Source organism: Macaca nemestrina, chromosome 6 (assembly GCF_043159975.1).
Source record: "Macaca nemestrina isolate mMacNem1 chromosome 6, mMacNem.hap1, whole genome shotgun sequence".
NCBI classification, from domain to species: Eukaryota; Metazoa; Chordata; class Mammalia; order Primates; family Cercopithecidae; genus Macaca; species Macaca nemestrina.
This window is the reverse complement of record NC_092130.1, coordinates 34,800,214-34,872,302: the sequence shown is the minus strand read 5'-3', so window position 1 is coordinate 34,872,302 and position 72,089 is coordinate 34,800,214.

Sequence of the window (72,089 nt, the reverse complement as noted above, 5' to 3'; positions counted from 1 at the left end):
GTGGAAGAATTTAACAAACCTAGATCTAGCACCATTTTTAAACAGGCTCAGGGAAGGAAACGGCCTTGGTCTTGGTCATGCAACCAGCATTTGCAACTGAATCAAGAATGGAATCCATCTGTCCAACGTACTTTATTGCAGTCCAGCAGGCTCTTCTGAATTTGGGGTTCAGAGGCTACTGTGGTTCTCACACTCAAATGAGATACCTTCTCCAGATGATTATTTGCATGGGAAGAACATAAGCTTCAATATCATGGTAAATAACTTTTTTAACATACATTTGGTGGTTTCCCTTTTCCTTAAACTTGTTCAAGGCTATTCACATACATAGAAGTGAAAAGTGACGTAGAAGTAAAAAGTGGCATAGCAGGGATCCAAATCTATAGATAATCTGAGGTCTAAATGGCAGGATAGGAAATGGAAATAAGGCCCATTAGAACAGTGTTTCCCAAAATATGGTCCACAGATATCCTGGATCAGAATTATCTGCAAAGCTTGCTAAATATGCAGGTTTCCAGGCCTCATATACTGTAAAACATAAAAACTTAGAAAGTGTATGACATTATTATCATTATATTTATCATTTTTGAAGGCATTCCATAATTGTTATTTTAGCATAAGATCAAGGGAATAACAGAGGAGCCAGGGGGGAAAAAAATGATTTCTCTGAGAAAATAACAGGGAAACAGAAAATGATCTGAAAACAATCATTTTAATACTCAATATCTCTAATACATGCAAAAATAAAATGCAGTCATCAGAGAAAACTCAACATTAAACTATAAGTAATTAAATATCTTCAAGATTTGAACAAGATTTGGAGGAAGGACACTGCATTTATCGACGTGGAGATGAAAGGATACATATGCCCCCTTCCAAGATGTACACTTGTGAAAAGGGAAACAAGGCTATGTGGAAGTTCATGAACCTGAAGTAAAATCACAGTGGGGAGTAAATGAAAAGACAGGCAAGTAGAACATTCATTGTATGAATATACCACAGATTGGCCACAGAGACAAAATCAATTATCTCTTCCAGATAGGATCCCTAAATTGGTTCCACCTCAGGTAGAGCAGAGACGGAGTGCTTTACCTCTTTCTCTCCCACCATGATCCCTTAACTACAGGATCTTTAACTGGTTATGTTCAGGTGTTCAGGAAGTGAATGTCTTTATCTCAGCTATTTTTCCCTGAAATTTGAAAAAAAAAAAAAAAAGCCTATTCTACTTTAGACAAGACGGACCCATTCTCATACTGGAGGGGAAAGTAACATAGAGGAAAGGAAAGAGGAAAAACAGCTTAGCCTCATGGTTAACAGGACAAGTTTTGTGATCTGGAGCAAGTTCATCTTTCGGTACTTAAATGTCCCTTCTGTTAAAGAGGGAGTAATACCTACCTCAGGGGCTTTACATGAGGATCAAATAAAATACACGTGAAATGCTGAGCACAATGTCTGATATGTAGTAAATGCTCAATACTTGGTATTATTTGTATACCTCAAGAAGGAGACTTCTTCAAACAGGAATATACTTTTCTTTGCTCTAGGTTCTCAAAATTTGGCAGCAAAGTCTGCTTTTGACAGCTAATTAGAAAACATTGCTTGATTGGAGTCAAATTGGAGTAACTATTCATTATAACCAATTTTTTTTTCCTTAATCTTCATGAAAAAGTCCACCCGGGGACAGTGGCACAGCTATTCTGTTTTTATAGATCACAAAATGTAAGATCTGAATGTAAAATAACCAGGCCGGTCAACGGTGTCCATTTTATCTTCTGTAGCTCTGTACTCAAAGATTATCCACATGGACCAGGCCTTTCCTCAGACTCAGACAAATTTAGGTGAAAAACACTGGCTTGCATTTCCTGATATTTCTAAAATAAACTTACACCAACTGTGCAATAAAAGGTTGATTTAAAAGTTAATATAAGAAAAGAAATAAAATTGACTTCAAATAAAAAAGTATTTATTTCTTTTTTAGCCTGTGTTCTCTTGGAAGCATAGTTGAACTAACCAAAAAAAAAAAAAAAATGAGTACAAGTGATATCTGATAAGATTTTTGTACTTATTTGCAAGGTTGCAACAGAAGAAAATGAAACCATATAACAAGGTGGATATAATTATATGCTCAAGTCAATATTTACTTACTGCTGCAAATCCTGCTCAGTCTTTTCCCTTTGGTGTCTCAATGTTGGTTTGGCTTTATCATTGCTTATAAAAATTTATCTGAATAAATTAAAGGAACCAGCCAGCTTTTTCATCAGAGTATAGTCATACAGAGATCATCTGCCAAATGCAATGTTCTTTTCTTTTTCAAGACCCTGGAAACATTTTCACCATTTGACATGCAAGAATCTTCACTCTTATAATGATCAGTGCAGAGAGGAGGCATCGTAATCAAGGAAAATGCCTACCAAATTGACTCCCCTCCTAAAAGCCATCTGTGTATAACGACTCCCCTGCAGCAACTGTAAAGTCATAACCAATTGAGAGAGTTGCTCAAGCTAAGAGAAAGCGCAAATCACAGAATTGAGAATTATAGGACAATAAAGTCAGCCTGGCCACAGAAGATCTAAAATCACCCAAGTTATAAAATGTGGAATGATAAATCTTGTGTTATTTCATACTTATGAAAGCTAACATATTTGCTAGCTTCTGCCAGCACCCCACCTCCCCTTCTTTTGTTTCAATTTAAATATTGAGGAATCCAAACATTTCCTGTTCCCTGGGCTTAATTAGTAACTAAAGTCTAGATTGGTTAGCTGCCTGAATCGCAAGAGGAAAGGGGAAATATTTAAGAGAATTCCCCAACAGCTTTACAATTGCTCTGTCTTTGGCCACATGAAAACAAAATAAGAAAATCATAGAATTTTATTGCTGTAAGTTTAAACCTCTAATTTTACAAATGTTTGGGAATGATTTTCTCATCTCCCCTTTCTCATTGCCCCCATTTTCAACCCACCTGAACCTACTCATGTCCTCTACTATATTAAAGAGTATTTGCCTGTGCCAGAGATCTGGGCATCATTTCTGTTGAGCCCACCTCTAAATCTCTTTGGTTGATAGCCACTTCTGTCCATCCTTGTGGTGTCTACCCAGGCCATGCCTTCACTATCTCTCCCCTAGATGGCTGTGATTGGATCTGAGTTCTTGCTGCGCCTTCAGTCTTGCTATCTTGCCCTAATCCATACTCTTCTCAGTGGGGAACTCAGAGAAATGCTTACAAAGAGCTAACTGCATCACGTTCATATTCTTTACTGATTTTGCATCACACTCTGAATAATGCCCAAGGCTCCTAACAGACTCACAAGACCCCTGATAACCCCAATCAAATTTCTTCCACATCTGCCACTCATTTGTACCCACCACCTCAAATTCCATTTAATTCCTCAAACACAACATGCTCTCTCTCCCATTCCCACATTCTGCTCCTTCTGCCCCCAATACTCTTCTCCTGTCACCTCACTAACTCTTATTTACATGAGGTTGCAGCCTAATGCTCATCTTCTCCAGAAAGTCCTGAGTGCCCCTGCAGATGTGATTCTGCACCCCTCTAGTGTGCTCTCAGAGCTCTCTCTAGAGCTGTCACAAAGCACTTGACAGCTGTTGCTCATTAGCTGTCTGCTTCTCAGCTAGCCCACAAGCATTATGACAGGAGGGACCAAGTCTATTTTGTTAATTTTAATATCCCTACTTCTTAGGATAATTTCTGGAACAAAGAGGGTATTTAAATTGTGTTTCTTGAATAAATGAATGAATGAATTTAAGTAATTGTTCAAATTCTTAGTGATCTAGGTAGTACATTTAGAATTAGATACCAAACTACTATTTCTGCCCTACTAAAGTTCGGGGGTATTTGTTTACTAATTTCATGCTATTAATTTATTCAACGAATGCTATATTAAGTGTAAGAGTACAAATAACCATTGACTATAACTTTAGAGCTTATAAAACACTTCACTCCTTAATCCAAAATCCTATCCCAAACATTAGTAACTTTGTAACCTCATTTTAAAAGATGAAATTGTTTCCTTCCTTCTTTCTTTCCTTCCTTGCTTCCAATTCAGTTGGAAAGTCCTGCCACAAGGGAGGCACTGGGGAGGGTGGGAAGGCATGGACTGGGACCTGACAAGGAGGGATTTCAAATGGGCCAGCAGACCAATGGGGTTAGGTGTTTGCCTATGAACAGAGTTTAGGCAAATAAGTAAACATATTAAAGATAATGGGAACCAAATTACCGCTGAAGAAGGGAGGAAAGAAGGAGTGGATGAGAATGAACCCTGTGGTATGAATGAGACCTAGAGATATCACTGTAAACTCATGGTTTTCAATATAAAACCCTGGGACAGGAACAACTTCACAGGTTTGAGAAACAACAGGAGAGCCTTTGTGACCAGAATGTAATGAGCAAGGCAGAGAGTAGAAAGAAAATGAAATCTGGAGTTTACTAGGACCTATTAAACCAGACTCTCAGTAAAGGAAACCAAGAATTAATTTCACAAGTTATTTTTAAGCACTTAAAAATGTAAGATTAGCCAGGCATGGTGGCATGTGCCTAGAACCCAGTTGCTAAGGAGGCTGAGGCAGGAGGATCACTTGAGACCAGGAGATCGAGGCTGCAGGAAGCCATGATTGTGCCACTGCCCTCTAACCTGGGCAACAGAGTGAGACCTCATCTCTAATATAGTAATAATACTTTTAAAATGTACAGTTTCCTACACTACAGAAGGACCTTAAAATATTAACACAACTAATATTTCTAACTTTAATGACATCAGAAATATATGCAAATAAGAAACTAGGAAACCAAGGGGAAGAAATTGAATTCAGTCAGCACTAAAGGGAATGGCACAAGCTAGCGATTCTTGATCATTGTTTTCCGCTGTAGAGCCATTTTCAAGGATTTAAATCCCAGCACAAAAGAAATAAAATGTTTACCATTTTTTCTTCAAAGAATATTAACATAACTCTAGATAATCTGCTCTTGGGGGTTGCTATTTATACTAAGTTGTATAGATAGAAAAGTTTATATCAGTAATTTGAATGGTAAATACAATTGTCATGACTACATAACTCTACAAACATTCTTCCTTTAGCAGTTAAAAACTGTACTATCGAGAATAAATGTTCCTGCTAAAATATTATAAAAACTAAAATTTCTAAACTAACATTTGCATTTATTTATTATTTGTAGTTAGAGGAGCCAAGAGAAATATTAACCAATTTGCACAGGAACATGCAAACTAAAAGAACCTGCTTATTGGGAGGCCGAGGGGGATGGATCACAAGGTCAGGAGTTCAAGACCAGCCTGGCCAACATGGTGAAACCTTGTCTCTACTAAAAATACAAAAATTAGCTGGGCGTAGTGGCGCGTCTGTAATTCCAGCTACTCGGGAGGCTGAGGCAGGAGAATTGTTTGAACCCAGGAGGCAGAAGTTGCAGTGAGCCGAGATCATGCCACTGCACTCTAGTCTGGGTGACAAAGCAAGACTCCATCTCAAAACAAACAAACAAACAAATAAATAAAAGAACCTGCTTAACAACTCTCTAACAACTCTTTTGTCCTCAGGTTGAAAATCCTTTGACTTGGCAACCCAATGATAAGTGATGACCAAAATTGATTGGAGAAATGTTGCCTTATTCCAATTAAAAAAATTTACCTTTGACTGATTATCATGATCATTCTATTTTGGAAAAGTGTCACTGCAGCGATTGAAAACGTGTTAGGAGAAAAATGATTACCCACTGTATCAGTAAGGCTCTTGGCAGAAAACAGATAGCATACTCCAACTGGGTGATTTGGGATGAGTTTAATAAAGAGACTCTTTACAAAAGTGTGAGCAGAGTTTAGCAAAATCAGCAATATAGAACCCCAGCAAGAGCAACATCTTCAAGATCTGAGAAGGCAAAAGGAGGAAGTGGTTTAGAATCTGGAGACAGTAGGTGTGGACAGAAGGCTATCTGGCAGGAACAGGGACACAGCCAACCCACAGCCCAGCAGGGAGGTACCCAGGGGAATACATACCACACCTCATTCTCCTCCTGTCTTCTGTCTCCCCATGGGCTGAACCTCTCCTGAAACTGGAGAGCTCACTGATACACACCATGCAGCTCAGCCTTCCATGACAAAGAGCAGAAAATATCCAATTCAGCTCCCTTCCCAAAGATCAGAATGATAAGAACTTTTCTTACATTACATAGTGTTCCCTACCCTTCCACAGAAACGGGACCGGCTTGTCTTTCTTGGGAGGCATGACAACAGCCTCCGGATCACACGTTTTCCCTGTCTTTTTCATCCATTTTCATAGTGATCATTCATGAGTCATTTTACTGATTTTGGTCATTCATCATCTGTGTGCTCTTTGCTTGGTATCAGCCACCAAGCCTTTGTGAAAATGTCCACCTTCTCCCCCTGCAGCCTATTTGTTTGGGAACAGCTGCTGCCACACGAGACTTTGGGTAGAGTGTGGCATAGGACTTTGATTATTGTAATCACATCCTTCAACTACAGTTGACTTTTAGGGATACATCTGGTCTAACTGATTCAAACAGACTGAATCCTGTTGACTGCTGGATAAAGAGACACACACTCTCTCCCCTGCCTCACCTTCCACCCCAAACCCCTGCCTCAGTTTGAATGAACAAGCCTCGGGGATACAAGAGGAGATGCTTGCTGAAAATAGAAGCAACACCAAAAAACTAGAACCACAAAAGAAAAAACAAAAATATCTTATCCTTACCAGATCAAGTTATTCCTGCCACCGTTCTTTTTTTAAAAAAATGAGGCAAAAAGTGCTCTTTATTGTTTGAGTCTGCTTTTCTGTTGTTCATCACTGAGAAATGTCTTATCAACACAACTGACTGTGTCATACCTCTGTCAAGGCCTCTTGGTGCTTCCCAAAGAAGTAACTACTTTCTAGGTAGTCACAATTGAAGTTCTTGAAAACACCTGCTCATAGCATATCATTAATAAACGCTGAGCAGCTTATTGAGAATCCTCAATGCTTATATGTTAATAATTGAAATTAGTTTACTTAGAAGAAATGTTTGGATTAGCCAATAATAATCTAATGAGATTATGAAAATATCACTCCTTCTACATTTTGCAGATATTTCCCAAGGTGTTACTATGTACTAGACAATGGGGACTTAAAAATGATTAAGACATACAGTCATCAGGGAGTTCACTTGAATTAAGCAGAGACACATCATGAAGCTCATTTTACAAAAAGTGATATACTATTATAATTGAAATATATGCGAGATGCTAGAGGACCCCCCCTCAAAAAAAAAAAAAAAAACCAGGAGCTATTAATTGCAAGAAGTCTGGTAAGGCTTTATAGACATGGTGTCTTGTAAGCAGAACCTTGAAGTACACACAGGATCTTTGATAAGGAAGTGTGACAATGCAGGCCACAGAGGTGGCATGAACAAAGGCACAGTGACCTGAGGTGGTTCAGTGTGGCTTCTGTAAAGGCAGAGTAGCAAAGTGACTAAGGAGTGCTTAATTCCACCCTGGCACTCCATCCTTTGCTAGCTACATGATCTCAGGCAAGTCACTTAACTTTTTCTTTATATCACTTTCCTCATGTGCAAAACAGGACTAATAATAATTTCTTGTTCATACTTGTCCCACAGTTCATTTAAGTAAGTTCTATTACAATTAAAGTATCCATCACTCAAAAAATGCTATTATTCAGAGGGAGATCATTGATTAGGCTGGAAAGGAAGACTGGTGCCAGACTGTGACAATTCTTATGAACTCTGCTAAATAATAGATTTTATATAATGTTTTATATAATATAATGGGTTTTATATCATATAATGTATGCACCAGACATCAAAGGTTTTAAGTAGACATGAACAGGTTTGTATTTTAGAAGAAGAATTGTGACAGGGTGACTATTGAAATTGGATGAGGAGAAATTGAAAGCAGGGAAATGGGAATATTAAAACAGCCCTTAGATGAGAAAGGATGCAGCCTGATTCAGGACAGTGATAGGAGGGGTGAAGAAGTGACAGAAATGCAAAAGTGAAGGATCAAGCATGGTGGCAAACTTTCTGGGGGATGATAATACCTTTAATAAATAAAGGTAGAGAAGAGAAGGAAGAGGGCTGGAGGAGGAAACAATAAGTACAAGTTTTAGACCTGCTAGATGTTAGTTGTCCATATGCCAAACAAATGAAAAATTACAGATGCTGTTGGAAAAATGAGTTCAAGAGGGAGTTCGAGGCTGGAGATTGATAGATGAGAATCAACTGCTAAAGAAAGGTAGATGATGTGAGTGCCCAACAACGAGGCTAGAACCCCGAAAATCACTAACACAAATTGAAGGAAGAGTCAGCAAAGAAAACTTAAAAGTAACCACCAGTGTGGAAGAATATGAAGTGGAAGAGAGTCGAGATCTCAAAAGCAAAGGAGGAAAAAGCTTCAAGGAGCAACCTTTAGAAATGAAGGGTTTACAGAGATGGCACTTAAGATGCATAATGACTCAAAGGACACCACTGCTAACAGGAATCATTTTTAAACCCAGAGAGAAGTTTCAGAGATGCGATAGAAGCGGCACTCAGACTGCAGTGGCTAATGGCAAAGAGAAAAGTGAGGACCTGGACCAGGTTGAAGGATCCACTCTTTCAAAGAGCTGGTTGGCAACTCTGCCAGGCTTCCCTCGCTTTGAAATTCCACTGACCTTAGTGTCAGACCATGTTATAACCACACAATGTGTGTAATAGGGCTGTGTTGTTGGCTGGCACTCCTCAAAATGGATCTTTTATCATCAGAAAGGCTTGTTTTTGAAAAGCCAGACAGTTACAGACAGCATTGTGTTTGACTTTTCAAGAACTTTCCTCTATTCTCCTTTTAAGAACTTTACTCAGGACAAGTAGCAGTGATTTAAGATTTACATTTCCAGTTCCTGAAAGCAGACAATAAAACACTGATGAGGTCTTATTCATTCATGGGTCATCATCAAGAAATAGTGAATGCTAAGAAGAATTTTATGCAATTCAAGCAGTATAGAAGCTGTCCATATACATATTAACACTATCTTTCATATTTATTATGGCTCTGGAAAAGAGAGGTCAAAGCTTATTTACAAAGTTACCTTGTTAACCTTCAGACCCACCTTTGGATATAAGAAAAAGATAAATATTTGTCCCAATATATAAATAGATAAGTAGAATTTCGGAAGATCCAGAAGGAACCCAGTCTCCAGAGTTTACAATAGAGATTTCTGGGCATGATTATTGAAGCATCAGAGCAGTGTCCATCAAAGTGTGGTCCATGAACCACTTGTATCAAATTTAGGTGAGGTCCCTTTTTTTAGAAATGCATATTCCTGGGGTCCCTTTTAGATCACTGACCTCCTTCTCTGAAGGCAGACCTTGAAGTCTGAATTTTTAAAAAATGTCACAGGAGATTCTGATGTATCTCAACATTTCAAAAGTATTTAAAGATCTCCAATGACTCAACAAGGATAGAGTACTTATTGAGCATCTACTAAATGCCAGTTATTTGCTAGTCACTTCAAACAATGCCAGTACATATAACATTTCTCCTATCCTAAAGTAGTTTTACCACAGTTGAGTATTATTGTCTTCTCTGTTCATAACCCCTAGATTTGGGGTAGCATTATCACACAGCCCAGCTGATTGGACCAGGAATACAACTGGACAGCTGACCAGCAATTCTCTCTATGTATCAATAATTTGACATAGGACACAGAAACTATAGGTGGTTGGTGATGAACGCTAAAGCTGATCAATTAGGAATAGATTTTTGATTAGTGACCGTGGTGAGCCATATGCAAAGGAAGCCAGCAGAAGTATCAAATCAAGAAAAGGAGAAGGGTGGAGGAAACTCACAGAGAGAAGCAGTCCTTGAGAGCCAGGGAAAAAGGTCTTAGTTCCTAATAACTTTCTAGTTTCCCCAAGGCCCTACTGCCACTGCTTCCATGAGATTCCCTGTATCCTTACATTAAAACTTTTACTTAGACCAGGCACGGTGGCTCATGCCTGTAATCATAGAACTTTGGGAAGCCGATTGCCTGAGCTCAGGAGTTCGAGACCAGCCTGGGCAACACAGTGAAACCCCATCTCTACTAAAATACAAAAATTTAGCCAGGCGTGGTGGCATGTGCCTGTAGTCCCAGCTACTCTGGAGGCTGAGGCAGGAGAATTGCTTGAACCTGGGAGGCAGAGGTTGCCATGAGACGAGATCACGCCACTGCACTCCAGCGTGAGCAACAGAGTGAGACTCCATCTCAAAAAAAAAAAAAAAAAAAAAAAAAAAATTTACTCAAACTAGTTTGCTTGGTTTTCTGCTGTCAGAGACTATAAGAGCCTTATGTGGAGCATCTAATGTGTAATTGAATAAATTAATCTCATGCAATTCCATTCTTCCCCATCGCAGTAAAAGGGAATCACTTTCTGGCCAGTTGTGTGAGCTAGAAATCTTGATGTCATTTCACTCCCTCATCTCTCACATCCAATATCACCAAAAATTACTGATTTCAGCTCTGGTATCTATTAGTACTATTTCTTTCTTTCCATAACTGTTATCTGTTATCCTAGATTAAGCTACCTAAGTCCCTGCCTCAGGCACATTCTGGTCTACCCATAACTCACTCTTTGTCCTGACCAGGTAGACATCTCCAATACACATCTGAAAATCTGATCACATCCCCAGTACCCTACTGCCACACCAACCATCATCCAATGGTCCCCCATCGCACTTGGCATAAAGATCAAAATCCTCAACAGAGCCAACAAGGCCCAATGTGGTCTCACCTGACCCTACTCTTATCTTGACCCTTGTATTCTCTGTTCAACTCTCACTGGCCTTCTCCCAGGAAATAACACTTCCCATGCTTCTTTTCACCACAGCACTTCTGCGAATGTGCTTCCTCAGTCTCTAACACTCCTCTCTCCCTATATGCCTAGGTAACTCCTCCTACTCATCCTCTGGACTTCATCTCAGGCATTTTTTTTTTTTCAGGGAAGCCTTTTCTCGTCTCTCTCACAAGGCCCAATACCTCTAGTGTAAATTGTCATGACATAGTGTGACTTAACTTTTTAGCACTTATCACAATTGCAACTTTGAAGTTGTGTGATAATCTAATCATCTAATAAGTACCCAGTAGGCTACCCAGTGTCTGTTTTGTTCACCTGTGTGTCCCCAACACCCAGCACTCTACCTGATATATAGTGAGTTATCTGAAATACTTGTTAAATCAGTTTGGAATGTCTAGAATTGGTAAGAAAAAAAATCAGAGACAGTGCTTGACAACCAAATTTTTATTAACCAAAGCACAAGTTTGCCCAAGCTGGAGACCAGATGAGGAAAGTAGAAGATGGAAAAGTCAGGCACGCTTATGAAAGGTACTGATATGAATGAGGTAGAGACAACAGAGAGCATGAGCTAGTTGGGACTTGGTTAGGTTACGGACCAAAATCATTTAGAAACTTGAGATAAAATAGCAATCTAATGACAAACAGATGACAATCCATATGAGAGGCAATCTGGGTCAGGAGCCAGAGCAGGACTATAACAAGACTTCTGACTAAGAGAAAACTTCTGGGTGAGGATACAGATAATTGAGTGAGAATGAAGGGAATGACCTGGGTGGTCAAGGAGCCAGACAGAACACGGAGAGGAGATGGTGCTGGTGGAGCAAGATGAGAAGCAGTAGAAAGGAATAGCTGCAGGGGAGTCAGATCTTAATCTATACTTCATATGTGCCAGATAACTGTGTAAATGCTTGAAGGCACTATTTCAATTCTCACACTAATCCAATGAGGCAAGCAAGCTTATTGTACCAATTTTACAAATGAGAAAACTGAGGCCTGGGGTCCCTTTTAGATCACTGACCTCCTTCTCTGAAGGCAGACCTTGAACTCTGAATTTTTAAAAATGCCAACACTTAGTAAATGGCAGCACCAAAGTATGAACTCAGAGAGGCTGACTCTATACTTTTATCTACTATCGTATGCTCTTTCTTTATAAAATTTGGGACCAAAATGGCTTATTGATGAAGTTGGTTCTTGCCTTGGCTACAAAACGAGATCAGAAAAAAAAAAGACTGTGAGAACAAAAGTAAGATGGGAGAAGCTTCTTATAAAATGTAATCAGATGTCCCTAAAGAGATCAAGAAATGAAATTATTTAATGTCATGTCATTTAATGAGCACTAAGTCATAGTTTTTAACAGTATAGAATCAGATAAATCTGGTTTCAAACACTGACCTAGTTGTGTGGCTGTTACTTAAACTCTCTGACATTTGGTTGCTGTTCTTAATGGGACTATTACAATCTGGCTCATAAATTTGTTTAAAAGAAATGAGATAACGTATTCGAAAGTCATTAGTACAGAACTAAAGGATGCACTTGATAATTAATCAGAAAAGCTATTTTACAGAACTGAGATATTTGTAGAGGTTGTTGAAGGGGGAATATGAAACTTCGTTGTTGTTATACCCATGAACCAAATGGTTCATTACCGGTGATTTGACAGATACATATATGTGCATGGATAACCTTCTTATTAGCTAAATGTCTCCTGTGGGAAGACTAAAAATTCCATAATGAAGGCTATTGAATGAAGCTAACTCTGTAGATACATTTTGCCCTAAGAAATGCTGACAGCTAAAGTGAACTTACCTTATGTGACACTCAGAATTCTCCAAGCAGCTTTAGAATTGGCTTTAGAAGTATTTCTGAGAGTCAAAAGCTTTAAGGCTTCCATTTTCAAGCCATACCTTGGAGCGTACCCATAAGAGCTACTCTTCCATAAAGCAGTGAATCTGGCTTTGCAAGACTGTCATGCCTATCTTTAAAAAACTGAAGAGCCTGAGGATTTTGAGGCAGACTCACCAGTGACATTGCAGCACTTGACTTTGAAGATGGAGCTAATGAGAATATGAAAAGCGTTCAGCCTCAAACCTTTTAATAGACTTGACACATTTTTGGAGGGCGATTTGGCAAAATCTATGAAAAAAAATGTGATGCACATTTTCTATAATCCAGTAAACCAACTTCTAAAAATCTATTCTATAAAAATGTTTGCACAACCATGAAAACAAATACATGTAAAAAAGTGTTTTGGGAAATACTGTAATAAATGTCCATCAAAAGAGAAATGATTTTATAAATTAGGGTAGCTACATTAAGTAAAATGTTGTGGAGCTAATAAAAAAAGATAGATATATGTCTACTGACTGAAAATACTCTATTATACAAAGATTAAAAGACTGCAGAACATCAAAAATACATAATGTAGTCTTTTTGTTTAAAATATGTGTCATATATGTGCAATACACATGTATAAACAAAACACATGTATAAAAAAATCTGCAGCAATGCATATTAAAATCTTCTTTCCACTTTCATCCACTGCTTTCTTATCCCATGACTCCTCTATTGCCCCCTCCTCTTTATTTCTAGGAAAAGTCCGGCTCTAGCATGAGTGCCCAGCATGAGAGCCTTTTGTCTTTCTTAGCCTATCTTCTTGCTTCTCCTGTTTTGTCTACCTCTTCTCTTTTTCCCAATTCTGCATCACCAACCCCAAAAACCAAGAAGTCAATGTGGAACATTTCTTACGGGGAATGGAAAGAGAAGATACTGAATATATTTTCCTTGGTAAAAAGAGGTTAAAAAAAGAAAGAAAAAGAAAACCCTCTTTACTGTACAGGAGAAGGAGGACACTAACATACAGATGCTCCTGACTTATGGTGGGGTCATGTTCCAATAAACCCATTATAAGATGCATTTAGTACATCTAACCTACCAAACATAGCTTAGCCTAACCTACCTTAAACATGCTCAGAACACTTACATTAGTCTACAGTTAGGCAAATCATCTAACACAAAGCCTATTTTATAGCAAAGTGTTAAATATCTCATGTAATTTATTGAATACTGTACTGAAATCGAAAAACAGAATGATTATATGGGTACCTGAAGTACAGCTTCTACTGAACCTGTCACTTTTGCACCATTGTAAAGTCAGAGATCACAAGTGGAACCACTGTAAGTTGAGGACTGTCTATACTAATAAGTGTTGTTCCATCATACTTATTCTCCCCTCTCTCTCAACACTAAGCTCAAGTGCCACAAAAACAGAAACTGTAGCTTCATTATTATATTCTCAGAGCCTATCACTTACCCAACACATAGTAGGTGCTCAATAATGTTTGTTGAACATATGTTTGAACAAGTAATGCCCTTAAGCAGCTTATATCCCATTAGGAAGGCTTATAATTGGTAATATTAAGTAATTTATCCTTAATATCACATGTGCTGCTGACCCACTATTACCTGAGAGGCTTTTAACAGCTTTAAACAACCAACTGCCAATAACTAAGGACTTGCTTCTGCAAAGTCTGGCATGCTAATACAGCCTGTCAGCCAGGGAACCCAGTGGAGCTGTGCTTAGCAACCAGTCCCTTTGCTATCTATTTTGGTTAGCTATGTCAAAAGTTATTCTAATTTCATTCAATCAATGGTTTCATGTTGTGAAAGAAAGACACTGCAAAGAGATGAGAAAACAGAATCAAAGACATGTATGTTCAACACCTCTAAAGGCTGTTCCAAAATGTCTCTCTTCTTTCCCAGTGCAGTTAGGGCTGTAATGCACACTTGTTTACAATCCATTTGGGAGGGACCTATAAGCAGAAGGAAGGTGTCTTTGACCTTCATCTCCCTGGAAGGAGAAATACAGAACAGCTGTCTGTTTACCATCCCGACCTCATTTCCATGACATTGAACCACTCATTTGGGAATCATGAAAAATAGGACTGTTTCACTTTTTTTTTTCTTCCTAAAATGTTCTTGAAGACACTAGGCCCTGGGTAAGCTACAAAATGATTGAAACTGCATGCCACAAAGATGTGTTAGGTGGAAAGGGAAAGATGTTTAGCCCTCAAGTTATGAATAAAGTACAACGCACAGTCTGTATATTTTTGTCTTTCTGTACCATGACTTCTACTTAGTATTTTGACTCCTGATTTCCAGAGAAAATTCTTTAAATGCAAATACATGATAACTTCCAATAAAATAACTAAGGCAAAAGTTGGGCCCTTGACCAAGAGCAGCACTTTTTTTTCTTTTTTCTTTTTTTTTTTTTTTTTTTTTTGGTTTTTGTTTGTTTGTTTTTTGTTTTTGGGGGTTTTTTTGTTTTTGTTTTTCTGTATTGGTGCATGCCATCTTTGTTCAAGTGAGTGCAGACAAGACTGAGCAAGATCACATTACATCCCCTAAGCATGGCTCCCAGACAGGGGCTTTATTATTTCATGTATTCTCGATATACCAGTGAAAATAGAAAGAAATCCTGCTGTTTTCATTCAATAAATTCTTATGCCTTAAGTGAGTTTTGACTTCAAAATTAACAGTGCTAGGTGCCAGTTTGAACAGGAAGGCACGATATAAGTCCTTGAGTCCATGCATCTCCTTGACAGAGGACAATTAGGACAATCTTTTAGACAAAAAGAAAGGGAGAGCATTACCTAAAGGCACAGCTGGTGTCAGGCAAAAAGAAAAACTAAAACTAACTCCCTGCTCAGTATTCTTTCCACTATCACATAGCCTCTCACCTTGAACTGAGAACAATATCAACACAAGATTTAAATTCAATACATTTGCATGAATGCCTCTTATGGCCCCAGAATTAGGCTAGACTTCTGTGAGAGACATAGAAAAATATAGTTCTCAGCCACTGCCCTCAAGGAGCTAACTTCAGAGACGAAAGTCATGCATTTCGGAGGGGCAAATACGGGGTGACCGCTAATGAGTATAGGTTTTCTTTTTAGAATGATGAAAATGTTCTAGAATTAGATAGTGGTGATGGTTGTTTAACCTTGCACATACACTCCCACAGAATTGTATGTACAATGGCAAATTTTGTAGTTTGTGGATTAGATCTCATTTTTTTAAAGTCATGCATTTCAGGTAATTAGTAATGAACCAGAATCTAGTGGCAAAAGATGGCTTGTGGCACTAAGTGAAAATCAGAAAGGCTGACTAACAAGTGCCAAATACTTCATGTAAAAGCAAGAACTTAAGGAAAGGTACATTGGGCTTTCACAATCCCATAAATCCTGTAATGATGTGTCAGTCTTTTACAACCTCTTCCTTGTTGAAATTAGTCATTGACTCCAGAAAAAAACTCCAGTTTCGCCTAAAATACCAGGATTATATATTATTTTGCATAAATTTATGACATAAACATCAATCTTCAATTTTTGCTCTGTGTATCTAAACTCAGTTAATGTACATTTACATGATTTATGATGGTTCATTTTCATGATTCATAAAATGTGTGTGTACATTTGAAGTAGTTTGCTTTGGTGCACCCATTGGCTTCCTGGCTGTGCAAGTATCTGGAGTCAAAATTTGGTGGGAATAACACGAATAAGGGCAGGAATGTAAGCAAGGAAATAAAGATAGATTCTGTACAAAGATTGTCCTCATGTTCTTTGTGGGAAAAGGTACCAGAGTAAGTGAGTAAGCATTTGCACCAAAGCAAAATGCTTCAAATGTACACATAAGTTTTATAAATAATGAAAAAGAACCAGAGGAGAAAATCTAGATGTGTGTTAACAGAGTTTAGAGACACAGAAAAAATGGAAGGAGAAGATGGGTGATTATACCATACATTTAAACAAAATAAATACATAATTCTGGTATTTTAGGCCAAACTGGAGTTTTTTTCTGGAGCCAATGACTAATTTCAACAAGGAAGAGGTTTCAAAGAACTGACTCTTTATCTCAGGATTTATGGGACTACTAAAGCCCGAAAGAGTATTCACGGACATTTCCCGTTTGCCTATTCAGAACCCACTTCCTGTTCTTCCCTTTTCACGTGGGAAATCACGGCATCACCATTCTTTGTTAATGTGGTTCATGCTGACTCCAGGGGTGGGCACATGATTCAGACTTGGCCAATGATCTTATCCTCACACCCTGGCCACAACCATGGCCATGTGCTCCAAGTCAGCATGCAACTCTGGAACTTTTGATATCACTGTTTAGGAGAGAAATATCCTTTTGCAAAAGGATTTCTAATTCTATGAATGATGCTAGCCAGGAACTGTGGGAAACCACCCACAGAAGGGGCCTCCTGGAGAGTGAAGTCAGTAAAGAGCCAAGAAATGGAGAATTAGATTCCTGGTGACTAAATGTGAGCTCCTGGATCCACACATAACTGGAGCCACTGCCCTTGGATTGTTCAGATAGATAAGTGAATATATTTCTTTCTGTTTAAGCCAATTTGAACCATGTTTCTGTCAATTTCAATAAGAAGTCATGATAAATGCAACATCCTGCTCTACCTTAAAGTTTCCAGATGAGGAACTGAGGTCCAGAGAGGAGTAAGAAGTTGCTTATGGTTGCACAGCAGTCAACAGCAGAACCTAGGCAAAAATGCAGACAACTTGGATTTTAGTCCACTGCCTTTTCTCTACACTGTCACTAAAGATTCATTTTGGTAAGTGAAGTAAGCCAGACACAAAAAGAAAAATACTACATGATCTCATTTACATTTAAAATCTACAAAATTTAAATAGACACAAGCTGAGAGAATGGTGGTTACTAGGGGCAGGAAGGTAGAACAAATGAGGAGATGTTGGCCAAAGAGTATAAAGTTATAGTTATGTACAATGAGTAAGTCTAGACATTTAATGTACAGCATGAGTGCCACAGTTAACAATATTGTGATCATGCTAGAAATTCCCCATGAAAGTCGATTTCAAGTGCTCTCACCAAAAAAAAAGTAACTATAAGAAGAGATAGATATATTAATTTACTGACTGTCATAATCATTTCACTATGTATATGTACATCAAAACATCATGCTGTACATGTTAAATATTATTAACCATGCCACTCATGCCGTACATTAAATGTCTAGACTTACTCATTGTACATAACTATAACTTTATACTCTTTGACCAACATCTCCTCATTTGTTCTACCTCCCTACCCCTGGTTCTACCTCTCTCAGCTTGTATCTATTTAACTTTTGTAGATTTTAAGTGTAAATGAGATCATGTAGTATTTTTCTTTTTGTGTCTGGCTTACTTCAGTTACCAAAATGAATCTTTAGTGACAGTGCAGAGAAAAGGCAGTGGACTAAAGCTCAAAAAACCATTGGTTTTACTTTTTGAAAAACACTCATTTTGGAAACAATTAGACATCCAAAGTTAAAATGTCACCCATAAGCCAAAGCTTTTAAAGAGAAGTTTTTGTGTACCTGCCTCTGAAAATTACATGTTTTTTCTCAACGCACCAAAAAGCATCAAGGATCAACACACATCCAATGGCTTCCCACTGTTATTCGAATCAAATTTAAACTCCTTTCTGCAGTCCTCACACACTTGACTGATCAGTCCCCTGACTTTCTTACAACCTCATCTCATGCAGTGCTTTCCTTCTGTCACTATGCTCTAGTCACTCTAGTTTTCTTTCACACCCTTAAATGTCCCTCACTCTTGTCCCACTCACCTTTGCATATGCTCGTCTCTCTGGCTAGGATGCTTGTCCTGAACTCCTGGTACAGCTGGCCCCTTCTCATCTCCAGGTTTCAGTTTCAGTGTCACCCCCATCCTGGAGGCCTTTCATCAAAGCAGATCCCTCTCCTTGTAACTCTTGAACTCAGAACACTGTTTGAAATTTTATCTCTATTATACTGTCATTTTATTCATTATTTACATGTTTGATGTCTTCCTCTCTCCTGGACTTCATGTGAGCAGATGCACAGCTCTACAGACCACTGTGAAACCCCAGTGCGCAGCATTTAGAATGCATTGAATAAATATTCAAATTGATGGAAGAAATAAATAAAAGATAACTCCCCCTTTCCTAACTTGAGCTCACAACCTTTCCAACTTTTTCCAATCAAGGCTTCATCTCCTTTATTCCCAACATGAGAAAGCTTCAGGAGACTTCCACTACAGCTTCCTTTGGCTAGGGAGGTAGTTCCCTAACCCTTTGTGCTTCCTGTGCTTCCCGGATGAGGCGACACCACACCCTGCTCCGGCTCACCCTCCGTGGGCTGCACCTACTGTCTAACCAGTCCTAATGAGATGAGCCGGGTACCTCAGTTGGAAATGCAGAAATCACCCGCCTTCTGTGTTGGTCTTGCTGGGAGCTGCAGACCAGAGCTCTGCCTATTCAGCCATCTTGACAGCCACCCAGAAGTATCCTTCTTAGGAAACCCTTATAAGAGCATTTTTGCCATTTAAACAGCAGTGATTTCCCAAAGCCATTTTCTAAACCTAAATTGCTGGCCAGCTTAGCTTCATCCAAGCCTGTGTCTAGCAAAGGAAGGCAGGTGGCTTACTGCCTCATTTGCCAGTGGCGATCAGGCCTAAGTGATTGAATTGCCCTTCCAGGTGATTTGCCCCGTTATTGTTTTGACATGGAACCATTATATTAATTCTGACATTGGCACCGCTTGCTGCATCAAACCAAGTGTCTTTGCTGCCAGCCTGAATAGCTAAATATTGTATTTTCATCCAATTCAATTGTAAATCTCATAAACTAAGCCTTGAGAAAAGGTGTATTTAACCTCACATGGATTGCAGACAATTGGTAAATCAGTAATGCAGGCCACTGTAAGCCAAGAAGCTTGGTCACTTATAGTCAGCTGGCAGATACGTCAACTCTACAGCTCATGCTCACCTCGTTATAATCCTTTTGGTTTAAAGACACAAAAACAAACGTTTTCAGCAAAAATAGAAATGTACTGGGTCACTTAACTGAAAACTCCAGTAGTAAATCTGTGCCTGGATTCAGGATTTCAAATCATGTCATTCTCAACTCTGCTCATTCACACACTTCCTTTGCAGGCTCTTCATGGTGGCAAGATGGACAGCCATTCTCCAGGCCTCCATGCCAGTAGGTGTAAGTCTAAGCAAACATTTCTGTAAGTTTCATTGGCTCCTATGAGACCATATGTTCATTCCTAAAATAATCAGATTATTCTGAAAAATGTCTAAGGCAATATAATTCTCTTAATGTAGATAGAATGATCACATGGACACATCTAGAGCTTTGGAGTGGAGTCAACTCTACTTGAAGCTCATGGTTAAGGACTAAGAAGTGGATTATTCCTCTGGGGTAGATCAGAGTGCTGTTACAAGAAGAAAAGTGAATGAAAGCGTGGCAATAATAATAATGGACTTCTGCTATACCACACAGGTTACTAAGCCTCAGAAGTGTTCTTATGATGGTGACAACTGCCAAATAGCCCCTCTATCCCTATGACAGCTGGGTCAACCAAAGAGAAATAGGGGCAAGAGACAATGGGATACAGAGGACTGTATAACTGACATATTCTAAATTATTTACAAATCAAAACCCATCTACCTACTTCTCTTATTTTTTGCCAGGTACACCACATATCCACTCTTTCAGTGCCATCAAGAGTAATAACCAATCTGGGTTTGGACTGAAACACAAAGGGAATGTCTCCAACTCCAGCATTTTGCCATTCCATTCATATACACCTCTGAGAAGCAATAAAGAGACACAAAAATGAAAAGAGAAGAGGAAAAGAAAGGGGGCAGTATCAAAAAGGAGGGAGGAAGAAAAGATACAAGAAGGAGAATAATTTATAAAGATAAAGAAAAAGTGAAAAAGGCCCCACACAGTGGCTCACGCCTGTAATCCCAGCACTTTGGGAGGCCAAAGCAGGCAGATCGCTTGAGGTCAGGAGGTCAAGACTAGCCTAGTCAACATGATGAAATCTGTCTTTACTAAAAATACAAAACTTAACCAGGTGTGGTGGTGTGCGCCTGTAATCCCAGCTGCTCGGGAGACTGATGCAGGAGGATCGCCTGAACCTGGAAGGCAGAGGTTGCAGTGAGCCGAGATCATACCACTGCACTCCAGCCTGAGTGACAGAGTGAGACTCCATCTCAAAAAAAAAAAAAAGTGAAAGAAAAGGTGAAAAATATCTCTGAGGGGTGAAAGCATGAACAGTTTTCTTTCTCTATTTATTTTGCCTATCTAATTTTTCTATAATAAACATGTATTATTTACACTAAATGTGTTTGTAATAAATAAAAGAATGTCTTCCAACTATGTCCTTCTATTGCCAGAGTATAAATATCATTTTCGTATATGGTGTTGGAATTTTAATAAGGATGATAATAAATAACAATAAATAATATCTCTTTATTTTCCCCACCAAAATTCACATCCATTTCAGAGATAAACACAGGAGTGAAGCCAAGAAAGATGAAAATACCAGCTTTATTCCCCATTGATATGGTTAGGCTTTGTGTTCCCAACCAAATCTCAAATTGTAATCCCCATGTGTCGAGAAAGAAAGTGATTGAATCATGAGGGTGGTTTCCCTTTTGCTGTTCCCCTGACAGTGAGTTATTATGAGATCTGATGGTTTGTTTTGGTTTGGTTTGGTTTTGAAACAAGGTCTCACTCTGTCGCCCAGGCTGGGGTGCAGTGGCGCAATCTCAGCTCACTGCAACCTCTGCCTTCTAGGTTCAAGTGATTCTCCGGCCTCAGCCTCCCAAGTAGCTGAAATTACAGGCACATACTACCACATCGGGCTAATTTTTGTACTTTTAGGAGAGACGTGGTTTCACCATGTTAGCCAGGCTAGTCTCAGACTCCTGACCTCAAGTGATCTACTCACCTCAGCCTCCCAAAGTGCTGGGATTACAGGTGTGAGCCACCACACCCAGCTGATCTGATGGTTTTATGTGTCTGGAATTTATCCTGCTGGCACTTCTCTCTCCTGCCACCATGTGAAGAAGGTTCTTGCTACCCCTTTGCCTTCCACCATGATTGTAAGTTTCCTGAGGCCTCCCCAGCCATGTGGAACTGTGAGTTGATTAAACTTATTTCCTTTCTAAATTGTATAATCTCAGGTATTTCTTCACAGCAGTGTGAAAACAGACTAATACACCAATAAACCTGATGTTGGATAAATAAAATGCTGTTTTCAAGACAATTAGGCTCACTGATACTTCAGCATCTCATTTAGACAGACTTGCCCAATCATAGCTACTTGTAATTCTGGACAATACTGGGCCTTCTCCCTTGGAGGCCTGCTCCTATTATATGGCAGAAAGGAGAAGCATAGAAGGAATGCTCCTGCTGGCAGGGTTCCTCCCAAAGACCAAAAAGAAAGACAAACGTTTAGCCATGCATGCTTAGATACTTCTCCTAAACTCACCAATCAAACTACTCAATTTCCTGGGAAAGCATGAAAGAGGGAGTGAGGAAGAGGCCAAGTGCACCCTAATAGAGATCCCTCCACATGGAATCCACTGCCAGGGGACAGAATTCTCCCCCAACCCCTGGAAGATTTTAGGGTCTATTGTAAGCCAGCCATAATATATTAACTCTTATCCCTATCAGTGGAATTAAGATAAACAAAAAATGTTATTCAGTATTTGGTTATCCACGACTATTCTCAATTACTGGAAGTCAATAAGAATCCTTTTTTTCTAAATCAACCAACTAATTAGACCAGCTATTATAATGGATAACCTTGGTTCAGGAGGAACTTGCAAGGACTGTATTATGATAATGTTTTTCTATTATTTACTACCTATAAGATTAAGAAGATGATGACATGAAAATAAATGTGACACTGGCTTCTTCCTCTTTTAGAATTTCTCTCCCAGTCAGCCGTTTTCTCAGGAGAAAGATGGTGCTTGCTATTGCACTTTTAGGTCGTCTTCTTCTCCCTGGCCTGCCTCATAAATAATGATGAAATCTTAGCTACTTAGATTTCTGTTGCAGCCAGCTGCTTTTATTTATGAATAACTTGGGCAGCCAATCATTTTCTGAATGCTAGCACAATACTACTCTCAAAGAGAAGGCATCAGGTTACTGGGAAAACCTGGGACAGGATGTTACACACTGTGCCTGCCACCCCACCACCATCTCAGAGCAAAGATTTATTCAGCCCACTGGAATTGGCATATATTTTATTGCTGCCATCATAAAGAAACATGGCAGTCTGATCCTTCTGGTCTATTGCTGTTTGAAACTTTCCTATTTGCATGCTTCCTTCATGCTGTTTCAAAGAAACACTGTAAAGATTTTACAAAGGCTATCAATTACATCATCACCTAGAACATCAGATAGCATCCTCACCAGTTAAGAACCACTGAGTGATGAAAAGCACAGACTGAAAAACTGTCAGGAATAGTTTCTGTCTAAGCAATGAAGTCTTGTTAAATAAAATTCAAAATAAGAGAGAGGGTAAACCAATGAAAGTGTCTCAAATGTTCATCTCATTCTTACAGATGAATTAATAAAGAAGGAACATACTAATTGATTGAAAGTCATAAGAAAACCTGGTTTTTCTACAGAATATGTTCTAAACTTAAACCATTTTTAATGTAACATGTCTGGGTAGATCCAGCCCTTAATTGTAACTTTTAAAGGAATATAACATAATTATGTTGTTAGGATTTTTATTTTTCATTTCTGCACTCTTTTATTCTCATTATCATGGTCCATGAAGATAGAGGCTTGACTTTTGGCTTCCTAAAAGCTACCAATATTATCCTGTATTATAGAAACTTGTTGCAGTGATATGGTTTCAGAGAAAACCAGAATCCTTCTGGGCAGCAAGATCTGACTGTGCTGACATTGGAATATTTGATTTCCTAGGGAAGATCTCAAAAAAACCTATGACAGTTTGCAATTGTTTTCATTGCTCAAGCTAAGGGAGAAAGAAAGTAGTTGTTGAATATTTACTATGTATTATGTATTTACATACATTAGACATGCTGTCAGGCAACAAATGTTCATTGAGGGTTTACTGTGTGCCCGACACTGTACTAGGTGATGTAGTGATGATACCTCCCAATGTTTTTGCCAGTTGTCCATCACAGTCAATTGTGACTTTTGAAAGTCTTTGCTCAGAAAGCTTGTGTTAGTTTGCTAGGGCTGCCATAACAGAGTATAGCAAACTCAGCAGCTTAAACTAAAGAAATGTATTGCCTCACAATTCTGAAGGTGAGGAACCCAAGATCAAGGTGTTGGCCAGGAGGGCTGTGAGAGCTACCCCATGCCTCTCTCCCAGCTTCTGGTGGTTTGCATTGGCATCATCACCCAGATTTCTGCCTTCATGTTCATATGGTGTTCTCCCTGTGTGCATGTCTGTGTCTAAATTTTCTCTTTTTATAAGTATACTAGTCATATTGATTAGGATCCCCCAATGACCTCATCTTAACTAGATTACCTCTTTGACAGTCTACAGCACTGGGGGTTAGGACACCAATATATCTTTTATTAGGGGACACAGTTCAACCCATAACAAGCCTCCAGAACAGAAGCACTTACGTCAGAGGTTTTCCACTATGACATGAATACAACATTCACACGAAGAGCATACTCCTGTGGGACATTTTCACAAAGCTCATTTCCACTCACTTGAACTCTATCTTTGTCCTCTCATTTATGAAAAAAAAAATTTTGCATGAGTAGTTTTTTAAGCACAATAAAACTACATCTTACAAGCGTTATAATGATGAGGACAGCCTCAACCAGTAAAGGCTTGTGGTGCTGATGCTATGAGCTTCAGTTTATAAGTAACTCTCAGAATTAGCAGTAACTTATTTCCTCTGTATCAGATCTCAGAACCAATCCATGCATTAATCATATTAGCTCCACCTTCAAAATATATCCAGAATCTATCCATGTCTTATCCCCTCCTCTGCTACCCACATGTCCAACTATCACTATCTCTTTCACGCACTCTTACGACAGCTTCCTAACTGGCCATGCTTTTGTCATTGTCCTCCCATTGTCCCCTAACTTATTTTAAATGTAACACACAATTCTTTTACAACATAAGTCAAGTCATAACACTCCTCTACTAAATACCTTCTCAAGGCTCCCCATCTTACTGAGAATGAAACTAAAGTCCATACAGAAACCAAGACATTACATAAGCTGGTCCATTACCTCTCTTCCTTTAGCTTCTACAATTCTCTCTCTTGCTAACTGTAATCCAGTCATTCTTTAAACATGCTGGGCTCTTAATAAATGAGCCCATGAGTCTGCTGAATGAATGAATCCAAATGGCAGAACATAATTCTAGTGACTTGAAAAAGCATTTTTATACTAATTACACATAAATGTGCTCTGATGTTTTTTAAACAGTTAATTCTTTGAAAACATTAATATTTCAGCTTAATTTCCTAGGTTCAAATTTCAGTTCTACCACCTATATCTGTATGGTGCTGGACATATTATTTACTCTCTTCATGCCTCAAGTAAACAATAAGTAAAATTCTAAGCCCCGCTACTGTCAGAATGGGCCCTTCCTCTTGGCCAAGGGCATTCCAAAGTTAACCTGAAAAATGAGTTCAGGCTATGACAGGAAGTGGGGGTCAGACATGCCTCATTATATCTCCCTCCCTTTGGAATTCAGGCACAACTGACCAGCATTAACATTAAAACGAGACCTTAAGACTTTTTGTAGCACTAAGACACCACATCCCAGACTGATTCTTGTCTAGCATCACACAACAGATAGCAGGCAATGAAAGAAATTAAAGTATTTTACCTTAATATATATTTCTTTGACGTATTTTCAAATGGTCCTGAAAAGCTATCTCTTTGTGGGAAAATCTGCTTTCTGTAGAGAATCCCCCTCCCTCTTTCCAGTCTTTTCTTTGATCCAGGAGAGAATTAACTAAGGGTCTGGCACCTTTTTAAGTCTGATACGAAACATTTACAATCTATTTTTTTGGCCGGGTGCGGTGGCTCACACCTGTAATCCCAGCACTTTGGGAGGCCGAGGTGGGTGGATCACAAGGTCAGGAGATCAAGACCATCCTGGCTAATATGGTGAAACCCCATCTCTACTAAAAATACAACAAATTAACCAGGCGTGGTGGCAGGCGTCAGTAGTCCCAGCCACTCTGGGAGGCTGAGACAGGAAAACAGCATGAACCTGGGAGGCAGAGCTTGCTGTGAGCCGAGATGGCACCATTGCACTCCAGCCTGGGCAACGGAGTGAGACTCCATCTCAAAAAAAAAGAAAAAAGAAAAAAAAGAAAAAGAAAACATTTACAATCTATTTTTTTAAGCCTGCTGCCTGGAGACTTTATCTGTATAATAAGAACCTTGGTCTCCACAATGCCTTGTCTTAACCCACACACTCTCTTCTATGGATTCCAGGTCTTTAGATAAATTCTTTGAAAAAACCAATTGCCAATTAAAAAATTTTTGGCTTTCCCAATGACCTGGACATCCCCACTACCAGTTCTCCTGCCTTTCCAGACTGAACCAATGTACATCTTACATATTTTGATTGATGTCTTATGTCTCCCTAAAGTGTATAAATCTAACATGTACTCTGACGACCTTGGGTGTATGTTCCCAGCATCTCTGTGTCACTGGCAATTGTTCACTCATAACTTGCTCAGAATAAATCTCTTAAAATATTTCACAGAGTTCTATTCTTTTTGTTGATATCTCATATAATCCTAACTCATGGGATTTTTAAGGATTACCTAAATTAATACATATAAAGCACTTAATGTACAGCATCTGTGTGCTATATAAATGTTAACTATCATTATCATAATTATTTTAGTTACGAGAAGTCTACATTTTGAATTGATTCAAACATCAAATAATTTTATTTTTCCCAATAACTGCTACTGACTGTACTATATCAAAGCCTTTGGCACCCTCATTACCATTTCCACAGCTAAATAAATTATGTCTCTCCCAGTTTCATATGTAGGGAAGGATGTTGTCCATCCCTGTACCTGCCTCCTTTATAAGATGTATGCACATCATTGCTGGGCAGAAAGCAGAACTTATCTCCAGTGTAATTGCTCTGACTGAGGGATTCCCATTCGGTCTGGTTCTTGGTCTTCACTGAGGCTGTCTGGAAGTTAGTTCCTCTCTTGGCAGGGTTTCAAACTCTTGTGGGGTATACTTTGTGATTACTCTTCTAGCATGATAGACCCATCTAGCTCAAATTCTCACCCCACCACCAGCCCTCTCCTGGATACTCCAACCCATAACCTTTTATTGCTCAAGTGTACACAGCCCAACAAGCTACCCTCCCTTAGGCAATAGGATATAGAGGGAGTATCAGGCTACCTTCTGAGGTCTCTACTCAACCCAAGGAAAGTTCATATATTCTTTCACACCAAATAATGAGAATAGGGGCTGACTTCTCCTGACCCTTTTCCCCCTCATATACCCATAACTTTTTGTATCTCTATACAATCTCTCCGCCACCGCTTTTTACATTCTAGCAACCTCAGTACTCTACTAGTCTTGACTTCTAGCAACATTCCGACAGAATATAATAACCAGTCCCCAAATAATTGGGAAAGAGAATGTTTCAGCACCCTCAATCTTTTTTTTTTTTTTTTTTTACTTTAAGTTCTGGAATACATGTGCAGAACGTGATGGTTTGTTACATAGGTATACATGTGCCATGGTGGTTTGCTGCACCTATTAACCCATCATCTACGTTTTAAGCCCCACATGCATTAGGTATTTGTCCTAATGCTCCCTCTCCCCTTTACTCTGCCCCTGCAACAGGCCCTGGTGTGTGATGTTCCCCACCCTTGTGTCCAAGTGTTGTCATTGTTCAACTCCCACTTATGAGTGAGGACATGCAGTGTTTGGTTTTCTGTTCCTGTGTTAGCTTTCTGAGGATGATGATTTTCAGCTTCATCCACATCCCTGCAAAGGACATGAACCCATTCTTGGTTATGGCTGCATAGTATTCCATGGTATATATGTGCCCACATTTTCTTTTTCCAGTCTATCACTGATGGGCAATTGGGTTGGTTCCAAGACTTTACTATTATGAATAGTGCTGCAATAAACATACGTAGCATTTTCAATCTTTTAGAAGGGGTGTGGAGGAACGCATGCCAAATTTTCACCTCCAAGAAAAGAGGAGAGGGTAGATATGATTACCATTTCATAAACTCTGCATTCTGTGTGGACAGAAAAAGGGGCCACCAGAGATGTCTTTTATCCCTGGAAACTATGTTATGTTACATGGCAAGGGGGAAATAAGGTTGCAGATGGAATTGTTATTAATCGGCTGACCTTAAAATAGGAAGATTCTCATGGATTATCTGAGTAGACCCAATGCAATCACAGGATCCTTAACAGTGGAACAGGGAGGCAGAAATGAGAGAAATAGAAAGGTTACAGCTCTTGGGAAGAACTCAACCCAACTTCGTTAGCTATAAAGATGTAGGAAAAGAGCCATGAATCAAGAAATGCAGGCAGTGCAGTCTCTAGAAGTCTGAAAAAGCAAGGAAACTGACTCTTCCCTAGAGACTCCAGAAATGAATGCAGCTCTGCTGATACATAATTTTAGTTCAGCGAGATCCATGTCAGACTTCTGACCTCCATAATCATAAGGTAATATTTATGAAGTCTGTGTTGTTATACGCCACAAAGTTTGTGATAATTTCGTATAGCAGCAATAGAAAACTAATACACCCTCCAAATGTAACCCTCTATCTACCCTGCTGCCCCACTCTGAGGTGGTGGCACTGATGCTAGTGAAATTAGTCATCTTGTCAGCATGAAGAAAAGGTGGCTGTCCTCACCAACAGGCAGTTTTATAAACTTATGTTTTGGGGTCTTTACTGACTTTTGATTTCAACTGAGAGCCTTCGCCATCCATTACAGCACTCTTCACCTAGTGCCATCTTGCTATACTTTCATCCCTTGGTATTTGTGGGGGAGAGGTTCCAAGATCCCTGAGGATGTCAAAATCTGTGGATGCTCAAGTCCCTTATATAAAATGCTGTCACATTTACATATAACCTATGTATATCCTCCTGTATACTATAAGTCATCTCTAGATCACTTATAATACATAATACAATATAAATGCTATGTAAGTAGCTGTCATACTGTATTGTTTAGGAAAAATGACAAGGAAAAAGACGTGTACTTGTTCAGCATAGGTGTAACCATATATTTTTTCAAATATTTTCAATCCACAGTTGGTTGAATCCATGAAAGTGGAACCCATAGACACAAAAGATTGACTATATTCGCAATGAATTATGATAATGTCATGCTTGATGACTGAGACCTTTCAGTGATAGGAAATGTTATGGGATGCTGTTGTAGTGATGCTCTGAATCATCCCTTGAGCTCTTTTCTGCTGCTGATTCATTAGGCCTGGCTCAGGGCAAATGCCTCTTCTCTAATTCCAGAATCCAGGTTTGTCTGACTCAAAACCCCATGTCTTGAATCCCTACACTTTATTTACTACCTGCTGATACTCAGGTCAATAAAGTCAAACGATATAAATCTTTTCTCATCAACCTGACATCTACAGGAAGATGCCTGAGGGACTCAATGCTCTGTCCTGCTGGAGACAGCTAATTTATCTAAAATTGATTGAATAACGGAACTATGATTCATGCGTTTGAGGAATAGCTCTTAGATTATGTGCAGGACACTGTGCCTAGCTTTCTGAATAGTGTTATTTCTCCATGCTGTCCATCCACTGATTCTTCAAAAATAAACACAAGGTAGATAGCAGAAATTAGAATGTAAAGGGGCCTTTCTATAGTTTCCTCTTACAAGACTTAAAGTTTATGACCTCTTCAGTCCTAGCATTGCTTTACACAACAGCCAGAGGGATTTTAAAAATACATACCTAATCACATCTTGCCCATGTTCTCTTCACTACCCTCCAATCTTACAACCAAGAAAAATATATTGAAAATAATCTATACAAGTAGCCCTTCATTTTTGGTCGCTGACTATAACTGTTGCTACCTCAAGGGAGCATGAGGAAGATTACGTTAGACCTTGCACATATTGCATCTGGAACAGAGACTGCCTGCAGTAAGTAGGCACCCTTTTGACCTCTCCAGCCCACCTTGCATCACTCCTTTTCTTGCTGTCAAAGCTCCAGCTGTCCTGGCATTCTCTATACTCCTTCTATGCTCCACAGACCTTCTTATGTTGGGAACACTCTTCTCCATCCTCCCAACCATGCTTTACCTAAATTATTCCTACCCATCTTGAAGATCTCCATTTAGACATCACTTCTTCAGGGAAGCCTACTTCTCTAGCTCTGAAGAGTAGATCAGGTTGCCTATTTATGTGCTCTCATGGGCCTTTTTGTAACTATAACAGCTTTATTAGTATATAATTCATATGCTATCTAATTCAACCATTTAAAGTGTGCAAGTCAATGATTTTTGGTACATTCACAGAAATTTGCAATCATCACTATGTTAAACTTTAAAACGGTTTCATCACCCCAAAAAGAAATCCCATATTAGCAGTCACTCCCCATTCCCACCAACCACTCTAGTCCCTGGTAACCACTAATCTGTCTTCTGTCTCTACGGGCTTGCCTATTCTGGGCAGTTTATATTAATGGACTCATACAACATGTGGTCTCTTGTGTCTGGCTTCTTTTGCTTACCACGTTTTCAAGGCTCATCCATGTTGCAGCATGTATCAGTACTTTGTTCTTCTTTATAGCTGAATAATATGTTATTGTACAGACATACCACATTTTATTTATCCATTCCTTACGTGATGGATGAGAAGGAAAATAATATGGCAGAATAGAACTCTCCAGGAATTGTCCCCTAGAGAAACATCAATTTGAACAATATTCACATGCAAAAAATCTTTCACAGAAGTTAAGAAAATAAGGTGAGAGATCACACTACATGGTTATAGCACAATAATCAAAAAAAGATGCAGTTTGTTAAACTGTACAAAAATAGAAGGAATAAGTTCTAACAGTAGTAGTATAGTAGGATAATTCTAGTTAACAACAATTTATTATATATTTCAAAATAGCTAGAAGAATTGTTATGTTCTCAATACAAAGAAAATAGTAATGTTTGAGTTGATAGATATCCCGATTTGATCATTATGCATTGTAAAAGGGTATCAAAATATTACATGTACCCCTAAAATGTGTACAATTATATCTATGCCAGTCTCAGAGACCATAAAATTCCTGTCCAGCATTATGCTAGTTGCAGCAGTCCTGAATTTAAGGTAATTCCCAGCACCAAAACAGCCACAGTAGTTCCAGGCTTAGGGACCCTGCCAGCCAGCCTTCACAGAATCTCTAGACAGGTTTCCTGTTAAACAGCATCGCAGACAAAACTAGTTTGCAAAGACTGGAATAAATACCTATTTCTTTAAGTGCACATACATCAGTGCATAACCAGAATATCAAAAGAAATCAAAGAAACGACAGCATCAAACAGACAAAATAAAGTACCAGTTATCAGTCCTTAAGAAATGGAGATGATGTATGAACTACCTGGCAAATAATTTAAAACAACTGTTTTAAGTAAGCTCAACAAACTGCAATAAAATACAGAGAAACAATTCAATGAAATGAAGAAAACAGTACATGGTCAGAACAAGAAACTTAACAGAGATTAAAGTTTAGAAAATCAAACAGAAATTCCAGAGCTGAAAAATACAATGAAGAAAATAAAAAATGCAAAACAGAGAATCAATAGTAAAACAAGTCTAGCAGAAGAAAAAAAGCTGTGAACTTAGATGGTTTACTTGAAAATACATAGGAGAGTCCGGGCGCGGTGGCTCAAGCCTGTAATCCCAGCACTTTGGGAGGCCCAGACGGGCGGATCATGAGGTCAGGAGATTGAGACCATCCTGGCTAACACGGTGAAACCCCGTCTCTACTAAAAAATACAAAAACAAAAACTAGCCGGGTGAGGTGGCGGGCGCCTATAGTCCCAGCTACTCGGGAGGCTGAGGCAGGAGAATGACGTAAACCCGGGAGGCGGAGCTTGCAGTGAGCTGAGATCAAGCCACTGCACTCCAGCCTGGGCGACAGAGCGAGACTCCGTCTCAAAAAAAAAAAAAAAAAAAAAAAAAAAAGAAAGAAACAAAAGAAAATACATAGGAGAAAAAGAAACAGAATGAAAAGGAATGAAAAAAGCTTACAGGATTTATAGGATAGCATCAAAAAGGCAATTTTCAACACTTAGAAGTTCAAGAAGGAGAAAAGAAAAATAAAAGGTCTCCAATCAGATTCTATCCAAATAAAACTACCCCAAGATTTATTATCATCATTTGATGAATATTTGGGTTCTTTTTAATGGACCTTTGAATTTAACAGCTGGGAACTATATGTGATGTGATTATTTCTTTAACATGTGTCTCCCACACTAATAGGCCTCTTAAAGGCAAGTATCCTATGTGATTTTTGCTTATCATTATATCCCCATCATCAACAAATGTTAGCTGAATAAAAAATCAACAAATACAGAAATGAATAAGTTAACTATAGGAGATTGAAAAAAATGGAAGTAATCAACGAGGAATGACATTTCTTCTCAATGTAGGGATCCTCCTCTCAATCCATCCAGAAAATTGTTCTCACTAATTTCCCCAACCTTCTGCAGTTTCATCTTTTGGCATAATACAAGCCAAGTGCTGCATCAGCTTAGCTGATATCTGGAAAATTTGACCTTACTACCATTAGAAACTTCATCCAACGAGAACAAAATCCTGAGGAAGATATCTCCCATCTTGTCACGTGCTGAAAGCAAGCATTTCTAGCCCATCTTTATTGACCATGAGTACCTGCGAGGAAACAGGCAAAAGCAACCATCCATTCTACCTCCTACAAAACACGTGCTGCCCAACATCCCAACTTTCACTTAGAAAATATGTGAAGCTTTTAAAATAACTTAGTAGAGCTGCAAGTGGTGACAGTGCAAAGAAAGTATGATTTGAGTCCCAGGCTGCAAGCATTTCAGGCATGCTCAGATATGTCTAGCTCCCTTTTTTTCCCCCTAGGTCAAAGGTAAATATGGCCATTTTTAGCCTGTTGTGCTAAAAATGTGTGAAGAGCAAAACCATTGCCAGCAGAAAAGAAGTAGTCTGTCCTGAGCAGTCCCTGCTAGAGAAAGCATTCTGGGTCACCGAGAATGTCCTGCTGTTAAATACAGATGCAGTTTTATGATGGTAATCTTTCACTATTTATTGCTGAAGTTCTAACACTTCATACTTATAGATCACAGTACAACACAGTGTGATGAAGACTAGGAATTAATCTTAGTGGTACCTATTTATTTTTGAGTGCTTGCTATGTGATGGGCCCAATACTATGCAATGAATACACATCAACTTGCTGGATCCTCATAATGGTGCCATTAAGTAGATTTTATAATTAACCCAATTTTTATAAATGAGGAAACAGAGTTAGAAGGGTCATTGTGAAGTCCGAACAGTTTGTAGTTGGTAGTGGTAGAGCTGGGACTTGATCCATTGATAAGATCTGTGTTCTTAGTCACCATGCTAAAAATATGTCAGTCAGATCACTGGGTTCCAGCTCTATCCTGATACTCATCAGTTGTATGGGCCATGAGTAATGCATTTAACAGCTCTGTGCCTCTACTTGTTCACTTGTAAAATAGGGGAATGCCCTGAATACCCTCTTTAGTCTTACAGGGGTCTGAAGATCAGGCTGACATAAAATATACTTGGGAACACTATGAAGAGTGTGAAAACACTAGAGAAACCCAAGGAAATGTATATAACATGATTATTATCATGCATAAAATCTTCACTAATTGATAATTTAGAAACTTCCCAGAGGAAAACATCAATATCCACACATATAATTCTTGTAAATTATTAGTCTGGATGGGGAGAGTTTGCTGTTAAAATTTTAGTAAGAAAGAGCTAGTATTCACAGATGCTATATGGTTCTGGTTATGTCATCTTAGCTAATCTTTATCATTTCATCCATCAATTTTATTGCCCTTGGGCAGAGCAATAATTGTGTAATTGTATTTTCTGGCCCATTGAAGTTTAAGGATACTGTCAAGCCATGACAAGAGGAGTCAAGTTTCAGGTTTATTGAATATATAATTTAACTATGTGGCCTGCATCCATTAAAAGTCAGAAAAAGCAAATAGAGTTGTCTGTAGACACTGGTTGGAATGAATCACTGAGTCACCTGCATATCGTTTTTTGATGCTAAATAAATATAAAAAAGACTTTAAAAGTTCTTATACATAGGAATTTTGGATCAAGGCTGAGTCCCCCTGTGTCTGAGGAGGGGTGTTGGCAAGTTTTGTGATACCTGACACTTATAAGTTATTGGGTCTTACCCGATAGAAAGGAAATGAACACACATTCACATTTTAGTAGCATGTCCTCTCTCTTATACTATCTCCCGCTGGCTTCCCCAGTGTTTAAGGGCACAACCTTGCCAGGTTCATCTTTAATCTTACATTTCACCTAGAAGACAGCTCTGTATAGAATGGGTATTTGGTAAATCATTAATACTTAGCCAAGCTGAATTAATAACTTTATAAATAAGACCAAATAACTTTCCAAATAAGATTCTATTCCTACATGGAATTCAATCTATTGACCATTCCAGAAATAGTTTACGGTAGGCTGAGAGTCAATTTATGATTTTGGCAAGACTTCAGACCAAGACTGTAGCAATCCAAGAATCTGTTACAATAGCTTGTGTTGCCTTAACTAATATAGGCGGCAAGGCCATACATTCTTGGATAATGTCACAATGGGCTATAGATAACCAAAAGCAATCAGGGAACAAGAATACCAAGTTATAAAATATTGTCAGAAGAAGAGTTATATGGTAAATGGAAGCCACCCCCTAATATTGAGGTTAGTATTCAACCGGTTTATTTAACAGCAGGACAGAAACTCACTTCAGTGTTCATGGGTGTCAATTTGAGATTCTGAGATATTCAGTCAGTCTGACTTGACTAATATCCCCAATTCTGGATCATGATTTTTCTACACCCAGCTCCCTAACACATGGCTCAGAGGCCTAAGCTAAATTTCTTAGGCCAAACACTGTCCACTGACTACCCTTTGTCTAGTGCTGAGTTGAGTAGAGCCATACCACACTCCCATCTCTTCTCAAGAGAATGCGTTTGTAAGACTGCTAATTCTGTAACCAAGGGGCAGAGTTGAAAACAGCCAAGCCTTATGTGAACCAAGCCCTCAATCTTATTTTTGTCCTGCTCTTCTGAATTAGCCACGCCCCTGTGTTCAGGAATATCCTGACCCAGGTGTCATCCTAAACATGGAGTGTTCTGCAATTGCAGAGGAAATGTAATGCAGGTAAACAATCCAGGATATCTACCCGAAGATAAATAATGTTGAACTTCAATTACTGGGGCTAGCTATTAGCATTACCATATTTCTCCTACCACCAGTTGAAATTTGCTTAGCAAGATGCCTGTTTGAAACCTTTCAATGAGTTTCCATTGACCTTAGAATAAAATCTCAATATTCCGAGTACAAATTAAAAAGCCTTCTATAATCTCCATCCCACCTACCTTACCTACTTCATATCTTGTCATTCCCTTTCTCCTTTTATCCTCTTCCTACCATTTATCTCCAACAAGAGGAAAACGACACACTTTTGTCTCTGTTTGCCTTCAAATACCTCTTGCCTCTTCCTAGTGTAGAAGCCCCGACTCTCTCTTGCTTGGCCAACTCCCATTCATGTTTCAGTCTGTATTTAGATATCCCTTCCTGAGACTGGCCTTCCCAAACCGTCTTCTACTTCCCACAAAGTGCTGTCATAATGGCCTGTCCTCTTCCTTTCATATAAGCCATGTGTTGTCAACATCATCACACATTGGTTCAGGCCACACCATAAGCCTAAAGTGGTTTTTATGTCTTCTCCTCTGCTTTCCTACTGTCTAGCACGATGTCTGGTATTGTACAGACATGCAAGGATGTATGTGGGAGGTTTGCATCTTCATTCTTGGGACAGTTGAGATTTGCATTAATGCAGTAAGACAAGTCTCTTGCAGTTTTTTAATCTCCCCACATCCATTCTGTGATTCCTTTTTTGCACAACTGGATACTTGGTGCCTGCCAGGTCACATCCTTTCCTATCTCTGAGTTCATGCATTGTTAGGCATTAAAATCTTTAATTCCATCCATGTGAACATTTAGGATGAGAGTGCTTAGTCAAAAAGTGTATTAATTATTTGGCCTGCATGGTACATGGCACCTAACCAGATGTTGAAGCCTGAGGGTCACTTGGGAATGAGCCTCTTGTGATTTTACATTAGCCTAAGAGCTTCCAGGAAACCTGAGTGCATCACCTGTGTACTACACATGATAAATTGAGGACCAGTCATGCACCACATAGTGAGGGAAAACATCGTTATTCTAGTCATTTTCAAACAGTAAATGTTGTTGCTCAGCAAGGCATGAGTGTCCTAGAGTTATCAGTTATCTTTTTCTCTCCAAATCAACTGATTCAAATTAGCCATATTTAGTGCAACTTAAAAGAAATCACAGAAAATAATCCTGTACCTGAGTACTGTTCAACCACAGGGATAGTCCTACTTTTGTGTTATAATGAGTTGTGAGTGCTACACATAGATAACTTTCTATCCATATTATTGTGGTTAAGAACCCAGTCTCTAGGGTCACAAAATCTTGGTTCAGATCCCCACTCTACCACCTATTGTCAAGCAAGGACTTATACGAGTCTCTTCTTGTCTGTATTAGTCTGTTTTCACATTGCTCTAAAGAACTAGCCGAGACTGGGTAATTTTTAAAGAAAAGAGGTTTAATTGACTCACAGTTCTGCAGGGCTAAGGGAAAGCCTCAGTAAATTTACAATCATGGCAGAAGGTAAAGGAGAAGCAAGGCACATCTTACACAGTAGCAGGAGAGAGAGAAAGCAAACAGGGAAGTTCTGCACACTTTCAAACAACCAGATCTTGTGAGAATTTACTCACTATCACAAGAACAGCAAGGGGGAAGTCGGCCCCCATGATTCAGTCACCTCCTACCAGACCCCTCCCCCAACACATGAGGATTACAATTCAAGGTGAGATTTGGGTGGGGACACAGAGCCAAATCACATCACTGTCTCAGAGTCTGTTTCCTCACCTATAAAATGGTGATACAATCAGAAATAATGAGGATATCACCACTGATCCCACAGAAATACAAACAACCATCAGAGAATACTATAAACACCTCTGTACGCAGAAACTAGAAAATATAGAAGAAATGGATAAATTACCAGACACATACACTCTCCCAAGACTGAACCAGGAAGAAATTGAATCCCTGAATAGACCAATAACAAATTCTGAAACTGAAGCAGTAATAAATAGCTTACCAACCAAACAAAGCCCAGGACCAGACAGATTTATAGCTGAATCCTACTAGAGATACAAAGAAGAGCTGGTACCATTTCTACTGAAACTATACCAAAAAGTTGAAAAGAAGGAACTCCTCCCTAACTCATTTTATGAGGCCAGCATCACCCTGATACCAAGAGCAAGCAGAGATACAATTAAAAAAATAAAACTTCACGCCAATATCCCCAATGAATATCGATGCAAAAATTCTCAATAAAATACTGGCAAACCAAATCCAGTAGCACATCAAAAAGCTTATCCACCATGATCAAGTTGGCTTCATCCCTGGGATGTAATGTTGGTTCAACATATATAAACCAATAAATGTAAGTCATCACAAAAACAGAACTAAAGACAAAAACCACATGATTATCTCAATAGATGCAGAAAAATCCTTTGATAAAATTTAACATCCTTCATGTTAAAACTAGGTATCAAAGGAACATACCTCAAAATAATGGGAGCCATATATAACAAACCCACAGCCAATATCATACTTAATGGGCAAAAGCTTGGAGCATTCCTCTTGAAAACCAGCAGAAGACAAGGATGTCCTCTCTCACCACTCCTATTCAACGTAGTGTTGGACGTCCTGGCCAGGGCGATTAGGTAAGAAAAAGAAATAAAGGGTATTCAAATAGAAAGAGAGGACATCAAATTATCTTTGTTTGCAGATGGCATGATACTATATCTAGAAAACCCCATCGTCTCAGCCCAAATGCTTCTTAAGCTGATAAGCGACTTAGGTGAAGTCTCAGGATACAAAATTAATGTGCAAAATCGCTAGCATTCCTATACACTAGCAACAGGCAAGCAGAGAGTCAAATTATGAATTAACTCCCATTCACAATTGTTATAAAAAGAGTAAGATACCTATGAATGCAGCTAACAAGAGAAATGAAGTATCTCTTCAAGGAGAACTACAAACCACTGCTCCAAGAAATCAGAAAGGACACAAACATATGGAAAAACATTCCATGCTCATGGACAAAAAGAATCAACATTGTGAAAATGGCCATAGTGCCCAAAGTAATTTATAGATTCAATGCTATCCCCATTAAACTACCATTGTAGTCATCATGGAATTAGACAATTCTATTTTAAAATTCATATGGAACCAAAATGACCATGAATAGCCAAGAAAATCCTAAGCAAAAAGAAAAAAGCTGGAGGCATCATGCTACCCAACTTCAAACTATACTACAAGGCTACAATAACCAAAACAGTATAGTGCTGGTATAAAAACAGACACATAGACCAATGGAACAGAATAGAGAACTTAGAAATAAGACCACACACCTGCAAATATCTGATCTTTGACAAACCTGACAAAAACAAGCAATAGGGAAAGGATTCCCTATTTAATAAGTGATGCTAGGAGAACTGGCTAACCATATGCAGAAAATTGAAGCTGGACCCCTTTCTTACACGTTATACAAAAATTAACTCAAGACAGGTTAAAGACTTATATATTAAACTCAAAACTATAAAGCCCCTAGAAGAAAATCTAGCTAATACCATTCAGGACCTAGGCACAGGTAAAAATTTCATGACAAAAACATGAAAATAAATTGCAACAAAAGCAAAACGTGACAAATGGGATCTAATTAAACTAAAGAGCTTCTGCAAAGCAAAATAAACTGGCATCAGAGTGAACAGACAACCTACAGCATGGGAGAAAAATTTGCAATCCATCCATCTGACAAATGTCTAATATCCAGAGTCTACGTGGAATTTAAACAAATTTACAAAAAAAAAAATCCCATTAAAAAGTGGGCAAAGGACATGAACAGATGCTTCTCAAAAGAAGACATTCATACATTCAACAAACATATGGAAAAAAGCTCAACATCACTGATCATTAGAGAAATGCAAATCAAAACTACAATGAGATACCATCTCCCACCAGTCAGAATGGTGATTATTAAAAAGTAATCATCAACAGCAGATGCCAGCAAGTTTGCAGAGAAAAAGGAACACTTTTTCACTATTGGGGGAAGTGTGAATTAGTTCAGCCATGGTGGAAGACAGTGTGGAAATTCTTCAAAGATCTGGAGACAGAAGTATCATTTGACTAAGCAATCCCATTTCTGGATATATACCCAAAGTAATATAAATCATTTAATTATAAAGATACATGCATGTGTATGTTCACTGCAGCACTATTCACAATAGAAAAGACATGGAATGAACCCAAATATCTATCAGTGATAGACTGGATAAAGAAAATGTGGTATATATACACAATGGGATACTATGCAGCCATAAAAAGGAATACAATCAAGTCCTTTGCAGGGACATGAATGGAGGTGGAAGCCATTATCCTCAGCAAACTAACACAGGAACAGAAAACCAAACATCACATGTTCTCACTTACAAGTGGGAGTTGAACAATGAGAACACATGGACACATGGTGGGGAATGATACACACTAGGGCCTGTCGTGGTGGGGTAGTGAAGAAGGGAGAGCATCAGGAAGAATAGCTAATGGATGCTGGGCTTAATACCTAGGTGATGGGATGATCTGTGCAGCAAACCATCATGGCACATGTTTACCTAAGTAACAAATCTGCACCCCCTGCACATGTACTCCTGAACTTAAAATTTAAAAGCTGAAGATTTTAAAAAATCATAGCAACAGTTAACATTTTATAGTGCTATGGTTAGAATTATGTAAGGTAATCCATGTAAAACCTGATACAGAGCCAGACCCCTAGAAAAGTTGAGTATAATAATTGTCCACACCTCACAGGGTTATTGTGATATTTAAATGATAGTCATCTTAAAGTGCTTGGCCTAATGCCCAGCACCCACTAAACACTCAATAAATGAAGTCTCCTATTAACTAAAAACAGTTAGGTTAACCAAGTCTGCAAAGGGACCTTTTTTTTTTAATGGATTGAGCAAAAGTAATGACTATAACAATGTCTCCCCTGCTTATTTGCATTCTAGTATACCTTCTTCAGTGGGATAGAATGGGGTGGGGTGTCAGCCTGGCGGCCAGAGACACTGAAAAGCCTTGGCAGACCCATAGAACAGAGTACACCACATGTGTGGACCTCTCCTCTTTGGTATCATCACAGATGAAAGATTGTGAGTCCATGAATCACTGCTGTAGATCATGCCATAAATCTGTGCTCTTGAAACCTAGAGAAATGCTGGATCATCCAGAGATTTCAAGTCTATTGTTCCAGGCTCTTATGAACCCTTTCTTAGAACTCTGAAGCAAGTGAAAGAAAACTGATATTTGATCCACAAAAGCAGATTTCTTATAAGAAAAAATCATATTGAAAAAATGCAGGGGACAGAAGGGCAGACAGAAGCCAAATCGACAGTGCTCATCCTGTGTCCTCCCCTTTCCTCCCATGAATTCCCCTGCCAGGAATGCCCTTTGTTGCTGTACTTTGCATTTCCACACCTATTATCTCTACTTACATAAGTTCTAATTTCTGCGTAAAACTTCTCCCATCAGTGCAGTTCACAATAACCTGCCCTTCCCTGACAACTCAATATTCATTAATAACACAAAGGCCAAGTGCAGTGGCTCACACATGTAATCCTAGCACTTTGGGAGGCCAAGGCAGGTGGATCGCCTGAGCTCAGGAGTTCAAGACCAGCCTGGGCAACACAGTGAGATCCCATCCCTAAAAAATAAAAATTAATAACATTGCTTAAGAGCCCTTAACTCAGTACCTAACACATAGTGTTGTAACTGCTGCTAACTCATTAGCTGTCAGCTTGTTTTAATCACAAACCAGCTCATTTTGTTATTTATTCCCTTATTCCCTCAATAAGAATATAAGCTCCTATCCTATGGGCATAGACTCATGCTTCTCTTCCACCCCAGAGAAGTCCCCATATATCCGACATCTCTGAGCATGAGGTAGGTCAGACTCACTAGATTTTAGAAAAGGAAAGTTTGAGATTGTTAAATCCAACCTCCTAATAGTACTGATGAGAAATCTCAGGCCCAGAGAACTTACATAACTTGTTTGAGTTCAAATATATAGATGATTATAAAGCCAGGATTATAACTACGACTTTTAGACCCATTATCCAGTGTTTCTCAACATTCTTGTTATCGCTAATTCCAAGGCAAGGAAGCATGACAAGGGAAGAGACAGGAGAGGAACTAAATATAAAATACACACACACACACATACACACACACAATTCAGTGAAAGTAATTGGTTATTGTAAAGGCCAAATATGCCAAGAGTCTATCTGGCCTGGTATCAGACTAATGCTGTGAATGACTACTGAATTATTACCCACAACTGGGTAATTGTGGCCAATGAAATGAAGATACAGCATCAAGTCCGGGAACATCTGGGAAACATATCGATCAAGACTCATCACCATTCATTATCACCAGTTCGTGGCTAGTTAAACTTGGCCACTCCCAGATGCCATGGAGTTGGGAAAAGAGTGTGAAACAGTATCCTCTTTGGTGTGTGATGTTTCTGTAAAAACAGTCCTCAAGCTTGGAGAACACAGAGACTTACGTTATCCTTTGTGGCAAAGCAGTTTACTTCTAGCCTTCGGGCCCTGGTGGCTGGGATGTTTTATACATCAGCAAGCATTAGAAAGATGCCAATCTTGAATTGACTTCCTCCTCTTCATGCATCTTCAGTTAACATCTGCTGACAGGGCATATGCCCATGAAAATAGAGTCATAAAATTCAGCTCTAATTTTGCAGGAGATACTAAAATATATCTTTGGGGGCAATAGAGAACCTAGTCTTAATGATGTTTACATAGGAGCATAAATAGTAAAATTTGGCTTTTCTATAGCACTTTGAGAAAGCATAATACTTTATACTCAATTTTATTAGCTATTCCTTATGGGTTTCCATTACATTATAATAAGGTACACCAAGCAAACTTTACAAACAGCCCAATCATGTCCTCCTTATTCAGCTGCAACCAAACTGTCTAAAATGTCATTTCCATTTCCTTGATTCACTGGTATTTGACTCAGATTTTCCCTGGATGACTCAGCTACTCCCAGGATGAAAACAAGCTTTGAAGATAAATTAATTTTTTTCATGCCACTGGGGTACCTCTGAGTAATTTACCTTGAAGTATGATAGCAAATGAGTAACAAGGAAGATTTCATTTCTGCCATTCTGGCAGCCACCACTTAGAAAGAGGGAGTAGAAATTTCTTAATTAATCATTTTTGCCTGCTTACTAGGGTTTAGGTACAAGAAGTCTCATGCTGCCAGATGGAGCAAGAGGAAAATTCCATTTCCCTTCCAGCAGCCCCACTGATGTTTAATACTGTTTCATTCATTTAGAACTACTCCTCTAATCAACATCACTGTCATCAACATCATTTCCATTTCTACCATTTATGGTATGCTCAGATATTCTAGGCACTATCTTATTTATGCTACAGTATATTTATCCTATACATAGATATTTTTCTTATGATACAAGTAAGGAAACCGAAGCCTAGAGACTGGAAACCATCCAGACTGTTCACGTTGCCCTAATTCCTCCCGGGCAGCACATCTCCCTGCAGGCTCCTACTCAGCAAAGAACACCATATGCCAAAAAGCTCTGCCTTTGCTTTCCCATGAAGAAAACTCCTATTCCCTCAAGTGTAATCAATCTGACTGCTTTTGTCCCAAATCATACTTAAGTATGAATGAATGAATAGACCTGTAATCCATCCAGAAATTATGGTTCTTATAATCATACTCACATCTATATGTAGAAGATTATTGTCCCAAATTAATTTTTAACTCTTAGAATTTTAAGTAGTACAATAAGGTGGCATTAAGATAATTCAGAAAGAGAGTGTGCACATGTGTCAAAAATGGACTGACTTGGCAGGTCAGTCGTACCTCATGCTCTCCTGAAGCACTGACTCTTGCTCACAGTTTCAATCATGCCATTGCATGAAATCTGAAACCCCTGCATTCTCTTAAAAATAACGACGATGATTCCTTCCCATCCTCCCTTGGAAGGCAGCACCAGCAGGAGCCAGGCGTAGAAAGGAAGTGAAGTCCTGCAATGACTGTTTAAAATCCAACACTGTGTTTTAGGGGATGCTTTTAATTTGTAAAAAAAAAAAAAAAAAAAAAAAAAAGTCATTTTCTCCTAATTATAAGAGTAATATATGTTAGTAGTAAAGCATTCAGAAACTAGAGAAGATAAATAAGTCATCTGTAATCTTACCTCCAGTTTATTACCACCTCAACTGTTGGTTGTATTTTCTTCCAGAGACAGGCAGAAAGAGAAAGCCAGTGGCTGACTATATAAATAAAATTTTGCATTTTTTTTTTGCACAAAATACCTACTGCACAAACAGTTTAAAATTACCTTTGTGTGCCTAACCTTAATTTTCAATGGGTGCATAACTGTATTTTTGCATCATCCTTCCCTTACTATTGAGCATTAGGTTGTTACTCATGTTTTACTTTTATTATTTTTATTTTTATTTTTTATTATACCTTAAGTTCTCGGGTACATGTGCACAACGTGCAGGTTTGTTACATATGTATACATGTGCCATGTTGGTGTGCTGCACCCATTAACTCAACATTTCCATTAGGTATCTCCCCTAATGCTATCCCTCCTCGCTCCCTCCACCACACAACAGGCCCCAGGGTGTGACGTTCCCCTTCCTGTGTCTAAGTGTTCTCATTGTTCAATTTCCATCTATGAGTGAGAACATGCAGTGTTTGGTTTTTTGTCCATGCGATAGTTTGCTAAGAATGATGGTTTCCAGATGCATTCATGTTCCTACAAAGGACATGAACTCATCCTTTTTTATGGCTGCATAGTATTCCATGGTGTATATGTGTCACATTTTCTTAATCCAGTCTATCATTGTTGGACGTTTCGGTTGCTTCCAAGTCTTTGCTACTGTGAACAGTGCTGCAATAGACATACATGTGCATGTGTCTTCACAGCAGCATGATTTATAATCCTTTGGGTATATACCCACTAATGGGATGGCTGGGTCAAATGGTATTTCTAGTTCTAGATCCTTGAAGAATTGCCACACTGTTTCCCACATTGGTTGAACTAGTTTACAGTTCCACCAACAGTGTAAAAGTGTTCCTATTTCTCCACATCCTCTCCAGCACCTGTTGTTTCCTGACTTTTTAATGATCGCCATTCTAACTGGTGTGAGATGGTATCTCATTGTGGTTTTGATTTGCATTTCTCTGATGGCTAGTGATGATGAGCACTTTATCATGTGTCTGTTGGCTGAATAAATGTCTTCTTTTGAGAAGTGTCTGTTCATATCCTTCAACCACTTTTTGATGGGGTTGTTTTTTCTTGTAAATTTCTTTGAGTTCTTTGTAGGTTCTGGATATTAGCCCTTTGTCAGATAAGTCGATTGCAAAAATTTTCTCCCACTCTGTAGGTTGCCTGTTCACTCTGATGGTAGCTTCTTTTGCTGTGCAGAAGCTCTTTAGTTTAACTAGATCCCATTTGTCAATTTTGGCTTTTGTTGCCATTGCTTTTGGTGTTTTAGACATGAAGTCCTTGCCCATGCCTATGTCCTGAATGGTATTGCCTAGGTTTTCTTCTAGGGTTTTTGTGGTTTTAGGTCTAACATTTAAGTCTTGAATCCATCTTGAATTAATTGTTGTATAAGGTGTAAGGAAGGAATCCAGTTTCAGCTTTCTACATATGGCTAGCCAGTTTTCCCAGCACCATTTATTAAATAGGGAATCCTTCCCCATTTCTTGTTTTTGTCAGGTTTGTCAAAGATTAGATGGTTGTAGATGTGTGGTATTATTTCTGAGGGCTCTGTTCTGTTCCATGGGTCTATATCTCTGTTTTGGTACCAGTACCATGTTGTTTTGGTTACTGTAGCCTTGTAGTATAGTTTGAAGTCAGGGAGCATGATACCTCCAGCTTTGTTTTTCTGGCTTAGGATTGACTTGGCAATGTGGGCTCCTTTTTGGTTCCACATGAACTTTAAAGTATTTTTTTCCAATTCTGTGAAGAAAGTCATTGGTAACTTAATGGGGATGGCATTGAATCTATAAATCACCTTGGGCACTATGGCCATTTTCACAATATTTATTCTTCCTATCCATAAACATGGAATGTTCTTCCATTTGTTTGTATTCTCTTTTATTTCGTTGAGCAATGGTTTGTAGTTCTCCTTGAAGAGGTCCTCACATCCCTTGTAAGTTGGATTCCTAGGTATTTTATTCTCTTTGAAGCAATTGTGAATGGGAGTTCACTCATGATTTCACTCTCTGTTTGTCTGTTATTGGTGTATAAAAATGCTTGTCATTTTTGCACATTGATTTTGTATCCTGAGACTTTGCTGAGGTTGTTTATCAGCTTAAGGAGATTTTGGGCTGAGATGATGGGGTTTTCTAGATATACAATCATGTCATCTGCTGGATTACATTTATTGATTGGTGTAGGTTGAACGAGCCTTGCATGCCAGGGATGAAGCCCACTTGATCATGGTGGATAAGCTTTGGGATGTGCTGCTGGATTCAGTTTGCCAGTATTTTATTGAGGATTTTTGCATCGATGTTCATCAGGGATATTGGTCTAAAATTCTCTTTATTTGTTGTGTCTCTGTCAGGCTTTGGTATCAGGATGATGCTGACCTCATAAAATGAGTTAGGGAGGACTCCCTCTTTTTCTATTGATTGGAATAGTTTCAGAAGGAATGGTACCAGCTCCTCCTTGTACCTTCAGTAGAATTCGACTGTGAATCCGTCTGGTCCAGGACTTTTTTTGGTTGGTAGGCTGTTTATTATTGCCTCAACTTCAGAGCCTGTTATTGGTCTATTCAGAGATTCAGCTTCTTCCTGGATTAGTCTTGGGAGGTTGTATGTGTCTAGGAATTTATCCATTTCTTCTAGATTTTCTAGTTTATTTGCGTAGAGGTGTTTATAGTATTCTCTGATGGTAGATTGTATATCTGTGGGATCAGTGATAAAAAATATCATTTTTTATTGTGTCTATTTGATTCTTCTCTCTTTTCTTCTTTATTAGTCTTGCTAGCAGTCTATCAATTTTGTTGATCTTTTCAAAAAACCACCTTTGGGATTCATGGATTTTTTGAAGGGTTTTTGTGTCTCTATCTCCTTCAGTTCTGCTCTGATCTTAGTTATTTCTTGCCTTCTGCTAGTTTTTCAATGTATTTGCTCTTGCTTCTCTAGTTCTTTTAATTGTGATGTTAGGGTTTCAATTTTAGATCTTTCCTGCTTTCTCTTGTGAGCATTTAGTACTATAAATTCCCCTCTACACACTGCTTTAAATGTGTCCCAGACATTCTGGTATGTTGTGTCTTTGTTCTCGTTAGTTTCAAAGATCTTTATTTCTGCCTTCATTTCGTTATTTACCCAGTAGTCATTCACGAGCAGGTTGTTCAGTTTCCATGTGGTTGTGTGGTTTTGAGTGAGTTTCTTAATTCTGAGTTCCAGTTCGATTGCACTGTGGTCTGAGAGACAGTTGCTTAAAATTTCTGTTCTTTTACATTTGCCGAGGAATACTATACTTACAACTATGTGGTCAATTTTGGAATAAGTGCAGTGTGGTGCTGAGAAAATGTATATTCTGTTGATTTGGGGTGGAGAGTTCTGTGGATGTCTGCACCCCTTGGTGCAGAGATCAGTTCAGTTCCTGATATCCTTGTCACTCTCTGTCTCATTGATCTGTGTAATGTTGACAGTGGGGCATTAAAATCTCCCATTATTATTGTGGGGGAGTCTAAGTCTCTTTCTAAGTCTCTAAAGACTTGCTTTATGAATCTGGGTGCTTCTGTATTGGGTGCATATATACTTAGGATAGTTAGCTCTTCTTGTTGAACTGATCCCTTTACCATTATGTAACGGCCTTCTTTGTCTCTGTTGATCTTTGTTGGTTTAAAGTCTGTTTTATCAGAGACTAGAATTGCAACCCCTGCCTTTTTTTTCCCATTTGCTTGGTAGATCTTCCTCCATCCCTTTATTTTGAGCCTATGTGTGTCTCTGCATGTGAGATGGGTTTCCTGACTACAGTACACTGATGGGTCTTGAATCTTTATCCAATTTGCCAGTCTGTGTCTTTTAATTGGAGCATTTAGCCAGTTTACATTTAAGGTTAATATTGTTATATGTGAATTCAATCCTGACACTATGATGTTAGCTGGTTATTTTGCTCGTTAGTTGATGCAGTTTCTTCCTAGCTTCGATGGTCTTTACATTTTGGCATGTTTTTGCAGAGGCTGGTACCAGTTGTTCCTTTCCATGTTTAGTGCTTCCTTCAGGAGCTCTTGTAGGGCAGGCCTGGTGGTGACAAAATCTCTCAGCATTTGCTTGTGTGTAAAGGATTTTATTCCTCCTTCACTTATGAGTCTTAGTTTGACTGGATATGAAATTCTGGGTTGAAAATTCTTTTCTTTAAGAATGTTGAATATTGGCCCCCACTCTCTTCTGGCTTGTAGGTTTTCTGCCAAGAGATCCACTGTTCATCTGATGGGGTTCCCTTTGTGGTAACCCGACCTTTCTTACTGGCTGCCCTTAACATTTTTTCCTTCATTTCAATCTTGGTGAATCTGACAATTACGTGTCTTGGAGTTGCTCTTCTCGAGGAGTATCTTTGTGGCGTTCTCTGTATTTCCTGAATTTGAATGTTGGTCTGCCTTGCTAGGTTGGGGAAGTTCTCCTGGATAATATCCTGCAGAGTGTTTTCCAACTTGGTTCTATTCTCCCCATCACTTTCAGGTACTCCAATCAGATGTAGATTTGGTCTTTTCACATAGTCCCATATTCCTTGGAGTCTTTGTTTATTCTTATTCTTTTTTCTCTAAACTTCTCTTCTTGCTTCATTTCATTCATTTTATCTTCCATCTCTGATACCCTTTCTTCCAGTTGATCAAATCGGGTTACTGAAGCTTGTGCATTCATCACGCAGTTCTTGTGCCATGGTTTTTAGCTCCATCCGGTCCTTTAAGGACTTCTCTGCATTGGTTATTCTAGTTAGCCATTCATCTAATCTTTTTTCAAGGTTTTTAACTTCTTTGCCATGCATTCGAACTTCCTCCTTTAGCTCAGAGAAGTTTGACCATCTGAAGCCTTCTTCTCTCAACTCATCAAAGTCATTCTCCATCCAACTTTGTTCCATTGCTTGTGAAGAGCTGTGTTCCTCTGGAGGAGGAGAGGTGCTCTAATTTTTAGAATTTTCAGTTTTTCTGCTCTGTTTTTTCCCCATCTTTGTGAATTTATCTACCTTTGGTCTTTGATGATGGTGAGGTACAGATGGGGTTTTGGTGTGGATGTCCTTTCTGTTTGTTAGTTTTCCTTTTAACAGTCAGGACCCTTAGCTGCAGGTCTGTTGGAGTTTGCTGGAGGCCCACTCCAGACCCTGTTTGCCTGGATATCAGCAGGAGAGGCTGCAGAACAGCGAATATTGCTGAACAGAAAATGTTGCTGCCTGATCATTCCTCCGGAAATTTCATCACAGAGGGGTACCCAGCAGTGTGAAGTGTTAGTCTGCCTCTACTGTGGGGTGTCTCCCAGTTAGGCTACTTGGGGGTCAGGGACCCACTTGAGGAGGCAGTCTGTCCGTTCTCAGATCTCAAGCTCCATGCTGGGAGAACCACTACTCTCTTCAAAGCTGTCAGACAGTAACATTTAAGTCTGCAGCGGTTTCTGCTGCCTTTTGTTCAGCTATGCCCTGACCCCAGAGGTGAACTCTACAGAGGTAGGCAGGCCTCCTTGAGCTGTGGTGGGCTCCACCCAGTTTGAGCTTCCCGGCCACTTTGTTTACCTACTCAAGTCTCAGCAATGGCGGGTGCCCCTACCCCAGCCTCCCTGTCACCTTGCAGTTCGATCTGAGACTGTTGTGCTAGCAATTAGTGAGGCTCCATGGGTGTGGAACTCTCTGAGGCAGGTGCAGGATATAATCTCCTGGTGTGCCATTTGCTAGGACCATTGGAAAGGGCAGTATTAGGGTGGGAGTGACCCGATTTTCCAGGTGCCGTCTGTCACTGCTTTTCTTGGCTGGGAAAGGGAATTCCCTGACCCCTTGTGCTTCCTGGGTGAGGCAATGCCTTGCCCTGCTTCAGCTCACGCTCGGTGTGCTGCACCCACTGTCCTGCACCCACTGTCTGACAAGCCCCAGTGAGATGAACCCAGTACCTCAGTTGGAAATGTAGAAATCACCCGTCTTCTGCGTTGCTCACGCTGGGAGCTGCAGACTGGAGCTGTTCCTATTCAGCCATCTTGGAACTGTGCCCTCATGTTTTACTTTTAGAAACCAGGCTCTGGTAAACGTCCTTGCATTCAAATCTTTATTCACATCTCTGATTACTCACTTTAGAAAGGCTCTTACATGATCAATTACTCTACACAAGGTGAATTTTAATTTTAATACTTTTGATATATATTCCCAAAAGGTAAAGGTTAATGGTTAAAAGAGTATAATTTACATGAAAAGTATCTGAACATATCCATACCACCACACTATCAGTAGAATTGAATATCATCATTTTTTTTCTTTGCCATCATAACAGGCAAAAGTCACATCACTTTCTTAAACTGTATTTTATTTCTAGTAAGATTGAATTTTTGTCATAAGTTCAGAAGATTTTTGTATTTATTCTTATGTGAATTACTCATTTATGTCTTTTGTTATTTCATTAATTGTAGCCTCAGTGCTATTCTGACCTCATTGATGAGCTTCATATACGTTGCCACATTTATTGCAGACATTTTTCTAACAGTGTTTGGTGATTTCTTACACTGATTTCATGTTTAGAAAATTCTTTCCTATGCTAAACTCATATACATATTTTTCCATGTTTCCTTCTAGTATTTTATGGTTTGGGTTTTTGTGTTAACTTTGTAAATGCACTTGTAATTTATTTTGTTGTATGGTTTGATGTAAGAATATTATGTTTTTGCACAAACAACAAATTCATCCAACACCACTTTTTGAATAGCCCATCAGCTCCTCATTGGCTTGAGATGCATTCTTTAATATACATGATATTCTTATATGTACTACATATGAATTATGTACTAGGATTATGAAGAGAGTTTGAATTGCACTTACCAGACCTCCAAATTCCTACACATTCTCTGCTTATCTTTCCAACTTTACCTCCTTTCTCCCTACATTTAGAGCTCACTGGCTTTTTCTTATTCTTAAAAACTAAGCTATTTCTAGCCCCAGTGCTTTCACCAGAGTTTGCTCCTTCTTCCTGGTCTCGTCCTCCCCCAGATTATTAGATGGTTCCTTTCTCTCATTCTGGTGTCTGTTCTAAAATTCACTTCTGTGGGAAGTCTTTTCTGATCACCCAAATGAGAAATATCCCTTAGGTACTCAAGTATTCTCTGTTCTTACGCACAATTTTATTATCTTCATAGCATTTATTACAATCTAACATTTTCTTATTTATTTATTTATTTATTGTTGATCTCTCCCACTAATACATGGGCTCAAAGAGAGGAAACTTGGGAACTTGACTGTCTCGTTCATCATTATAAATATTCTCTGAGCCTAGAACATGCCTGAAATATGGCAGAAAACCAACAAACATCTACTACAATAATAAATAAAGAATTTTAGGAATTTCATCAATATGTCAGTTTATACTTGTATTAGTAACAGTCTTACTAAATTATTATAAATCTAAAATGCATCTTAGTATTTGGGGGCAAATTCTCCTCATCCTATTTCTTTTCAAAATTACCTTTGTCTATTAGTCCAGATAATATTTAGAATCAGTTTGTCAGATTATCTGTCTCACATATAGCCCTTTTTATGCCCCATCCTGAGGAAAACTCTGGCCCCCAGAGTTTGCCTATGCCCCACACTGACATTAATTAAAACCCATGAATACAGTAAGGTAGAATGGACACTGTCTAGACTGATGGCAATATTGAATTGTTCAGTATTTTCATTAGACCACCTGATGCCCAAACTCACAGAAACTCATGGATTCTTCAATCTGAAAAGATTAACTTGCTTCCTTACCAAATAAGAATTTTAGTTCCTTAGCTAGGCATAGTGTCTCATGCCTGTAATCCCAGCACTTTGGGAGGCTGAGGTAGGAAGGCTGAGATTGTTTGAGCCCAGGAGTTCAAGAACAGCCTTGGCAACATGGCAAGACCCTGTCTCTACAAAACATAAAAATATTAGCTGGGCATGGTAGCGCATGCCTGTGGTCCCAGCTACTCAAGAGACTGAGGTAGGAGGATTGCTTGAGCCCAGGAGGTTGTGACTACAGTAAGCCATGTTTATGCCACTGCACTCCAGCCCGAGTGAGTGAGACTATGTCTCAAAAAAAAAAAAAAAAAAAATGAGACCCACATTGATTTGGCCATAGCATCACATCTAGCACTGGCTTTATTTTTTAAGTATCTATTTCAAAATAATGGATGGAAATAATAAAGCAAAATTTTAAATATTTTTCTACTTTGGAGAATAGACCATTTCATAGTACAAAGGGAAGTGATAATTCAGCAATCTCTAGATGAAGTGGGCTGTGGAGAGCAACAGTCTATGTAATTTTGAATGTTAGGATAAAGTTTGTACGTTCATGGCAGCGCCATGGCATTGATTTCAGGGCACTTTAGCTGACAAAGCGTTCAGGCCTCACTGATTACTCAAAAGCTCTTGAGAAGTTTTTCATTGAAAATCACAAATATCCCACAGTAAATCAAAGCTGCCATGATAGAAAAGCTGAACATCCCTGCTATGTGAGGGACCCTTCCAGGAAACCCATTCTTTACCAGAGGAATTGGGCTGAAGCCACTGACTCACTTTGCTAATGCTCATATCAGCATTTAACTTGCATACTTAAAACCTTTCCCTGGGTCTCATTTGATTCTGAAATAAAAACGAAACTTCTTCAGCTTGATGTTAACGGCCACTTGGTAATGAGTGCTGCTGTGCTATCATCTAAACCTACTATATCAGTCTCACTACTTCATGTACATTCTTCACCTCTACCTCATCCTACATTCCATACACTATCCATGAATGTGCTGAGAGAGAGGAAAATTTCTATATACATTTAAGCTGGCTCAAGAGTAGCTCATAACTTAAATGCAGCATGAGTTGTAACAGTAAATGAGTAGAAACACCCATCTTGCCCATCATTAGAAAACTTGCTAAATCAGCTGGGCATGCTGGGCATGGTGGCTGACACCTGTAATCCCAGCACTTTGGGAGGCCAAGGAGGGTGGATCACAAGGTCAGGAGTTTGAGACCAGCCTGGCCAGTACCCCATTTCTACTAAAAATACAAAAATTAGCTGGGCGTGGTGGTGGTGCCTGTATTCCCTTCTCGGGATGCTGAGGAAGGAGAACTGCTAGAGCTTGGGAGGCAGAAGTTGCAGTGAGTCAAGATCACGCCACTGCACTCCAGCCTGAGCAACACAGCGAGACTCTGTCTCAAAAAAAAATGTGTATATATGTATATTTCTATATAAATATATGCATACATACATACACACATATACACTTTTCTATGGAGCGACGACCACAGTAGAATAGAAAGTGCAAGTTATAGACAAGTGTGCAAAATCTGCTATTCTACATCTAAAAAAGAGGAAACACGTGTATTTACATCATTGCTTATATTTTTTTAAAAGTGAAAATCCAATCGTAAAATTTTTTAAATTGATTCTTGTAAGAAGAGAAAGTAAATAGAGCTGAGAGTTAAGAATTAAAGCTAGACTTAATTACTTTGTTGCATAACAGGTAATTAACATTAAAACATGATGTTTTAATAATTATAAAATAACATTTAATGTAAAAATGCATCCTGCAGACATTGAAGATAAAATGAAACATATTAAGCTAACTATGTAATGACAGAGAAAGTAACTATTTCAAGTGACCAGTAGGCACCAATAATTTGACTACACCTTCCTATTGGAATATATACCTCAAGAAAAAAAAGAATTGAAAATAAAAACTATTTTTAATAATCATGTTGCTGACAATAATGTTGATTTTATTCTGAGACTACTGTGAATGTGACTCAGCAAAAAAGTAATTGTTAATATTCTTGAGAGCTGAGGTATCCAGGATGGGAGAAAGAAAATGGATGTAAGATCAACAAAGTAAAATTAAAAGCCTGTAGTCCTGAATATGGATTGGAAGTATCAGTAAAATTCATGATATATTTTGTTTTTTAAAAAAATCATATGACCTAGTCTTGTCTATTGAAAAGGCATAGAAACAAGGAAGGAATCAGCAGCAAAGAACACTTCTAATACCAAAATTGTGGACCCTGAATACCATTTCCCATTTAAAGGAAAGAGGGCTCCTTAGAGAAGTGGCCAAATACAAGTCTGTGGTAGGATATCTGTAAAATGAACCTGGAACATCTTGTGATCAAGGAATCTATGAAAGGTTTCTAGGGTCATTTCAAGAAGACCCAAGAGTCAATCCGAACAGCCAGCTATTGGCAAAAACTGGAGCAATTTGAGTCCATTGCACTCAGTTAAAACATCCAGCAGTTTTAAAATACGAATTTATAGTATGACTAACAAAAACATTATAGGCAACTTTTGAATGTTAAGGAATCAACTCATTTAAACAGAAAACGAATGAAAAAGAAAAGAAAGAAAAGGCAGAGGAAGAGGAAAGGCAAAGAGAAAGTATAAATCCTGCCTTTACCACGTGAACTGTACCACAGAGTCATCAAACAGTTCAACAACTTGGGTTGGAATCAGCAAAATTCAAAATATGAAAATCTTGTAGGAAAAACTCCTGAGTTTTCCAACCAGAAAATCAGAAGGAAAAAGATGTGGTAGATGAACTCATTGATGAAGAGAGACTCAAGTGATGTATCATTTAATCATAAACTATGACCTTATTTGGATCCAGACTCAAACAAACTGTAGAAAACAAAATGAGACAATCTGGGAACACCGAACACTAATGATATTAAGAAATTACTGTTAAAGTTTTTAGATTTGATAGTGGTATTGTGATAGTATTTTTAAGGAATATTTTTTGTCTTTTGGATATAATACTTAAATATGAATGAAATTGTATGCATAGTATTTGTTTCAAATTAATTGGGGTATTGTTTAGTGAATGGAGTATTTAAGAAAGATTGGCTGTGAGATTCTGCTTTTAACCCTTGATAAGCATCCATAGAGGCTTACTATGATATTCCCTATTTTATGTATATGTTTGAAATTTTTCACAATAAAAGTTGCATTTATAAATTAAAAATAATTTCCAAAAAGTTTGTACACTCATACAGATAGAACACGGGTATGTCTGTTTCCCCATACCCACACTGACAATGAGTTTATCTTTTATCATTTGTGCCAGCTAATAAGAAGTATCAGTTTGTTTGGTGTTTTTCTGTTTTGAGTCAGTGTATATCTAGTCCATGACACATTAATAATAAATAACATTAACTTTTTTTTACTAATTATAGAAATGTGGCTTACATCTTATTGTTTTTCTGATCTTCCTGACTTTCATCTCAATTTGCTTTGAAGAATTACGCTCACTTCAAAAAATGTATTAAAAGGAAATATTCTGTAACATGTTCATTGATGTATGCATGAAGATCCTCATCACAGTATTACACATAAAACCAAAAATTAGAAATGACCTAAATGTCCAACTTACATAGGCACAAAAGTAATTACATAGATGTATATTTATTGACAAGAATATTTATAACTCATCAAGTTAAAAAAGTTATAAAAAATGTATAACTCCATAAAATATTAGGAGTGATCGTCCCTAGGTGATAAGATTGTCAGTAATTTGAGGTTTTGCTTACTGTATTTTCTTTTTTTTAAGCAATGAACTCGTGTTAGTTTAACAAAGAGTGAAGTTTAAGAAGAGTCATAATAGAATGGGCACGATGGTTCACGCCTATAATCCCAGCACTTTGGGAGGCCGAGGTGGGCAGATCACTTAAGGTCAGAAGTTCAAGACCAGCCTGGCCAACATGGTGAAACCCCATCTCTACTAAAAATACAAAAATTAGCTGGGCGTGGTGGCAGGGGCCTGTAATCCCAGTTACTCAGGTGGCTGAGGCAGGAGAATTGCTTGAACCCAGCAGGCAGAGGTTGCAGTGAGCCAAGATCGTACCACTGCACTCCAGTCTGGGCAACAGAGCCAGACTCCATCTCAACAAAAAAAAAAAAGAAGAAGAAGAGTCATAATAGACACACACGCACACACACATACACACACACACTAGTTCAAAGCCAGAGTCAGTAAATGGCACACCACATGTCAGCCATATTACTATCAATTACCCTGCACTGTTTATTTTATATTTTTAGCACGGCCTTTCTAACTGGCAAAGCTCCACCTTTGCCAGTTCCATACATTCATGCATCCACTGATTAATTCAACAAATTCTTGTTTAACACCTTAGTGTGCCAAGCACTGGACGAAGATGTTAGTATTGTAGTGTATGCTGTACCCTGGACCTTAATGAATTCCATATCTATGAGAAAAATAAAACTTCAGACTACTGAACCCTGCTCGGACGCTCAGGTTTTTCAAGTTATCCTAGCCCTTCCAGAATAGACTGTAAATCAGACTGTCAAAGTCTGTGCCCTCCCTAAAAGTAGCATCATCAAAAGTTGTATTCCTCTTTTGAATAAGTTGTTTGAGTACCTCTCCCTCATTTTTTAATGGCTACATGTCTACTTTTAAAATTTATTTCCATCATATCACTCTGGGTGATTCAGTATGTCTAAAAAATTAATTCAGATAAAATGAAGCCAACAGTTAGTTAACCTTTCCAAATACTTCTTCACTCATATTTATTCAAAAGCCTTAGCACACACCGATAGTTCCAGGTTGGAAGGCTGAGATGGGAGCCCAGGAAGTGAGCTCAGGAGGTGAAGGCTGCAGTGAGCCGAGATGGCACCACTGCACTCCAGCCTGGGTGACAGAGCGAGAGCCTGTCTCAAAAAAAATAAATACATAAATAAAAAATAAAAAGTCTGTTTAGGCACTGAGCAAAATAAAACAAAGAAAAAGAGCAAAACATGAAAGAGAAGAAATGGAAGGAGGGAGAACTTATGTTAAAATATTCAAATGATTTAAATTACTTAATGACTTTATTTATTCAGCTAGCTCTGACTCTCCTCTCCAATTACGTTTATCAGAAGGGAGGTTATTAGTGTACAAAGAAAAATGCAACACAGTTTTATCTCTATTTTACAGACAAGAAGCATAAAGACATACTAATTAGACCTGGCATTTATCCTGGAAATGAGGTCTCACTACCACAGCTTAGGGGAGTGGTTCTACTAGACAAAAAATCAGCCAAAACATTGGGTGATTCTTGTTCTTGTTTCAAATGAGAAGAATATCAAATTCTTCTCATTTGAAGATCAGGTTCTTGTTGTTGTTCCTGTTCATCAAACTCTAAGACCAAGCTTTCTTGCCTACAATAAGTCACTGACTATTTAGAAGGATCAAAACATGCAGAGTACTTCCTCATGACAAACCCTGTGATTTCTTCTCAGTGGGGACCCCTGCACAATCAGAACCTAAATATCAGAGTTCGTACATGAGATAAACTCACTTTGTGTCTTGACTGTAAGAGAAGTCAGTCTTCAAGGTAGAGATTCAACGAAAATATATAGTATAAGACACTGGACAATAGATGAATTTGTTTGCATATCTTAAATGTAACTTGAGAAGCAGAATTAAAATATTTTACGCTAAGGAAGCTGCTCACTAATGACTTGCCCTGAGTTGAGCCCCAACATTTCTTCCCTCCGTGATTAGTCATTTGTCACAGTTCTGTAGTCCATTGAGAAGATGAATGGCAAACACCAAATGCAAATTAGGGGCTCCGTATGGTCAAAAAATACTACATAGCAGAAAACATAAGCACATTAGTAGAGTTAACCTTGCTGAACATAAGTAATTAGAAACTGTTACTATTACAAGCTCAAATATTGACATGAAAATTAAATAACTGAGTTTTTATCAAAGATTTCTAGATCTGAGAAAATTTATGACACTATTTCCTTAATTATAAGGCTTCTACAAATAGCATGGAAATAAATTATCCTATGTATTAGCAACTAAATGCAATAACTGTCCTATTTGGTGCCAGAATATTTTATTTTCATTTACTCTTCTTAGAAAAGGTAGTGCCCAGTCTTACCTATCTGTAGACTTCAAGCCATAACTAGCCAAAGCTACATGACATAACAGATCTGGAAATTTTGCCAACTATCTGATGACAGATGCACACTGAACTAATCCATTGGCATGAATTCTGACAGGAGTATCAAAGCATTTCACATGGTAGAAAAAATTAGTTCAGAAAAATTTAAAATTCAAGATAAATGAGTACTGGGTTGAACCATACCATACTGCCAATATTTGACCTTTTTTAACCTACAAAGGCAATTTCATATACTTCAAATGAACTTATGGCATGCATCCTGCCACTTTCTCTTTCTCACCCAGGCAAATATACTGATATGGCATTGTTTATGTTAAGTCAAGAATTCTTAACTCTATGTTCAAGCTATCCAATATCAATCAAATGATAATCGCTATCAGAAGGGTAGATGAATCTTGTCAAAAATCCCAGATCTAGATTTCTTTGCTAACATACTGCACCTGCAAGATTTATTTATTAATTTATTCACTATTCATCCAGTAATTACTTTTTGAATATGCACTCAATGAATTATATTGAGTAAGGAGCTGGGTGAATACAGAAGTGTCTCTACATGGAAATATATGTTATTTTTTATGTATAATACACACATAAAATGTATGTATCAAAATCAGATAGTAAACATAAGATGCTATTGGAGAAAATAAAGGAATATTTGGGCTTCAGCACAATAAGAAAGGAACAATCCCATGGGTTAGATTGGTCTGGAAGGCTTCCTTAAAAGTTCAATATTTAGATAGGTAGGCTTTCAATAGACAAAGTGAAAAAAAGATGGCATATCAAATAGAAAGAACCTTGTGATCCAGAGGGAATGTTTATGATACGTATGAATGAAGCAAGGGGTGGTGAGAAAAGAGAAATCTATTAAATAGACCAGTATCAGTGACGTAGAAGTTTTACCAAGGGAGAATGAGAGATAAAGTTGGAGAAGAAAGTTAAAATAGAGTGGAGAAAGCAGTCTAAGTAATATAATAGTATTATCTAAGTAATAGGGTACTGTTGAATGCTTTGAGCAGAAGCATGACAAGATGGATTGTTCTCGAAAAACTGGTCTAGCATCTATGTTTAGGATGAATTGCAGGTAGAGACAACCAGAAGCCAGCTAACAGATGATGTTGCTGCCATAACAAAAAAATAGAAACATCTAAAATGTGCTTACTAAATTGCACTCTAAACGTATAAAAGACTATTATGAAGTGAAATAAAAGAATCCATAATTTTGGGGTGAATTTAGATTCAATTCACCAAACACTCATTCAGCACTCCTCACTGTTGTGGCACAGTAGCACTTCATTTGTTCAACAGAAATGTAATGAGTACTCTGTTCCAGACATTTCTTGGCTCTGGGGATAGAGGATGAAGTAAGCACACACAATCTATGGTCTCAAAGAGCCACATTCCAGTGAGAGAAACAGTAAACAAGAAAAAAGAAGAATATATATCACAATTTGTAATAAGTGTTATAAAGAAAACAAACCAGGTGCAATAATAGAAAATAACGGATCTTCTTCATAAGAACGGTAAGAAAGACTTTGCTAAAGAGATGACTGTTGAGCTAAATACTCAAAGAATTATTAGAGTCCTGGTTCTACCAGTGCAAATATACCAACCATATATTTCAAAGGCACCATAGTTTTTCCTTCCTTTTTTTTCCCCCGTCTATGTCAAAACTTGATTCAGCCTATAGGTTGTTACCCTTTGAACTAATGATGGACCCCAATAGTTGTGGGACCGAAAGAGCTGCTAAGGTGGTCATTAACTTGCTAGCAGAGAGGCAACATGGAGATTGTAATTGCTGCCATAAATCTATACCTTAGTAGTAAATATTTATTGACAGAAAGTCATATTTCTGCCCATGACAGTTCTATTACCACACAGCCATTCAAGGCTGAAAATCTATTTTTGGCAGCTATTTAGCAAAGTCTAGAAAGACAGAGTAACTTGTTATACTCTTACACTCCCAGAGAATTCAAACGTTTGGTTAAATCAGCGGAAGGATTACTTTTGTTGTGTTCACTAAATCTAGGCTCAACTGACCTCAAACCCTTAGGAGACTTGGAAAGCCTTACAAGATTCTGTTTTTCTGTTCCTTCTCATTCTTCTTTCTTAAGGCTTTTAGTATGCATGAAGGTCTCAACTTCCTACCTTGGCCAATAGCCTTGATGACTACTGGAGGAATTCTCATGGCTACCCCCTTTTCAGCACTGGATTCTTTCTGTCTTACGCTCAAGATACTTGAATGCATGACTAAACTTATCATATAGATGATAAACTCCATGAATGTGTGTTAGATTGCTCCTTAATGACCTCCATAGCATTTGACATGTACTTAGTAAATATTTCTGGGTTGGGGAAGAATGAGCAATGAATGAAGTATTAAAATAAATTTCAGATAAGATTCCTGAAAATGTCTTTCATAGGCAAAAGCAAATCAGACATTTTCTAGATCTGTGATTCTTAAACCTAGTTGTACACAGAATCACTTGATAGTTCATTCAAAATGCAAATCCCTGGGCTCCATTTTCCCAGCCCCTCATCAACCAAGAATCTGAGCAGATCTGGGTTAGGTTTAAGAAACTTTCATTTTAAAACATCTTCCCGGGTATTTCTAATCCAATAATTTCAATAACAAAAACCAAAGAGAGCACCAACAGAATGTGGGACTATTATGAAAAGCTTTAGAGGCTTACAAAGAAATATGTTCCACATTATCTGTGACATTTTTAAAAGTTGTTACAAACATGAGATCTAAATAGCCAGAAGAAAAAGAATCTGAATTGAAGTTTAGCTTTCTAAACAGCTAACAAAGTTAACATTTTTATTCAATAATTCTTATTTTTATCATGTACCATTATTGAAGTAGAATTAAACATTTTAAATGAAGTTTCTGCTTCTTTGAGGATGGCACATTAGGTATTCCAAATGTCTTCTGCATGATAAAACAACTAGATCCTGAGTATAATCTTTTTATTGCATTGCTGAGATAGGAATCTTTAATAAGAAGGAAAATCTCTGCTGACACCAGAGTAATGAACAGTAAGTGCGTCCAAAAGGCATGCGCTTCTCTCAGGGAAAAAAAAAATAAAACAAAACCATATATATATATATATATATATATATATATATATATATATATATATATATATATATATATATCTCAGATGTGATGGGGAGACCACGCCTTGACCCAGTAGCAAGGTAGAAAAACTGAATATGAAACTCACATATTAAGCCAAGGACCCGAGATTTGGAATAGAGTGATCACTGCTCAGTAGCACTCTCTGGCTTTTAAGAAAATTTTCAGCAAAAATAATTTCTCATTGCAGGAAGAAACTATCAATTTAGACTTCAAGTTTACTACAGATTAATGGCAATCAAATTTGCGTTAACAATCAGAGATCAAGAATTACACAAGGAAATAAACCAAAATTGGTGAGAATCATCAGAAACAATAAAAAATAGACCACTAAGGACTTCAGATACTGAAATCAGAATATGAAATATTATAAACATGTATGTATGAAATGTTTAAAGAAACAAAAATAAAATATCAAAAAAATAAGTCCAGGCTGGTGTGATGGCTTATTCCTTTAATCCCAGTGCTTTGGGCACTCAAGGTGGGAGAATAACTTGAGTCCAGGAGTTCAAGATCAGCTTGGGCAAGAGCAAAGCACTGTCTCTACAATAAAAAAAAATTTCAAAAATAAATCTGGCATAGTGAAGCATGCCTGTAGTCCTAACTACTGGGGAGATTGAGGTGGGAGGATCACTTTAGCCTGGGAGTTCGAGTTTACAGTGAACTATGATTGTGTCACTCTACTCTAGCTGTGATGACAGAGGAAGACTGTCTCTAAAAAGTAAGTAAATAAATAAATAAAAACAAGCACCAGAAATATTTCGCAAAAATAATGATAATATAATTGTGAAATAAAAATTTAGAGGATTTTCACAGCAGATTAGAAACAGTTGATGAAAAAATTGAAATAAATAAATTGCTTAGCCTGCAATATAGAGAGAAAAAAACGGAAATTATAGAGGAGAGGTTAAAGGAAGAATAATAAGGTCTAAAATCACCCGCCCAGGTGATGGTTTTAGAAATATTAAAATATGTCTAATTAGAATCCAAAAGAAAAGAATGAAAGAATGAACAGAAAAAAATATTTCCAGTGATAAGATTTGAAGTTTCTACATCTGTTAATGAGGAGCTAGATAATTTGAACTAACTCTTCCACTGAAAACAATTTAAACATTAAAAAACGTATATTCCAAGTCTTTGCTATTGTGAATAGTGCCGCAATAAACATACATGTGCATGTGTCTTTATAGCAGCATGATTTATAATCCTTTGGGTATATACCCAGTAATGGGATGGCTGGGTCATATGGTACTTCTAGTTCTAGATCCTTGAGGAATCACCATACTGTTTTCCATAACGGTTGAACTAGTTTACAATCCCACCAACAGTGTAAAAGTGTTCCTATTTCTCCACATCCTCTCCAGCACCTGTTGTTTCCTGAGTTCGTGTCCTTTGTAGGGACATGGATGCAGCTGGAAACCATCATTCTCAGCAAACTATCGCAAGAACACAAAACCAAACACCGCATGTTCTCACTCATAGGTGGGAACTGAACAATGAGATCACTTGGACTCAGGAAGGGGAACATCACATACCGGGGCCTATCACGGGGGGGGGGGGGGAGGGGGGAGGGATTGCATTGGGAGTTATACCTGATGTAAATGACGAGTTGATGGGTGCTGACGAGTTGATGGGTGCAGCACACCAACATGGCACAAGTATACATATGTAACAAACCTGCACGTTATCCACATGTACCCTAGAACTTAAAGTATAATAAAAAAAAATGTATATTCTTAGAAGAACTTTTAAATCACATCGAGGAGTTAACAAGAGAGTGAGAAATTACTAACTGAGATCCAAAATGAGACATGAATCTAGACAAGTGGGTCTAATCAGCAGGTCCACTTTTGCACTGAGAGAGTTTGCTGATCCAGGCAAGGTGGCTGGGAGACCGAAGTATATCTCGACACAGAAACTTTGAGTTTCCTAAGGCAAGGATGTTAATATAAGTAACTTATTGAGAGATAATCCTAGAAAACACAATTAGGGTAGTGAGGAAGTTAGTTTGGAAAACAATATCAACAAAAAATGATATTACTAAGCAAGTTCCCACTGTAGGTAACTAAAGGTCATTCGTACTATGAAACTTTGGGAAGTAGTGTAGAGCATGTGACTAAAATCCATTTCACCCTAGGAGAAAGGGAGTTGGAATATTTATCCACCAACTTTCACCAGCCATTTCTTTAATGTTACTCCAAGGAAAGTTTTTATTTTCTGGCATTGCTAACCTGTCATGTATGTGAAGAGAGTGAGCTCTGGGGGCCGGGCGCGGTGGCTCAAGCCTGTAATCCCAGCACTTTGGGAGGCCGAAACGGGTGGTTCACGAGGTCAGGAGATCGCGACCATCCTGGCTAACACGGTGAAACCCCGTGTCTACTAAAAAATACAAAAAACTAGCCGGGCGAGGTGGCGGGCGCCTGTAGTCCCAGCTACTCGGGAGGCTGAGGCAGGAGAATGGCGTGAACCCGGGAGGCAGAGCTTGCAGTGAACTGAGATCCGGCCACTGCACTCCAGCCTGGGCGACAGAGCGAGACTCCGTCTCAAAAAAAAAAAAAAAAAAAGAGAGAGAATGAGCTCTGGCTACTGCAGAAAGCCTTGAGGCAAATATATGCAGATTCTGGTAGTCAGAAGGCTGGTATATAAAATATAATAGTAAAGCCCAAGGAGTTACGGGTAAAATAACTCAAGCATCTGCTTTAGGTGACCTCACGAAGGTACAGAGAAAAGTCCAAGCCCAAGACAGACAGCACATAGGGACCTTAGTAAAATATCCTTTACTTTGTGCTAGCATCTGGAAGGAATTAATGCTAAAAGTAACAGTGAGGAAAATAAAAATAAAAATCTGCATTGGACAAAAGGAATTCCATTTTAGAACTAAAGTTACTTCTACACATAAATTTTAAAATATGACTTTTAGGAAACAATAAAACAATGTGTGAACAAGAGATAGACATCATGAGGAAGAACTGGGAAGACAACAGACAACAGAAATAGACTCACAAGACTTCAGGTAATGGAATTACCAGACAGGAGCCAGCTATGTTTATTATAGTCAAGAAAATAAAAGCCAAGAATAACTATTTTAACAGGAAACCAGAAACCATAAAAGTTGCCATACTAGAACCTTGAAAAATAAATGGAAATAAATTTTACACATATAAATTTATATGAATAAAAATACAAATCTGGAATTGAGAACTCAATGGATACGTTTAAGACCGGATTAAACAAAGGTGAAAACAGAATCAATGAACTGAAAAATATATAAAAGAAAAAAGTCAGAATCAAGCATGAAGCAACAAAATGCGGGTGAATCACCTGAGGTCAGGAGTTCAAGATGAGCCTGGCCAACATGGTGAAAAGCTGTCTCTACTAAAAATACAAAAATTTATCAGGCGTGGTAGCAGGTACCTGCAATCCCAGCTACTTGGGAGGCTGAGGCAGGAGAATTGCGTGAACTCCAGAGGTGGAGGTTGCAGTGAGCCAAGACCACGCCATTGCACTCCAACCTGGGCAACAAGAGCAAAACTCCACCTCAAAAAACATGTGAAAAATAACTCGATGTATTTTTTTCAGTTAGAGACATGGAGAACATGATGAAAAGACCTCACATACATATAATTGGAGTCCTGAAAGAAAAGGAGAGAACAGACAGATACTATTAAAAGAAGTAAGTTCTGTGAATTTTACAGAACTGATGAAATACATTGTTACATATTCAAGATAAATAGAAGCTAAATAGAATAAATAAAAAGAAAAAGACATAATTAAATCAGAGTGGCTAGAAAAAAAAAAGAAAAATATTTGAATGAGACCAAAAAAATGATTACTATCTACAAAGAAGTAAAATATAAACCAGGGGCTAACTTCTCAACAGCATACTGCTTGAATGATTTCTTCAATGTAGTGAAGTAAAATGACAACCTAAAATGTTCTACCAAGTGAATGTATACTTTAAACATGGAAGCAAAACAAAGACATTTTTCGAACAAAGAACGGATAGTTCACCACCAGAAGACTTACAAAGTAAGACAATTACCAAGGGTGATTTCAGGCAGAAGAATACTCATTACAAATGAAAAATTAGAGATGCAGAAAAAAGTAGAGGGAAAAAAGATAAATATACAGGAATGCCTAAATAAGTATTGACTTTATAAAATAATAATAATACTGACTTGAGGTTTTACACATACATACCCATACACACACACTTATACACACACGTTAGCATTTAATTTGGGAGGGGGTAAATATGCACAGTATTCTGAGGTGGACTGATTTTAGGAAGAGAATAAAAGTATCAGTTATTAAAATACTTTCATAAGTGAAGAATACAAGTTATAATTTCTAGGATAAACTTTAAAAAATAGACAAAGACTAAGTAACTTTTGGTGTGCTCAAGGAATATAAACAGAATGATTAAACAGAATAGTCAATCCAGAAAAAGAAATGAGAGAAAAGATGATATATAGCAGGTGATAGAAAATTAAAAATACTAATAAGACAGGTTTCAGATATCAGTAATGACACTACATAGAAATATCTACTTTTTTTAGTAATTAGGTCAGATTTTTAAATTATATTTATTTTTTTCTCTTTATTATTATTTTTAACTTTTAGGTTCAGGGGTACACATGCAGGTTTGTAATATAGGTAAATTGTGTGTCACGAGGGTCTGGTGTACAGATTATTTTATCACCCAGGCAATAAGCATACCCAATAGATAGTGTTTTTACCTACTCCCTCCTTCCACCCTCCACCCTCGAGTAGGCCCTAGTGTCTGTTTTTCCTTTCTGTGTGTCCATGGGTACTCAAGGTTTAGCTTCCACTCATAAGTGAGAATATGTAGTGCTTGGTTTTCTGTCTATGCATTAGTTCGCTTAGGATAATGGCCTCCAGCTGTAAAGGATATGATCGTGTTCTTTCTTATGGCTGTGTAGTATTTCATGGGGTATATATACCACACTTTCTTTATCCAGTCTACCACTGATAGACATTTGGGTTGATTCCATGTCTTTGCCATTGTGAATAGTGCTGCAATGAACACAGACGTGCATATGTCTTTATGGTAGAATAATTTATATTCCCTTAGGTATATTCACAATAATGAAATTGCTGGGTCAAATGGTAGTTCTAAGTTCTTTGAGAAATCACCACACTACTTTTCACAAGGGCTGAACTAATTTACATTCCTACCAGGAGTGTATAAGCATTCTCTTATCTCCACAACCTCACCAGCATCTGTTTTTTTGTTTGTTTTTTTTTTTTTTACCTTTTTGTAATAGCTATTCTACCTGGTGGGAGATGGTATCTCATTGTGGTTTTGATTTGTATTTCTCTAATAATTAAGGATGTTAATCATATTTTAATATGCTTGTTGGCTCTCTCTCTCTCTCTATATATATATATAGTTTTGAATATATATATATTCTTTTGAATGTATATATTCTTTTTGAAAAAAAAATATATATATTCTTTTGAATATATATATATATTCTTTTGAAAAGTGTCTGTTCACGGTCCTTTGCCCACTTTTTAATGGGGTTGTTTGGTTTTTGCTTGTTAATTTATTTAAGCTTTAAAGGGATTCTGGATATTTGACCTTTGCTGGGTGCATAGTTTACAAATATTTTCTCCCATTTTATGGGTTGTCTGTTTACACTGTTGAGAGTTTCTTTTGCTGTGCAGAAGCCCTTTCATTTAATTAGGTCTCATTTGTCAATTTTTGTTTTTGTTGCTCTTGCTTTTGATGTCTTCCTCATAAAATATTTTCCAGGTCCTATGGTCAGAATGGTATTTCCTGGGATATCTTCCAGGGTTTTTACAGCTTTAGGTTTTACATCTATGTCTTTAACTCATCTTGATTTAATTTTTGTATATGGTGTAAGGAAGGGGTCAGGCAACAATCTTCTGCATATGGCTAGGCACTTATCCCAGCACCATTTATTAAATAGGGAGTTGTTTCCTCATCGTTTGTTTTTGTCAACTGTGTCAAAGGTCAGATGGTTTTAGGCATGCAGCTTTATCTCTGGACTCTGTATTCTGTTCCATTGGTCTATGTGTCTGTTTTTGTAGCAGTAGCATGGCTGTTGTGGTTTCTGTAGGCTTGTAGTTTAGTTTGAAGTTGGGTAACATGATGGGGCTAGCTTTGTTCTTTTTGCTTAGGATTGCCTTGGCTATTCAAGCTCTTTTATGGTTCTATATGAATTTTAAAATACTTTTTTCTAATTAATTGAAGAACGTCATTGATAGTTTAATAAGAATAGCATTGAATCTGTATTTTGCTTTGAGCAGGATGGCCATTTTAAAAATATAAATTCTTCCTATCCATGAGTATGGAATGCCTTTCCATTTGTTTGTGTCATCTCTGATTTCTTTCAGCAGTTTCTTAATAATTCTCATTTCAGAGATATTTTACCTCTTTGGTTAGCTGTATTCCTAGGTATTTTATTCCTTTTGTGGCTATTATTAATGGGATTGTATTTTTGCTGTGGCCCTCAGCTTGGACATTGTTGATATATACAAATGCTACTGATTTTTGAACATTGTTTTCATATCCTGAAATTTTGCTGAAATTATTTGTCAGGTTTAGGAGCTTTAGGGTCAAGACTATGGGGTTGTCTAGGTATAGAATCATATCATCTACAGACAGAGATAGTGTGACATCCTCTCTTCCTATCTGGATGCTTTTTATCTCTTTCTCTTGCCTGATTGCTCTGGCTAGGATTTCCAGTCCTATGTTGAATACAAGTGGTGAGAATGTGAATCCTTGTCTTGTTCCAGTTTTCAGGGGGAATGCTTCCAACTTTTACCCATTCAGTATGATATTGGCTGTGGGTTTGTCATGGATGGCTCTTATTATTTTGAGGTATATTCCTTCAGTGCCTAGTCTGTTGAAGGTTTTTCACATGAAGGGATGTTCAATTTTAAAGAAAGACTTTTCTGCCTCTATTGAGATGATGATGTGGTTTTTTATTTTAGTTCTGTTTATGTGATTCATCATATTTATTGATATACATATTTTGAACTAACCTTGCATCCCATGGATAAAGCCTACTTGATCATGGTGGATTAACTTTTTGATGTGCTGCTGGATTCAGTTTGCTAGTATTTTGGTGAGAATTTTTGCATCAATGTTCATCAAGGATATTGGCCTGAATTTTTCTTTGTTTATTGTGTATTGGGCAGGTTTTGCTATCAGGATGATGCTGGCCTTATGGAATTAGTTACTAAGAAGTCTCTCCTTCTCAATTTTTTTGGAATAGCTTTAGAAGGAATTTTACCAGCCCTCCTTTTACATCTGGTAGAATTTGGCTATGAATGTGTCCTGTGCTATGCTTTTTCTGGTTGGTAGACTTTTTATTACTGATCCAATTTTGGAACTCATTAGTGGTCTTTTCAGGGATTCAGTTTCTACCTGGATCAATCTTGGGAGATCGTATGCTTCCAGGAATGTACCATTTCTTCTAGGTTTTCTAGTTTGTGTGCAATAGAGATGTTTGTAGTAATCACTGAGAGACTTTTGTATTTCTGCAGGGTCAGTGATAATGTAACCTTTGTCATTTCTGACAGTGTTTATTTGGATCTTCTCTCTTTTTTACTTTATTAGACTACATAGCAGCCTATCAATCTTATTTATTCTTTCAAAGTACAAAATCCTGGATTGATTGATCTTTTGTATGATTTTTGTGTGTGTCTAATTTCCTCCAGTCCAGCTCTTATTTTTGTTATTTCTTGTCTTCTGCTAACTTTGAGGTGGATTTGCACTTGTTTCTCTATTTACCCTAGGTGTTATGTTAGATTGCTAATCTGAGATCTTTCTAACTTTTTGATGTGGGCTTTTAGTGCTATAAACTTTGCTCCTACCACTGATTTAGCTGTGTCCCAGAGATTCTGGTATGTTGTATCTGTGTTCTCATTAGCTTCAAATAATTTATTGATTTCTGCTTTAATTTTATTGTTTATCTAAAAGTCATTCAGGAACAGGTTGTTTAATTTCATGTAATTATATGGTTTTTGAGCATTTTTTAGTATTGATTTCTATTTTTATTGCACTGTTGACCAAGAGTGTGTTTGGTATGTTTTGGGGTTTTTTGAATTTGCTGAGGGTTGTTTTATTGCTTATTGTGTGATCAGTTTTAGAGTATATGCCACATGCAGATGGGAAGAATGTATATTCTGATGATTTAAGGTAGAGAATTATGTCTATGTCTGTTAGACCCATTTGGTCAAATGTCAAGTTCAGGTCCTGAATATGTTTGTTAGTTTTCTGCTTCGATGATTTGTCTAATACTGTCAGTGGGGTATTGAATTCCCCCGTTATTATTGTGTGGCTATTTAAGTCTTTTCATAAGTGTCTAAGAACTTGCTTTATGAATCCAGGTGCTCCCCTGTGTTGGGTGCATATGTATTCAGAATCATTAGGTCTTCTTGTTGAACTGAACACTTTACCATTATGTAATGCCCTGCTTTGTCTTTTTCAATCGTTATTGATTTAAAGCCTGTTTTTGTTTTTTTTCCTGAAATTAAAATAGTAACCCTGCTTTGTTCTGTTTCCCAATTGCTTGGTAGATTTTTCTCCATCTCTTTACTTCGAGCCTATGCTCATCATTGCATGTGAAGTGAGTCACTTATAGAGAGCATACAATTGAGTCTTGCTTCTTTATCCAATTTGCCACTCTGCCTTTTAATTGCTCATTAACATTCAAGATTAATACTGATTTGTGCGGATTTGATCCTGTCATCATGTTGTTAGCTGGTTATTATGCAGACTTGATTGTGTGGTTGTTTTATAATGTCAATGGTCTCTGTTCTCAAGTGTGTCTTTGTGGTGGTTGGTAACAGTCTTTCCTCTCCATATTTAGCACTCCCTTAAGGATCTCTTGTAAGACAGATAAGGCTGGTCTGGTGGTAATGAATTCTCTTAGCATTTGCTTGTCTGAAAAGGATCTTATTTCTCCTTCATTTATGAAGTTTAGTTTGGCTAGATATAAATTCTTCGTTGGAATTTCTTTTCCTTAAGAATGCTGAATGTAGGCCCCCAATCTCTTCTGAGTTTAGGGTTTCAGCTGAAATGTCTACTGTTAGCCTGATGAGATTCCCTTTGTAGGTGATCTGCCTGTCTCTCTAGCTCCCTTTAATATTTTTTCTTTCATTTCAGCCTTGGAGAATCTGATGACAATGTGTCTTGGGGATGGTCATCTTGTACAGTATCTCACAGGGATTATCTGCATTTCCTGAATTTCAATGTTGGCCTCTCTGGTGAGGTTAGGGAAGTTTTCAAGGATGATATCCCAAAATAAGTTTTTCAAATTGCTTGATTTCTCTTCTTCCCTTTCAGGGACATCAATGAGTCATAGATTTGGTCTCTTTACATAATCTCATATTTATCCAAGGTTTTGTTCATTCTTCTTATTTATTCATTCTTCTTTGTTGTTTTCTCTTTATTTTTGTCTAACTGAGTTATTTTGGAGAACTGATCTTCAAGCTCTGAGGTTCTCTCCTCAGCTTGGTCAATTCTGCTGTTAATACTTGCAATTCTATTATGAAATTCTTGAAATGAGTTTTTCAGCTCTATCAGTTCATTTTGGTTATTTCCTAAAATGGTCATTTCATCTTTTATCTCCCATGTCCTTTTATTTTCTACCTTAGAGTCCTTACTTTGGGTTTCGACTTTCTCCTGAATGTCGACGATCTTCATTCTTATCCATATTCTGAATTGTATTTCTGACAATTCAACCATTTCAGACTGGTTAAGAACCATTGCTGGGGAACTAGTGTGGTTGTTTGGAGGTAAGAAAATATTCTCTGGCCTTTTGAGTTGCCTAAGTCCCTGTGCTGGTTCTTTCTCCTCTAGTCTGCTCCCGGGTCTTGGAGGAACCCCTGCTGGTTACTGTCTGTGTACCTTCATTTCTTTTGTTGGATGTTCTGGTCCATGGGTCTCCCTTAAGCAGGGGTAGCAGTTGGCAGAGAGGCCATATTCTTGCCAGGTCAGCCCCAATCTGCTGTCTGAGTGCTTCCTGGGGGAACATGGGGTGGCACCTGCCTGCTGAGTTTAGGCATAAGTGGGACTGCTGGGCTGGAAGCTCTAGCAGCTGTATGTTTGGCTACTAGAGGAGGTGCTCAGTGGGGTCACCCACCTTGCCATCCAAGTGCTTCCCAGGAGAACAGGAGGCTGTGCCCACCAGCCGAGTTCACACAGAAGTGGAACCACTAGGCTAGGAACTCTAGCAGGTATTTCCTGCCTGGCTACCAGTGGCAGGGGTGAATGGGGCCACCCACCTGCAGTCCAGGTGCTTCCCTGGACAACAGGGGGCTGCAGCCACCTGATGAGTTCAGACAAAGTGAGATCACTGGTCTGGAAGCTGGCACTGGGCCTTGTCTGGTGAAGGAGAGTGGAGCAATCTAACTGCTCCCAGGAACCACAACTGCAGCCTCTATTAAGGTTATGGTGTTGGTGCTGGTCTGCTCCAGATCCCAAGACTTATATAGGTCCTGCTAGATTGGAGAGATGACCCTGTAAAATGCCCAGGTAGCTGTCTGCCTCATAGAGAAGAGCAGTGATGGAGTGCAGGGGGGTCCAAGGAAATTCTCTCATTCACAGTCTTGCACAGGTCTCTGTGGAGGGTGTGAATCCCTTGGGGGGCTCTCACTCACACCCTTTCCCTTGTTGGAGAGGTTCTACTGACTCCACACTGAGCCCAGACAGGCTACTGCCCAGCTTTGCTCCTCCCTGCTTTCTGTGTCCCCCGGCTTCCTTGATGGCTCCCGACATGGTTTCTTGGATAATCTGCCCACAGGGTTAGTGTTCACTAGCCCCTTTGTTTCCTCTCTGTGAGAGCAGTGCTCATGAGCTGCTTCTAGTCCACCACCTTGACCCACCCCCTGGAAATACCTTCAGGTTAAGAGAAAAGATCATCATTCTCAATTAAAAAAAAAATGATAATTCAAAATAAGTATGTAGAACACAAGGACACAGGACCCAGCCTGAAGCGGAGCCACCTAGCCAATCCATAGGCTTATGGGAGATACTGACTAATTGTTGGGTGCCATTGAAATTTTGTCTTCTTGTTATACACCAAAATCTGGCTGAGACAGAAATTAGTACCTAGGTGTAAAGTGCTGCCATGATGTAATACTGGCTATGAGATTGAGTGGCAGGTGTAGAAAAACAACTGTAAAATCTATTCAGCCTCTAAGACAAGTATTTTCTCCTACATTTTCTTCGAAAGTGGCCAAATCAGAATAGAAGGATCTTGTTTAAGGTGATAAGGGTTAACTACAAAAATATAGAGAAAATATCAAAGTTAATCACAACAGGTCAAAATTCTTCTTTATGAAATCAGGAAGAGATAAGAAACCCACTCTCACCTAATGTATTTAGCAGTGAACAAAAGACCTTAGAAGCTCTAAGACAAAAGAAGCTCTAACAGCTGTGTATGTCTGGCTACTAGAGGAGGTGCTCAGTGGGGTCACCCACCTTGCCATCCAAGTGCTTCCCAGGAGAACAGGAGGCTGTGCCCACTAGCTGAGTTCACACAGAAGTGGAACCACTGGGCTAGGAACTTGAGCAGGCATTTCCTGCCTGGCTACCAGTGGCAGGGGTGAATGAGGCCATCCACCTGCAGTCCAGGTGCTTCCCTGGACAACTACGGTAAACAAAA